The following is a 60,321-nucleotide window of genomic DNA, read 5'->3' as shown; positions in this document are numbered from 1 at the left end:
CTTCCCCTTCCCCTTCCCCTTCCCCTTTCCCTTCCCCTTCCCCTTTCCCTTTCCCTCCTTTCCTTTCTTTTCCTTTCCTTTCCTCCCCTCCAGTGGCTTGCAGTCCTAGTCATGCAGCAAATAATCTATGGTATCTTTGAAAAGTACTGAAAAATATGTAGAGGCTTTTAAGTATGTGGATTCTTTTAATTTTTTTTTGAGATGGAGTCTCTCAGTCACCCAGGCTAAAGTGAAGTAGCACAATCTGTGCTCACTGCAACCTCCGCCTCCTGAGTTCAAGCAATTCTCCAGCCTCAGCCTTCCGAGTAGATGGGATTACAGGCACACGCCACCACGGCTGGCTAATTTTTGTATTTTTTTTTTTTTTTTTTAGTAGAGACAGAAGTTTACCCTGTTGGCCAGGCTGGTCTCGAACTCATGACCTCAAGTGATCCGCCTGCCTCAGCCTTCCAAAGTGCTTTGATTACAGGTGTGAGCCACCGTGCCCAGCCTAAAAGTACATACTTTAAAAAGTACACACAGGTGCTATATGCCAACCCTCTTCCTGAATTAGAATTTCCTGAGGAAGGTCTAAGTCATAGGCATTTAAAAAAAGAAACATGGGTGACTTGGACATGCAATTCAGAATAAGAACCGGGTTTATAATAACCCCTTGTACTTTTAGAAATTTCTACTTTTATATTAGTATATTATACCTACCTTTTCTCATACAACTTTCTTGTAGAAATGGGGTTTTGCTATTTTTCCCAGGCTAGTCTCAAACTCCTAGCCTCAAATAATTGGCCCTTCTTAGCCTCCCAAAGTGTTGGGATTACAGACGTGAGCCACTGTGCCGGGCCCTAAACTTTCCTTTAAAAAATGTTATCTTAGCACATCTTATCAAAACTAAATTCAGTGAATATATGGAAATCTGATCCAGAGAGAATTTCTCCATCTACTGAGTTGTAACATCTCTTTAATTGAGCATTTATTATGTAATCAATTCTGTGTTTGTTGTATGGGTGACTGACTATAAAAGAAAATTAAAATTCAGTCTGTAGCCAAAATGACCAATTTCAGAAATTAGGGAAGATGTTGATAGTATTATGAAAGGGGCATTCAGAATATCCTTATGAATCCCTGAGGATATAAACAGGGAATGCTGCAAGTTGCTAGCTGGGCTTTGTACCCAGACACCACTGAGGATCGGAGGGTGATTCTGAGCTGGATCACAAAGCCTAGGCTAGACACTCATAGTGAGCCTCTTCACAGTCCTGGTCATCACCCCAAATTTTACTGCACTTTCAATGACAACATGAAAGGAAGAAACCAGAAAAAAAGGAAATTGTCAGTGAGTAACAGCACCAGAGAGCCATAAGCCTTCTAAGGGAGCAGCCCCTGACTCAGCCAGCTACCTTTGGTTCTGCGTGGACACTTGAGGAGAAAAGGAGCAAGCACGCTCACCCAGCTTCCAACCAATGAGCTACAGGGTATGCTGGAATCCAGTAAATCCACAGTTACTTGTGAGGGGTGGCAGTCAAGGTGTGGGGTGGAAAAATGGAATTTTCCTACTGTAAAGCCTGCAGATGACAATCTGAATGGGCAAAGAGTAAGGAACTCCTTTTTGGGATTTGCAAAGCACTGTGCATATTTATACACTGAAGTTATTTACAACAACATATTTTAAGTGTCTGTTTTCTGCAATCCCTCCTACTCATTTTCCTTAGTGCTAACACAGTTCCTAGCACGCAGTAACCATAATGCCTTATAAATGAATGAAAACTATCATATAAAACAATTACAGAATCCAAAACTATATAAATAATAACTGATGTGACACATGCCACTCTATAGAAGTTCAAGAAAGACACAGTTCAATGGCCTCGATAGTTAGGAAAATCTTCACAGAGAAAGTGGGCTTGGGATAGACCCTTACACAGAGTAAACTTTTTATTTACATTCATCTGACCTGGACTGTGGACTCTCTTTTTGGATGTTGGAGGAAAGTGACAATCAGCTGACACTTGGAAAGTTAACATAAATTGGAAATCTGTCCAAAGAACTTTAGTGGTCTATATGGTCAATATATAGATCACTTACTGGTATGATTAATTTCTCTTCTAGATGAGCATCCACAGAGGAAAGACTATTGCAGAAAATGGTAAATAAAGTGAAAAAAATTTCTCTCATAGAGAGGAAGGGAGTAAAAATGCAACCTGTACATCAACTGAAGTGACTTTTTTTTTTTTGAAAACTAAGTTTTGTTTTTTTTTTTTTTTTAACATCATAATGTAATGTGCTCATTAGAAGACAACAAAAATAGGGAGAAAAGGAAAATATCCACATCCCATCAGCAACCATTTTTACATCTCAGTGAGTTTTTTTCTAGGTGCTAGAAACCTCAGACAGCTTGCTTCAATAAACATTTCACATATCCTTCCTTTTCTTCTCTTATGATACTTCCCCTGCTGTCTCTAAACAGAATGTATGCTAAGATTAAATTATTTTGATTTGAAATATGGATTGCTTAGGTTTTAGAAACAGAACTTAAACTAATGCTTGAACTGAAAATAATCCATGCTATGGAAAGAAATACTCCTTTCCAAAATTTACATGATATAGTCAGTGTCTCAGTATGGGCTGCCTGTACAGCATTCTTTCTTTAGTTCATTCAATAAACATTTATTGAGTTCCTAATACTGCCAAGCAACCTGGTAGGCACTAGTGATGAAAAGGCAGGTTCCTGCCCGTGAGGAGCAACTTGCTTATGGATAAAAATCACGTTAAGTAAAAAATAGTTGCTGAGGAAGATTGCAAATGATTGACAGGCTTGGGATTCCTAAACTCTGGCCAGACTTTGTTTCTTTAGTATTGAGGTCTGCTGTCTTCTCAGGGGCCGACGAAAGGGTTGGGTATTTAGTCGATCAGCTCTTCCCCCACTCACACAGCACCTTGTACTGGTCTGATTATACTTTTACTCCCCTGGGCAGAGGAGAAAATAAGTGACACTAGGAAGCATTGTTTCCAAGGACTAGGGATAGGGAAGCGGCTGTAGGCTAGGTGAAAAGTTGAGGTCAGTCTGAGATAATGACCTGACCGAACCAGTAGGGCCACCCTGACACATAGCAGAGTTGCCTCAGAGATAAATAACCACAAGCCATGAGTGACCACCTGATGTGAGTTCCCAGCACATTTCCCAACGCAGACGGTACCTGAGATTGACGTGCTGTAGTAGAGTGCCTTTGCCCTGTGTGCCTGTCTGTGCCTTATACACAATTCTGTCCCAGCATGTGTCATGTTTTATGACACTTCCCTGATAATGTGTCTGTCTCCCTTCAGTCGAATGTGAGCTCCTTGAGGGCAGGAACCTGCCTTTTTGTCACCAGTGCCTCCCAGGTTGCTTGGCAATATCAGGCACTCCCTAAATGTTTCTTGAATGAACTAAAGAAAGAATGCTTTGTAAGCAGTTTACTACTGAGAAGAAATAAAACGAAAAGGTAAAAGTTAGTCTTTAGAAAATGAATGCTTCCTTTTGCCTTAAGGGACGGCAGGTGTTGAGCTTAACTTGGGATGTGTCCTGGCAGGTTTTTAGAGGACTTAATCATGAGGGTACACCCCAAACATAACTACATCAGGAATGTTAAAAAAAATACAACATGTTTTAAGTGCTTTACAGGTGCTTCTGACCTGCATCTCTGGCTAAAAACCAGTGCATATAAGTATCTATTAACATACCACTTAATTTTATGATTTAGGTTAATAAAGGAGCAACAAAAGTTCCAGGTATAATTAAATAATTGAGCATGGCACTTAACTGATACAAATACATATCAGCTAAAAGTAGTACCGATTATTAAAAGGCATCTGGCATTTCGTCATATGCCAAATTGCAAAAGCATTGTAAATAGACACCCTATAAAATATCTCTCCTGCCCTAGAATGGTTTCATATCTTCCCACGCAAGTTAACAAAAACATTCTGTTATTCAGCTTTCTTGTCTTTTTGGAAATGAACTCACTGCTCACTTGTCATTTCAAATGCTTTCTTTTGCTCCTGCAAGTCTGTTATTGTAGAGATGAGGATGCCATAGGCTGTGCTGAGTGAGATTCATCTGGGTTACTGCCTAAGTCAGGGAACCTTCACTTTTAAGAGATAGAAATAACTCACTTAAAGAAAAGGAATATTTACTGACTTGGTTATGTATTAACCATTCAACAAGTAAGGATTGAGCCTCTAAGTGCGTGTCAGCTATGGTGATGCGGAGCTAAACAAGACAGTCTCTTGCCTTGGGATGTTCAGGATGAGTTTGCTTCAGCTGTAATTATTTTCTGGGGCTCAAATAATGTCATCAAGCCTCTCTCTCTCTTTCTTCCCCCTTCCCCACTCCATCTTTTTGGTTATTTTAGCCTCTGTTTCTCTTTGTACATTGGCCTTATTCTCTACTGTCATAGAAAGACTGTCTTCAAGTAGTGGGAAAGGAAGCCCACCATTGGTAGCTCCCCTTCCAAAACGAAGAAGGGCCTGCACCCTTCACCCCAGAATCCTTGTCTCATGCCGGGTGGAAGGGTTCTCATTCATCCTGCTCTGGCTTAGTCCTCCCTGTGCCCAACCCTTCACCCCAGGGTAGAGATGCCAAGCTTGGCCAGGCCAGGCCCCAGGGCCTGCTGTTACGGTCATGAAGTGGGCAGCAGTCCCATAGATCATGTTGGCGTGGGCGAGGGATCTTTCCACAATATAAAGAGAGATTTTTAGGCCCCCAAAACGATGTCCAATACACCCTGTGTGAGATTTTAGGGAGGAAAACATTAGGGAAATGTGAACATTTTCTTGCCAAGATCTGACTAAATGTAGCTTAATGTTAGATTATTGAAACATTGTTTTTGATACACCAGCAATTCAGTGACTTCTATGAGATAATTTGAAATCAGTTGGGAAATCCAATGTGAATTTCCTACTTATTTTGATGTAACTGTCATGAGGTGCACGGCAAAAGCTCAGAAATCAAACGGCAGACTTTTTATGATTGGCTGGGGTGGGCAACATAGCATTTGAGTATAGTCACTTCCCTGCACCAGCAGGTGGGGTCAGAGGTAGAATGAGGGGAATGGGCTAACAGTGCACTTATAGAAGAAAGAGCACTGCACCATGTTCCTCTAGGGATCATTCTGGAAAAGTCTCAATTACAGAGTTAGGTGTGAGTGCAGAGAGTGGTGGTAAGGAAAAGTAAAATGATATTGTGAAGCAAAGCACTAATTCAGCAGTTGAAACTTCAGTGATACCAGGCAGTGAGTGTAAGAGAAGAACAGGGAGGATGATAGTTTTTGTGGAGAGTATAGGAAGAGAAAGAATGAGGACAAGATTGCCGAAGAGAAATTTTACAGAAAGATAATGCATAGGAAGGGAAAACTGAATAGGAAAAGAGGGCAGGGCTGGGATACTGGCTAACAATGACTGATTATTTACCCACATCAGGAAATGTTCTCCATGTTTGCATCAACTATTGTACTTATACTTCATAGCAACCTTCTGAGGTAGGTATTTGTAATATTCACATTTTGCAGAGAGGAAGCTGAGGCTTAGAGAGGTTAAGGAACGTGTCCACAATCACACAGCTGGTAAGAATTAGAGCTGAGATTGGGACTCAGGCAGTCTGGGCTCAGCATCTGTACTCATAACCACATAAAAATGAAAGCATTCATAGAAGTGTAGGGGAAAAAGAACATGGCCCACAGGGCTTTGTCATAGGGCCAAAGATGTCTTTAAAGGTGGTAATGACTAGATATGGAACCAAATACAGGGAAGTAAGTCCATGGAAACATGCATATTATACAAATGATCAAAGATGTCAGTCTGGCTTAGAGTCAGACAATGACTCAGCTATTCTAACTAAAGAAGAGGATTACTGGTCAAAATGAAAATCTTATAGTTTATATATGACACAGGGTGTTTAATGTTATTACTTAGAAAACCTAATTATAATTCATCCCTGTGTCCTGGTTGAGTTACTCCTAAAGACAACTCTCCAAACAAAATAAAAGTGGACAGACAAAATATGCTGTTCAAGGATTTTAAAGAAATGTTGTTTGTATCAGAAATATCTGAATCCAGATCACACCATGACTATTTAGAATTTATAAACATTTATTAAAGCCATATTACGACCTTTGCACTTTGCTAGGCACCGTGGGACCAATGGTGATTGAGGAAGCATTGTTTCTACACTCATGGGACTTACGGTCAGGACTCTAGACAGCCTTTGTTCTCACTAACCTGGTATGTGGCAGGGATGTCTGTCCACACAGCACTGTATTCTCTTAACCTGTCTGATTGCCTATATGTGCAATGTACTCATGCAATTTTTTTGTACAATAAAACATCTAAGTCATTCGGCTAAGATAAAATGTAAGTGGAAAGGGCACTTGAACTTAGAGCAAGAAGATCTAGGATTTTTTTTTTTTTTAATGTAACCTGAAAAGGTTACTTAGCCACTCCGAAGAAATTCCAACTTCACATGGTTTTGGTCAGATTTAAAGAAATAATAAGTAAGAGTACTTTGTAGCCTATAAAGATACATAAACCTTTCTGTAAATAAGTTGTCATTGTAATTATAATTTACAGAAAATATGTTTTTGCCTATTTTAGAGGAATTGTTCAAAAATGTCTTATTAAAACCTGTGCTTTCAAGATATAGCAATAAAATGTGCTGTGGGATAGGATATGAAAGCAGAATGTCTCTATATCCCAAAACTGCATCATTGAGAAGAAAAATACTGATCCTACCTTCATATGTACGTATCTAGGAACTCTCAGCTGTCTTTCTCCCACCCTGCAAACTCAACTGCATTCTATATAGTCTTACATTCTTTCCTCCCACCTCAGCATGTGAAGAACTTTCCTCTCAGACTCTCCCACCTCAAGGAACTTGTCTGATCAAATGTCCCCTCCCTCAGGCATCTCTATCACTTTCTACCTCAGCACACAGGCATACTCAAGTGTCTTCCATTAAAAAAAAAAAAGAAAAGGCAAACCATTCCTTGACTTTATATTGTCCCTTTAGCTGCAGCTTTTTCTCTTTCCTTCCCTTCACAGCTAAGTGTCTCGATAGATTCCTTTACCTGTACTCTCCTCCTTTTTCACCTCCTATTCATTCTTAAACTCTTCAAAATCTTGAAACTGCCAGATTGCTCTGGAAAAGGGAACCAATGACCGCCTTGTCATTAAAGTCTGTGGATACTTTATATTTATTTCATGTGATTTCTCTGTGGAGATCAAGGACAGAGTGAATTTGAGGCACTTTTGGAACTTTTATATGGAGATGTGGATAGGTATTTGCATTTGCAGACCTAGAGCTAAGGAGAGAAGTCTGGTCTCCTAAGATAGATAGATTTGGGAGTCTTCAGTGAAGCCATGGAACATGTAGTGTAAGAAGAAAGAAGCTGAAGAAAGGAATCATGAGGTTTACCAATGTTTAGGAGATCAGCAAAAGAAGAACAATCCGTGAAGAAACTTGAGAAGGAGGATATGATGATTTAAAAATGTACCTTTAATACCCTTTGATTTTTTGGTGTGCTTCCTTTCAATAAATGGATCTTATTCTCCCCTTGCATGTGGGCTGGGCTTTGTGACTTGATTTTAAAGAGCTGAAAACTCAAGTGTTGCTAAGTGACTTCTGGGGCTGTATCATGCAAAGAATTGCATTTACCTTGTTTTCTCAATCTCGGAATCAGTTATTCTAAAGTCAGCCACCATGTTGTGAGGATACTCAAGCAGCCCTGTGGATAGGCCATCTGGAAAGGAAACAAGATGCACTAGCCGCCTGGGAAGCAGATCTTCCTGCTTCAACTAAGACGGGATCCTCCTGATCGCAGGCCTCCAGTCTTTAAGTCTTTCAGCAGAGAGTCAAGAGATAACAGGAAGAAACAAACCATCCCTGCTGTGTGCTGTTTGAATATTTGACCCACAGAAACCATGAAATAATAATTATTGTTTCAAACCACTAAATGTTGGGGTGATTTGTTATTGTAGCAATAGATAATTAATGCAGAGGATCTAGAATGGCAGTAGAGGCATTAGGAGTGTTTGGTGAGATAACTTAAATTTACAAAAAACCTCCTACTTGTTCTATTGTTAGTTACTGAGGGACATCCAGTGACTCCCTGTATTTCTCTTTTATTTTACTTTAAAAAATTGAGATATCATTATATACAATAACATGCACAGATCATAAGTGTTGTTCAGTGACTTTTGACAACTAACACCCATGTGGTCACCCCCTAAGATACAGAAGACTTACTTCCATCACCCAGAAAGTCACCTCTTACTCTTTTCGAGACAATTCTCTCATCCCAACTCCACAATCACTTTTTAAATTACGCCTTCTAAAATTTTGCCTTCTAAAATTTTTATATAAATGGAATTATGCAGTATGTATTATTTTGTGTCTGGTTTCTTTCACTCAGCATACTGTTAATGAGATTTATCCAAGTCATTGCCTGCATCAATAGTTCACCCCTTTTCTTATTAGCAAGTGGTATTCCACTGTATGGATATGCCACAATTTGTTTATCCATTCTTCTCCTGTGTTTCTCAATTAAAATACAGTTAGTTATTTCTACAGTATCATATACAGTGGAAAAATCAAAATTACATGTAGAAAAATTTGGTATTATAAATAGCACCTTAAAAATAGGTGAAATGCATGATTACATGATTGAGATTTATCATTTCTATAGTTCTCCAGAGAATGAAAAAGTTAAGCCAGGTGTGGTGACATGTGTCTATAGTCCTAGCTGCTCAGGAAGCTGAGCTGGGAGGATTGTTTGAGCACAGGTTTGAGTCCAGCCTGGGCAACATAGTGAGACCCCATCTCCAGGGGAAAAAAGAGAGAGAGAGAATGAGAAAGTCATAAGCCCTTTGTTGACCATAAAGATTGCATTGTCCATATGATATTTAACTTGAAAATACAAACTGCCAAGCAAAAATTATAAATGGGTCAATTCTGCTGAGAAAAAAATGAGCCCAAAGACACATTTAGAATTAATGACATAGAAATAAAGAAAATAAAAAAAAAAAATAGGAGTTGTTTTAATTTGTTCTACACACACACTCACACACAAATACACACACAGAGGTCAGCAATATCCCTAGAGTCATTTTAGGTATGGAGGCCATCAAGGCATATGGGGGCAGCAGCCTGCATATCACAAATGAATTCCTAATTGTTTTCGGCAGAGTATTTGATACTTCTTTAAATCGAATCTAATTGAACACTTTAGATATATTTAGTTACATATGAAAAAGGCTTGATATAAACCTTGGAAATGTAATAATTTTTTTCCATCCCTTTTTGTTCTTGGGGAATGTGAGATCATGTGTTTGAGAATATGTTGGTTTAAAAATTATTTCTACTTGGGTTTCCTAAGGACATTTTGTTAATCACACTAGTTTTAAAGAGTTATCATCTTCCCTGTTCTGAACCTCTGATGCATAAATACTTGAAAATAATGTTAAGTTTGAGATGGACTGCAAAGATAGAGATACTGGCTTGATTTTGTTTCCTCCCCCAAGAGGATCAAAATAATCTAAACCATATATTAACTACTCTTCTGCAATTTCTAATTTACAATCTTTGTCAGTTTTGAATTATGGAAGCAGCCAAGAGTATCCGAAAACACTTTGTTCCTACTGTGCCTTTTTTCCCGGTAATATAAATATCTGAAGAGGTTATTGCTTAACCTATAAAATGGTGACATCATAATTTATGAATACTGAAAAACCTGGTTCATTTCTGTTAAACTCTGTGATGAGCTAGACGTGATGATTTTTTCTCAGTGGAAGGTACGTGTAAAACGAAGTTTTATTTGTTGTATCCGTAATGAGAGTCTGATCTATTTTAGCCTTGATTACTCTCTATCACTATTTGACAGTAACTTTTCTTTGTTTTTACTTTCCGATATCAATTAAGTGAAAATGACATCCTCGTCACTATCAACTCATGGTGTTACCAAAGACCAGGCCTCCTTAAACACAGACTCAACCAAGCCGTTGGGAAACGGAGCAGGTGTGAGTTTCCCTAGACCACCAAAGGCTGAAAATTGTAGTCTGCACTTGTAATCAGACTAGAAGAATTTCAATACATCTGGGATGTTGTTCATTTACATTGCTTTCATTTGTAATGTGTCTCAGTGAGGCAATTAAAAGTAAGCTTTTTAAAAAAGAATATATGTACAACTGTTTTATAACTGTAAGCCACTAGTTGTGAAACTCAGAAGACAAATGTACAGCAATATCCTATTATCTTGTTTGACTATTTAAACTTACATATAATTTAAGGTTTTGAGGAAAAGGCTAAAAATGTTTCACTTCGAATTACATGGCAGTTTGGCAGTATGGTCAGCAAATAGAGCTTGTATCTAGTTATAAACTAGTACTAATGGAATAACGGTCTCCTGTGGCCATTAAATATATATTATGGTGATGAATCAAGATATTTTTGTATAGTACTCATCTTTAGGTCTAAGTTTGTAATTAACTCTGTTATAGATACTATGCTACCCATGACAATTAAATTGTTTAAAATCACAATTTAAACAGTCTAGCCACTTGTTTGCCTATAGGCAATATACATACAGGAAATAATTAATAAAACAGTTAATCCTCTAGACCATTGGCTTTGGAGTTCACATCTGGTTCCACTTACCCCCATTCATAAGTAGGTTAGTGACTTTAATCCAATTACTTAATAATTCTGATACTCGAATTTTTTCATCTTTAAAAGTGGAAACTATAATTATAAGGTGGTTATAAGGGGTGACAGTAAAATATGTAAAGCACCAGTCATGTGTTTGTTACAGAATACTCAGCAATAGGTAGCTAATAAAAACACATACTTGATTCCAGATAGTCAGTTGACTTTCTATAAATATTTACTGTATTTACATGGGAAAACCAAGCATTTTCTTGTTTTGTCATTTGGGTTCTTCTCAGTCAGGCCCAAGTCAGGTGGGTATCTTGGTGTAATGCCTGATTTTGTTTGTCTGTTCACAATAGAAACACCTTGTGGTGTGATGGCCTCAAAGCTGACCATAACCTTGCCTCAGCCACTCTGTTTCTCTGGTGAGAGTGAGTGCTGTTTCTACTGCCTCTGCATGGGACTGGGATGTGTGGTTTAGATTCTGTTTTCTAAGCAAATGTATTTGTTCCATGAACCATTATTTTTCTCACTGGTCCAGAAGGAAGGCATAAGGAGAACACCGAAGATCATAAAATAAGTAAGGATGAAGTACGTACTTTTTGTCTTCAAGGTTACTTTTGTGGGGACTTGGCAGTTTACAAAAAGAGCTGATGATGATTAGTTTCTAATTCTAAAGCAAACAGCAGGGAGTTGGACTTTCTTTAAATTTGCTGATAGCGAACAACCTAGGAGTAGCCTTTATCCTAACATCTTGGCAACGTCACTTAGTTTTGAATCTAGCTTTCTGAATGTTACAATGACCATACCAAAGGAGATATAAATACCCCCAAAGTGATGGGACCATTTTTTAGTGGTTTCACTGAAATTTGCTCTAAGTGCTACTGAGTAGAGGTATGCGGGAATAAGAATAATCAGTTTTATTGATTTCTTCTGTGACTTTGGGCCAGGACCAAGTCTATTTTGAACATCTTTGTATCTTAGCACATTGTAGGTGCTTTAAAAATAACTCTTAAATATTGACTGAGTAAAAGTGTCTGTCTCTAAGATGGACAATCCAATCTCCCTAAGCACTGTTGTGGAGATGAGTGAAGACTAACTAGGAGTCTTGCTTTGTCTCCCAGGCTGGAGTGCAGTGCCGTGATCGCGGCTCACTACAACCTCTGCCTCCCGGGTTCAAGTGATTCTCCTGCCTCAGCCTCCCAAGTAGCTGGGACTGTAGGTGCATGCCACCATGCCTGGCTAATTTTTGTATTTTTAGTGGAGACGGGGTTTCACCATGTTGGCCAGGCTGGTCTTGAACTCTTGATCTTGTGATCCACCCACCTTGGCCTCCCAAAGTGCTGGGATTACAGGCATGAGCCATCGCGCCCGGCCAACAGAGCTTTTAAAAACAAATACACGTGAGAGGCCAGGTGCATGGTGGCTCTTGTCTGTAATCCCAGCACTTTGGGAAGCTGAAGCAGCAGAATCCCTTGAAACCAGGAGTTCAAGACCAGCTTGGACAACATAATGAGATGCCATCTCTATGAAAAAAATAAAAAAAATTAGCCAGGTGTGTTGGCGATTGCCTGTAGTCCCAGCCACTTGGGAGACTGAGGAGAGAGAAGCTATTGAGTCGAGGAGTCCGAGGCTGCAGTGAGCTAGGATGGTGACACTGCACTCCAGCCTGGGCAACACAGTGAGCCCCTGTTTGGAAAATAATAATAATTAATAATATATGTGAAAGAGAGTTCCCAATTAGAGAGTTCTAACATCTTTAGAAAGATTCAAAAACACCTAAATGCGAAAAATGTCTGTATTCGTTTGTCAGCTGGATTACAGAGAGCAGAAAGAAAAGAGAGCCTGTGCCTCTGTAGGAAAGTAACAACGACTTAACTTCTGGAAATGACTTCGCAGCTTAGAGCCCAGCAATGCCTATTTTGGTTTAAACTGTGTATTAATTAAGCTCAAACGATTTCAACATTCATCACGTGGCACTGCACCTCACAGAAAGCAAAACCAAAACAATCCTGGAGTTTTGAGTGAGGAAAACAGACACCCCGCACTCTCACACGCGCGCACTCGCAGCCTGTCTAAAGTGCACAGGCTCAGGCGGCCAAGGGACCCGCGCCGGTTCCCGCGGGCGACCTGCAAACCCTGCCTGGGGCCCAGCAGGCGCTGCGTCCCGGCGCGTTGGCAGTTGGCGACCCCCCTCGAATCCCCCTCTGCTGCGGGCTCCCCGTGGCCTTTGGAGGCTCGGTGAGTCGGCTCCAAATGTTTTCCATATTTGTTCAGCCTCCATAATTCGAATACCAGGGCAGGCCGAGCCAGCCGTGCGCCGCGCTCCAGGGCCCAGGGCGCCGCACACGCACCCACCCACCCAGCCTCGCAGCGCCATGGGCAAGAACAAGCAGCCCCGCGGCCAGCAGAGGCAGGGGGGGCCGCCGGCCGCGGACGCCGCTGGGCCCGACGACATGGAGCCGAAGAAGGGCACGGGGGCCCCCAAGGAGTGCGGGGAGGAGGAGCCCCGGACCTGCTGCGGCTGCCGGTTCCCGCTGCTGCTCGCCCTGCTGCAGCTGGCCCTGGGCATCGCCGTGACCGTGGTGGGCTTCCTCATGGCGAGCATCAGCTCCTCCCTGCTAGTCAGGGACACTCCATTTTGGGCTGGGATCATTGTAAGCATCGAGTCTGTTTTGCCTAAGCGCGTTTGCCAAACAGGAATGCGAAGTCGCATGGTCGAGTTGAGACTAACCCAGCTGCATGTGCCCTTCCCCGGGTTCACTCCTCTAACTCGCGCTCTGCTTGGTGACTGATGCGTGGGGCACTGGGTTTTCCCGGGCGGGGCACGGCTGGACGCGATAGAACTCCTGCCCCTCTCCTGCTCGCCGCTCCCAGAGCCTGCACGGGGGCCTGACTCTGACGCTCTGGAGCGGGGGAGTTCATTTCAAAAGCTGCTTATTTTGGTCAGACTGAACAACCTCAATAACAACAGCAGATTCATTCGGGCTTTTTCCTTATCCTATTACCAGACCCCACCCCTGTCCTTAAGCAAGTGGCAAAAAGTGAATTAAGTTCATCTAGTAAAAGCAGGAGAGGAGAAAGCCTGTACTTGGAGGTGCCACATTGAGTAGCATTCATTTTATGTTTTAAACTGAAGCTCCATTAGTAAGTTTCATGAAATGATGGGCTAAGGCAGGAAATGCGAATACAGCAAGCACAGCCTTAATCCACTGGAGTCTAAAGTGGGATAAACTCAGGGCGCTGGCCATGGCAGAAGTATATTTGGGACTCCCCTGATGGATGTACTGTTCTAAGTAGAGCAGTACTCAGCTGTTGTGAGTGTTGAAACGTATAGCATACTTGGCTTGGTTAAATGAATTCTTTAATGTAAAACGGGTGCCACTTATTGAATACCTACTGTGTGCACGCCCTGCTAGAGGCCTTACATGTATTATTTCTAATCCCCACATCATCCTGATGGGATCTTTTTAATCATTCTCATTTCTCAAATGAGAGAATCCACGCCAGACTCACCCAGGGTCATGAGTGAGTAAAGCATTCAGCCATGCTGATTGCTTTTTATGCTAGACTATATCTGCATTTTCCTCATTGAACCACGCTGCCACCACATTTGGTTTGTAACTTTAATATTATGTTATATTACAGTGTCTTGTAGCTTATTAAACTCTTTCACATGCGTTATTTCATTTGACCCATGAAACAACACTTTGAAGTGGGAATTGTTATTCCTTTCGGATGTGAGGAAATAGGCTAAGAGAAGTTAGATGACATTCTCAAGCCCAGAGATTGAATGTGGTCGAATCAGGAAAGACTAGAAATGACATTTTTGACTCCTAGTCTCATATTGCATCCTTACTGCTATTACTGACCACAGGAACTATAACTCACAAAACATCCCTCAAAATAATTTTGTATCACGGACAGACATTAGAGAGACCTGATATATATGCATTGATGGAGGTATTTCCTAATTAAGATTATTTGAATACACAAATTTTTGCATAGTAATTTAAAACTTTAATTTTTGTGCTAAGAATTCCCATGAAATTATCATGATTGGAGTTTTCTAAATCAAGTGATTTTAAAAATAGCTTTTCAGTAAGATATACTGGGTATTTCAGACACCTCAATGACTATCCACATACCCAGGGGGAAAAAATGTCTGGCCTTTAATGCCAGGGGAATTAAAACAAAGAATGAAGCTCTTTCATTCAATGTTTTTAAATATCATTTGCGAATGTGTTCCCCATCCTTTCTTTATTGCAACTTCAAAAAGCTCAGCACCAAAGAGGTAAATTAGATAGAGAAAAAACCTATTTTAAGGTTTAAGGCATGAACATACGAACCGTGCAACCCAGAAATGTTATGAACTAAATCTCCTGGGGGAAATGATGTTCCTAATTGCCCTGGAAGCTCCCTGGGTGTTGCACAAAGGGCATTATATACAGCCAGGTCTCTGCTCTTTCTGGTTTTCTTTTTTATCATCTAGGATTCATTTGAAGTTTGCTCTCAGTACATAGCCCTCATGAAATCTGTCATCTTAGATTTTCTTTCAGCTGAGAAGCTATGTAGAGCAGAGCAGCTAGTAGAGATGTCCCGAGACTAGTGAGGAGGGTCTCTGAGAAGCCAGGCCAGGAGCAACTGTCATCCTAGCAGGGCCAGAATTTGGGCAATGTGTCACTGTCTCACACAGACACCACGGTCTGCTTGTCCCCACCACGCTGTCTGTGGTTGGTCACGGGGCACTCTTCCAAGCTTTCAGGGAAGGGAAAAGAAGCGAGGCAGATGGCGAAGTGCAGATGTGTACGCACCACACCTGGTGTTGAGCCCTAGCTCAGCCACTGTGTGCCGAATAACTTTGGGTTTTGGGGGTTTTTTTTGGAGACAGAGACTTGTTCTGTCACCCAGGCTGGAGTGCTGTGGCATGATTTTGGCTCACTGCAACCTCCCCCTCCCGGGTTCAAGAGATTCTTGTGCTTCAGCCTCCTAAGTGGCTGGAATTACGGGCGTGCGCCGCCACACCTAACTTGTGTGCCGAATAATTTTGGACAAGTTACTTGACTTCTCTAGGTTTCCATTTCTTTACTAACCAAATCAGAATGATAATAATTCCTACCTTTTCGGGTTGCTTTGAGGATGAAATAAATTAATACATGTAAAGCACTTAAAATAGTGCCAACAAATGGCATGGTTCAATGAGTTAGCTTTACTTATCAGCTGCTTGGGAAGCAGTCACTGGTGGTGTCACTCTTCAGAGGAAAGGTGGCTTTATTTCATCTCTAGACTTGCAAAACTATCATTTTTGACTTGCTACATTTCCAAGACTAGTTTGAACCCTGAAGAAAATAGCAGTTTGGCTGTCTCACCTTTCTCTGTTCTCAGCCAAGTCACTATTTAGCAATCGCAGTGGTATTTGATTGGTCCAGTACTTTCTGAATCTTTCTGGAGGTTTATAAAAAGGAACTTGGAGGAGAGTGGCCTCCTCAAGGTCATTTTTCCTTTGGGATATGCAGTGATTCAGGGCTGGTATATCCTGCTGGGTTATATCAGCTTTCTCTGTTCAGGAGCCCCACCAAACCAAAGCAATCCAAGCCCATCGCTGGGGCTGCTGAGTCACACTAGCCCCGGGATGTAGGCAGAAGTCAAGCTGAGGGAGGCACCCACGCCATCTACAACTTTCCATGTTCCACTCTTTTGTTTCCCTTTTTTCTGGTTGCCTCTTCTCATGTAGTTATCACTTAATTTTACAGGGGCCACTATCCTATTAACTTGGAATTTGGGGATTGCCATTTTCTTAACAGAACCTGGATATATGGGTAAATCCACTTAGGTGACTTTTCTTTGACCAATGCCTGACTGACTTGATGTATATTCAAGGTGTGGTTACAGACTAAAGAGGCCCTTGGTGATCTATGATCAGAAATTTATGTCCAGTGGAATTTCAGGAAAACAAATAGGTCATTTTTTATCTATCCATAAATGTGACTCCAATCCCCAGTCAAAAGATGACTGAAGTCTTTTTACTTTGATTACAAAAGATTACTGTAAGGGGTGGGGGGAAACCCCAGCATGGAGTCACTATGGAGACTATGTAACTTGTAAAAGTGCTGTTCATGTCTTATAATTCTTTATAGATGGTTTGAGGGATGTAAGTCGTACCGCAATGACAAAACAAAGTGAAATAGCAACTTTTGAGGATTCACTTGGCTGGGTACAGGGGATCCTAGGACAGAGAAGTTTGTTCTGCATTTTATTCTGTTAATGGCTTTAGTAGCTAAGTCAGATGGGAATTCAAATTTGCTCATTTTTCTGGAATTCCTATTGATGAAAAGTGTGTAAGGATTGAAGTAATCTAAGGACTTTGAGGATTTTACTTCTCACTCAAATGAATACCGTTTTAGTTTAGGTAAAGCATTGCATGCTTAACCTTTTGTTTTCCCTTCTTCATTCAGTAACATCTGTGGAGGGTGTCTGCTGTGCTACGCAATGGCCTAAAAATAATGAATCAGCTACCTGGAGGAGATCTCCAGATCCTGATGGACACATGCCCTTATTATATCTGACAGTAATGAATACTTCCGATTAGAAAATTTAACCTACACAAATATTGTTAAGACCCATTTACCTTTCAAAGTATTCCACTTGCAGTGATTTATTTGCTTTGGCATCTCTACTCCAAAGTCAATTTAAGTGCAAACTCTTGCGTCTCATCCCCAGTGAAAATACTTAGTATTCAATATTCTCTTGGCCCTTGTAGGGAATATTCCCATGGAAAGTAGGAATTTCTTTGCCTTATTGTGCTTTTTAACTTCCCCCACTCTCCCTCCATTGCTCCCATACCCCACTCAGTGGAATAAAAACTCTGAGATAAATACTGTATTAATCAGATTGGAAAGTTTAAGGCAAGGGCTTAAAAGAAAGGGAAGAATATTTCTTTTATTTAATGCCATTCGTAAAACTCATCACACGAATCTGTAATGATTAAAAGTCCTGTCAAAAATTTCAGTAACAGCTTTCATATGTTAACTTATCCTAAGAAATTCAAGTTGCAGGTTTATTCAGGTTTTAAAAACTGATTTTAAGTCTTGCCTTAATGGAAGGGGAAATTGGGTGGTTATTTATTTTAAAGCAGAATATACCACGAAACTCACAAGTAGACATATGACATATAGCAAATAACAAACAAATATGATTGTTATCCAGATTTTATAAGTAGAGAAAGTAAGTTAATAATTTAGCTAAATGGTTTGATCATAGTTACAAAAAGTAACTAGAAGAGAGAAAGGTTTGGCATTAGGGTATGGGATAAACCCTCAAGTCAAGAAGCTAAATGTGGTGTTAACTTTCTATAGAGGTGTATTGACATTTGAAAATTTTAATCTGGAATTACATTTTTAGGCGTACACTGCATAGTAACAGATTATTCTTCATTTTGGGACTTTATTATGCTTCCAAAATATAGTGTAGCATCCCTGGTATCCCTGGGAAATAATTTTTATTATGGCAACTGCCACAGGATTGTTAGGAACTGAGGAGAGATAATTACATGGCCCATCTCAATCTCCACTGAATACATAGAACAATAATGAGAGGAAAATTATCTTATAGGCATAGGAAGTTCTCATGGTAAGTATAAAAATGGAATGCAATTGAATTATTTTGGCAAAAGAAGTTAATTTTAATATATATGGAAGTAAAATGGAATATTCAAGAATTTGGTGAGGCTGGGCACATTGTCTTACACCTGTAATCCTGGCACTTTGGGAGGCCAACGCAGGCAAATTGCATGAGCTCAGGATTTTGAGACCAGCCTGGGCAACATGGCAAAATCCCATCTGTACCAAAAATACAAAAATTTAGCTGGGTGTGGTGGCACCCACCTGTAGTCCCAGCTAATTGGGAGGCTGAGGTGGGACGATCACTTGAGCTGGGGAGGCAGAGGTTGCAGTGAGCTGAGATTGCACCACTGCACTCCAGCCTGGGCACCAGAGTGAGACCCCGTAACAGGAAAAAAGAAAGAAAGAAAGAAAGAATTTGGCAAAATGTTTCCTGAAAGAATTTCAGGAATAGAATAAAGAATAAGATAGGTTAAGACTGAGCAAAATCATTAGATGTTCAGGATCAGCAGGAGAAATGTGTTTTCACCTCTACTTACAGCCTTATACTAAGCCTGATATGCAAAGGCCAAGAGAGTGCTTATATAATGACGAAGTTGTCCCTAAATCTTCTTCTTTTTCTTTTTTTTTTTTTCGTTTGAAATAAGGAGGAGAAGGGGCAGGTTCTGATGTTTTTCAATCCTGTGTTGTGGATATATTCAACTCAGAAAGTTAATGTCTGGAAGCTTTTGAGATGTCAGTCATCATTTTTGATTTAATTTTTTGATAGAAATACTGGCACATAGATTTTGGGATAATCAAATGAAAAATAAAATAATTCATTCTCTTACTTTAAGTAATATTCTCAGGGCCACTATATATTCCCTGACACATAATGGATAGTTAATAAATGTTGAATTGAAATCTATTTATTCCATACTTGCCATTATCAGAGCTTGTACGCCGGGCGCGGTGGCTCAAGCCTGTAATCCCAGCACTTTGGGAGGCCGAGACGGGCGGATCACGAGGTCAGGAGATCGAGACCATCCTGGCTAACACAGTGAAACCCCGTCTCTACTAAAAAATACAAAAAATAGCCGGGCGAGGTGGCGGGCGCCTGTAGTCCCTGCGACTCGGGAGGCTGAGGCAGGAGAATGGCGCAAAGCTGGGAGGCGGAGCTTGCAGTGAGCTCAGATCCGGCCACTGCACTCCAGCCTGGGCCACAGCGTGAGACTCCGTCTCAAAAAAAAAAAAAAAAAATCAGAGCTTGTGTTTGAACATGCATATACCCATTTTTAAACTAGATACAGTCATCCCTTAGTATCTGCAGGGGATTGGTTCTGGGACTCCTGATACCAAAATTCACAGATACTCAAGTCCCTGCTATAAACTGGTGTAGTATTTGCATATAATTTATGCACATCCTACCATATACTTTAAATCATTTCTAGATTACTTATAATACCTAATACAATGTAAATACTATGTAAACAGTTGACATACTATATTATTTAGGGAATAATGACATGAGAAAGTCTGTACATGTTCAACACAGATGCAACCATCCTTTTTTTGTCCAAATGTTTTCGATCCGTGGTTGATTAAATTCATAGATATGGAGCCCACTGATACAAAGGGCTGACTGTAGTTGTATATTCAAACGCAGACAAATTTATTTATGACATTTAAGACAACTATGAGGTAATGGTAAGGAATGTGTTATTATTCTATTTTGGCTTCTGGATTCTAGAATAATTCAGAACATATTAACTTAGCATTACCTAGATTTTTTATTTCATGTTATAAAATGGCAGAACTCAGGAAGGTCATTTGACTTATTTTGCACTCTCCTAACTAGAATAGGACGTATTAGGATTGATGTGACTGAATGCTAGATGTTGATATTACCACTCTCACCTTTTATGAAGAAAGCAATGGCATAGATTTCACTAATGTTTAGTCTAACAGTTGAATAGCTAAATTGCCAATATGACCTCCTCTTTCAATGTGGTCTGAGAAAATGGATGTTTTCTAGACTTGCTCTTGCCTTTAGCTGTATCTGAGACATTTCTATTAAGGGTGTTCTTTCACTGGATCCACTTGGTTGTACTGTGCCCCAAAGGGTTAATGATAACATTAAAAGGAAACACACAGGTTATGTTGAAGAGTTCAGCATATATGTTTCTATGTTACTGTAGGACAGTGTATTAGTCTGTTCTCACACTGCTGTAAAGATACTACCTGAGACTGATTGATTTATAAAGAAAGGAAGTTTAATTGACTAACCATTCCACGTGGCTGAGGAGGCCTCAGGAAACTTACAATCATGGCAGAAGGCAAAGGAGAAGAAAGTCATGTCTTATATGGCTGCAGGAGAGAAAGCACTGGGGAAACTGCTGCTTGTAAACCATTAGATCTCATGAGAACTCACTGACTATCACGAGAACAGCATAGGGGGAACTACCCCCATGATCAAACCAGCTTCCACCAGGTTCCCCCTCAACACGTGGGGATTACAATTCGAGAGAGATTTGGGTGGGGACGCAGAACCAAATCATATCAGACAGGAATGTAATCTAGTCATTAAACTTTAATTAGGTATAATTCACTGCAAAATGCAGTTCATTTTTAGGTCTTCCATCCTGGCAAACTAAGGAAGTACTGGTCAAAAAAAGTCCATCAAAATCCAGAGCTGGATGGGACCTCATGATGTCATAGTTTAACCTTCCAGTTATTATTTGCTGTGAATGTTCAAGTCTAGGTTTATCACGATGAGTTCATAAGCTTACAGTGAACTTCTTTTAAAAAAATAGATGCTGGGAACAGGCTTTACAGCATAAGCTATATAAAAACCTATTCCATAGGCACACCCTCTTTCAGATGGTTTGGATACAGTCTCAGATCTCTGTGTATTGAGATAAAACTTGGCAAGAGTAACTCTCAGATGCCTGAGTGAAGCAGCTCACTCCATCACTCTGGTTAATTTTAAAATTCATATGTGTACACCTACACATATGGCATTAACTAAAATACATTTTTCTTTCTGTCTTAGTCGGCTCAGGCTGCTATAACAAGATACTGTAGACTGGGTGGCTTAAACAGCAAACATTCATTTTCTCACAGTTCTGGAGACTGGAAGTCCAAGATCAGGGTGTCAGCATGGTTAGGGGCTGGGTAGGGTTCTCTTCCTGGCTTGCAGGCGGCTGCCTTCTTGCTGTGTGCTCACATGGTCTTTTCTCAGTTCATGCATGTGAAGAGAGGAAGAGATCTCTTTCTCTTCCCCTCTCATGAATCCTGCAGTCCTGTTGGATTAGGACCCCATGCTTAAGATCTTATTTAGCCTTAATTACCTCCTAAAAGCCCTATCTTCAAATATAGTTACTTTTGCGGTTAGAACTTCAACATATGAACTTAGGGGGACACAGTTCAGTCCATAGCACTTCCGGTGAGGGTTATACATTTGCCCTTAAGAATCAGCGATTCTTAAGCTCGTTTCACAGCTTATTATTGAAAGCCCTACGGCTTTCTTGGAACAGCTAGAAGTCTGAGTGTTTCTGATAGGGATTCTGAGCCAGTAAACTGACACGTGGAGGTACGATGGGGTGGTGTGGCTCTGTGCTCATGCCAGTAGTGAGACATATGGAGGAGGTTGTTTTCATTGCATTTACAGATTGCTTCTTTTGTCAAATTTCTGTAAAAATAAAATCAAGTAAATCTAGCTAGTGAATACAATTCTAAGGTTAACTTAGGCATTTCCTTTGCTGCATTAACTCTTTAAGGCTTAGGAAACTCCATGCTGTAAATTCCTTCATTTCTTTATGCTCCAGGGAGTACCCTGATGTCAAGATGTAGCTTAAGGATGCTTTGGCTTCTGACACAAAGGCGGCTGGCTGAGTGATATGGTTGGGAAATGCTTATATGTTCAGCCATTGATCAAGCCTGCTGTCCTGTGGGGAGTAGTGATCGCACACTGTGGGCACCCCCTACCCTCCCTTTGAACCTTATGAGGTAATAGCCTTCAGTAGGTGCCTTCGCTCTTTGGTAGATCTTCACTTTGACACACATTTAAGGGCTTCTCATTGGATTCTGTTCACTCACTTAAGAAGTCCTGAGTTGGGCTCTGCTTTTCCTTCACTAAGTACTCAATTGCAGAAACCCAAGTCACCCAAGAGGGAAAGACTAGGGAAGACTAAAACATGCAGCCTTTTGTAACAATTGATCCAATCTCAGTTCCAAAACGAAAAGGCATGGCCACAATGGGATACTGTAAACTCTCCAGTTTGATTTTTGATCTTATTTAAAGTCAATGCTCTCTGACCTAATGTTGCTAGAGTCACAGTCCCCTCTTAATTATGAATTTCATAAATGTGAATGTTTCAGTACGGTGTTTCCCGGGGCTGGCAAAAGTCCAGTAAGTGACGGGACATTGGAAAGCAAACAGTTTGTTCACAAATGAACGTTCTCAGATTCTGCTGAAGAAGTTCTGTTGGACCTGCTTCTAATCTTTGCAGAAATGAGCAACTCTCCCCTGGCTAGGAGTGCCATGGTACTGAGAGAGGTGGTGAGAAACCTGGAGGATGTGCTTTTAAGTGGCATCCCACTCAGTTGTTTTTAAAGCGTTAGATTCAGCATTCATTGTAAGGAGCAATTAAAAACCCCTTTTAGATATGTTATTATCAAGCCCTCTCTTTCATATGGAAGATAATGACCGGAGACCAGAAAAGGGGGCAAGGGCTGCTAATGTGTTAACTAGACTTTGATGAGGGAGAGAATTTTAGCTTTATTACTAGGTGGGGAGAAAAACACTTCCCTGGCTGGCTTCCTTCTGAAGTATCAGGTGTGGCATGCATATCAGGCCATTAGCCTGATCTCACAGGCTTAGCCCCATCTCACATTTAGCTATGCCAGGAAAGCTATGAAGGAGGCATTTTCTAAGATAAGGGCAACAGCATTTCAGTCCTCATCAATTCTGTTGGAGGATGGAGGTGCTCTTCTCTCAGGGAGAAACTTGCAGGAGGACTGTGCCTACCTCAGGAAGACAGTGGGGCACCCAAGGCAGTGAAGAGGGCAAACTCAGACTCCTTAAGGCAAACATATGATCATAAATGAGAAGGGATTTCTTCATGACTGCATACAGAATTCTGTGTACAGAATTTGAATCTTTTAGTTTATGAGTTACATGTTCAATAAGTTTATGTACTTCTCCCAGGCTCTTTGCTAGTCAGGTTCTGAAACAGAAGGACCAAACCCACACAGGTTGGCTTCGTCTCATAATCTTTCCGTGAACAAGTAGCTTGAGAAGCGTCTTAAAGGGTTTTGGTGTGCATTAAGGGCTCGAGACCAACTAGGAATTTTTAAATGCACATAGGGTGACCATGACTATTGTGTTATACAACCCTCAAGAAAGAATTCTTCTTCAGTCACCAAATCGTGTGCGTCACAAATTTTTCCACCTCAAGACCTCCCTGAAGCTTTGCTCCCCTTCTCTCTGTCCTCACACACACATCACAAAAAGCTCAGTGTCTGGCTAACCCGTGTTGCCATGGGAGGCGAGGGGGAAACGTGGGAGAGGCTGCAGGCTGCTTGGGGACACTGACCTCCTCATGTTGAAAAGGACAAAACACTTTCAAAGGAGAAGTAATATTATAATATCTATTACTTTATGTTCCCTTACACTGTTTTTCATAAAGTGCTCTCAATTAGAAAAGCCACTTGATAATATTTTTAAAGGTTGAACAAGATGGTTCTCTCATTTATACTCCCATTCCAATATTACGTAATTCAATTTATATTGATTTACTGTACAATTTCTATGCACCGTGCTATTTAGTATGTTTATATTTATTGCACTATTAGACATATATGAACCCAGAAGTTTAATGTAGAATTATCTCTGCAGTGATTTCTAGAATGGGACCTAATTTGAGAACTGACTTAATTATGGCTAAGCAATGAAATCCAGCCCATGACTATACCACTGGGGTAGGCTCAGTCCACATCAGCAAGATTCCTTTCCCTCTTCTGAGGGCTTGAAAAATCCTCAAGTGAAACAAATAAACTATGGATTGTTTATTTCTTCCCACAAATACTGTTTGTAACAATTCTGCCCCTCCTGTTGATTCATGAGAAAGGCTGGAACACAATCTTTGATTCTCTTACATTCTTTGGAAATTGATTATTTTGCAAGAGTATGTATTTATGGAACTTGGTGATTAGTTTCTGGTAAGTCATCCCAAGAGTTAGTTAGGAGGTTGAGAAGAAACATATCAGAAGCCTATAAAAGGGTGCTTACTGGTGAAACAGAACCGTCTCACGCCCTAGCCACTCTCCCTCTGTATTTTCATACGCCAGGTATAGTGCCCCCAGGAGCTTAGTCCCTGGGTGAGGAAACACAGGTACAACTAACTGCAATTTAGTTTTAAACACAAAATGCCACGGTGGTGCCTTAAACAATGTACTGTGCTAGCACAGAGAAGAACGTGATGAACCCTCAGGGTAAGATCAGAAAAGGAAAGGAGAGAGGGTTTGAAATTTGAGGAGTGGCTCCAGCTTAGGAGTATGGGTAGAATTCTGGCTCTACTAACAATGTAGAATCATTTTCCAAAAAATGTTTGGTAATGATTTTTAAATTTTCATTTCTGTATGAATTTGAACAAATGTCAGTAATTCTGTGCAATTCTATGATTTTTAAAATTATAAACATTTAAATTGCATAATAACATAGAAAATAATAAAATGCCCATTTATCCATTCCTAGCTGTGCTAAATTTAAATATTTTGTAATAATTGCTTTTTTTACTTTTTAAGAAGGAAAACACTATATTGCATTGAAGTCCCCTGTGTTTTGTTTCTGAATCAAATTCCCCTACCCCTCCCATCTTCCCCAGAGATATGTACTATCCTGAATTTGGTATTTTTTATGCCTAAGCCTGTTTTCATATTTGGAAAATATGTATATATCCATAACCAACACATCATATTTTAATTTTTATACAGATAGTATCCTATCATTTCTGCTCAACATCGTTTTTGAGATTTATTTATAATAGTACACAGATACCATTCATTAATGTTTGCTGTACTGAATTTCACTGTTAGGAATATACAGCATTGGCCAGATACAGTGGCTAACATCTGTAATCCCAGCACTTTGGGAGGCCAAGGCGGGAGGATTGCTTGAGCCTAGGAGTTCAAGCCTGGGCAACATGGCAAAACCCTGTCTCTGCAAAAACATACAAAAATTAGCTGGGTGTGGTGGCATATGCCTGTTGTTCCAGCTACTCAGGAGGCTGAGGTGGGAGGATCATGTGAACCTGGGAGATTGAGACAGTGGTGAGCCATGATTGCACCACTGCACTTCAGCCTGGGCAACAGAGCAAGACCCTGTCTCAAAAAAAAGTGGTGGTGGGGGGATATATAACAGTTAATTTATGCATTCTCCTGTTGAAGAGAATTTGTTTTCAAAACTGATTTTTTATTTTGCAATTACAGTGTTAACAGTGGATATTCTTGTTTATGACTCGCTGTGCACATGTTTTAAAGTCTTATTAAGGCGTATTCCTAGAGGTCAAATTGTTGGGTCATAAGATATAGGCATCGTCAAATTTCTAGATATTGCCAAGTCACTACCACAAATCCAAATTGAACTAACTTACACCTCACCTGCACCAATGGTAAATCAGGGTTCTTTACCTATCTTATTTGTGTGCAATGGTATCTTGTTTTAATTTGCATTTTGGGTTTATTTTATGTTGATTGGCCATTTTATTTTGTTTTCTATGATTTATTTATTCAAAAATATTTTCCATGGGTTGTTTGTTTCTTATTTATTTATAGGATTTGTTACTTTTGTTACATAATCTTTGTGGTTTTAGGTACTACAAATATCTTTTTCTGGTTGGTATCATGTCTTTTATTTATGGTGTTTTTGTTATGAAAAAAGATTTGATCTTAATATATTTATATGTATCAATTCCTTTTTTATGGATTTGATATAGCTTAAAGAAATTTTTCCCTACTCCAAGGCTATAAAAATACTTTTCTATTCCATTTTCTAAAAATGTTAAAGGTTTGCTTTTGGGCATTCATATCTTTATTATAAGTGGTTTAACTTTTTGCAATAATGTGAAAGGTCTATGTATTTTTTTCTCACATGGATTGATAATTGTTTTAGCACCATTTAATAAATAATCAGTCCTTTTCACACTGATCTGTTACACTCATTTATCATCTGTCAAGTTTCCATATTAGATTTGCTTTGTGACTTTCCTTAGTTCTATTGTTTTATTTGGCTATCACTATGCCAATACCATTGTCTAAATTAAAATAATGCTATAATGCATCTTGTTATAAAGATGATAGGATAAGCAGCCCACCCCAACCCATCTTCCTTCATTTTATTCTTCTTCAAAATTTTCTTGGTGAATCTTAGCCATTTTCTCTTGCATATACACTTTAGAATGGGCTTTTCAAGTTCCAAGAAAAATACTTTTGGTTATTTCCTGGGATTTGTACTTTCTATACATGACCAAAGATGATCTCACCATTTATTTGGGTCTTCTCTAATGTCTTTTATCTATTCTTTTGATTATTGAGTTTACTTTAATTGCTTTGTACTCAGTTCATGTGTTTTTCATATCAATTATTGGATATTTGATTAGACTTATTTTGTGACTAATTTTTATAAACAGTTCATGAATGCTTGGAAAAAATGTGGATTCTCTCATTTTGGGGTTTAAAGTTCTATACTGAATTTTAAAATTAAGCTTGTTAGTCATGTTTTTTCAGCTTCTATATCATTACTGCTTCATCTAAAGGTTACTGAGAGATGTGAGTTAAATGTCCTAAAATTATGTGGTTTTATTTCTTCTTATAATTCTGCCCATTTTCATGTAACATTTTTAGTCCACTTAATAGCTACATACAAGTTAATGATTATAAAACGTTCCTCTGGTCCTAGGTTGACAGCTATTTTCTCTCAGTTTTTTGAAAATATTATCCTATTATCACTGGACTTCAGTTATTGCTGCTAGGACATTTGCCAAACATCTAATTGTTGTTCCTTTAGAGGAAACGTGCCCCTTCTGGTTGCTTTACAGATTTTCTCTCTGTTTTTGGTTTCTACAGTTTGCTACAGTATGTCTAAAAGTGGATTTGGCTTTTGTTAATCCTACTAGGGACTGGCTATGTTTCCTGAATCTAAGATTTTTGGGTTTTTCGTGAATTCTGAAAAAATTTGAGCCTTTTTTTTCCTAATATTGGTTCTCCCTTCTCTTTGATCCATTTGCCTGGAATCGCTGTCAGATGTATATTTAGAATCTTCTTATTCTCCCTCCATATTTCTTATCCTGTCTAGTATGTTTCATCTCTCTTTATCTCTCTGTGCTGTATCTTGGGTTATTTTCTCAGATCTTCTGGTTCACTATTCCCTTCTTCATTTAGGTTTAATCTGCCTTTTACCTGTCCATTGAGTTCTTCCTTCTAGCAATTTTAATTTTTCATTTCTAGAACTCACTGATGTTGTTACTGATGTTATTTTCATATATTCCTGGTGCTTCAAAAATTGCCCTGTTCTTTATGTTTTCATTTCCTTCCTTCATGTCTTTAATTGTTTCGAATGTACTTTTTATAGGCTCTGTTCATTACTTCCATTATTTGGAATTCTTATAGCTCTAATTCTTTTTTTTTTAATTATAGTTTAAGTTCTAGGGTACATGTGCACAGCGTGCAGGTTTGTTACATATGTATACATGTGCCATGTTGGTGTGCTGCACCCAGTAACTCATCATTTACATTAGGTATATCTCCTAATGCTATCCCTTCACCCTTCCCCCACCCCATGACAGGTCACAGTGTGTGATGTTCCCCTTCCTGTGTCCAAGTGTTCTCATTGTTCAACTTTCACCTATGAGTGAGAACTTGCGGTGTTTGTTTTTTTGTCCTTGTGATAGTTTGCTGAGAATGATTGTTTCCGGCTTCATCCATGTCCCTACAAAGTGTGTGTGTGTGTGTGTGTGTGTGTGTACATGTACATGCATGTAAGAGTTGGCCTCCACTAATAATTAATTCTTCAAGTGTTTGCTAATTTTGGTTTGTGAGTTCATCTTCCAAGAGGCTTAGGTATGATAACTTGGTATAGCCTATTTGAGAATACAACCCTTCCAGACGGGTTTGTCTTGCCATGTGTCCCAGTGGTGTTATAGACCTAGAGCCACTTTGTTTTCTTAACTCACTTATTATGAAAATTTTCAGGCATACACAAGAGCAGATACAATTGTATAATGAACCTCTATATTCTCATCACTCAGCCTCCATAACTATCAACTCATGCTCAATCTTATCTTATCTGTATGCTCCTATATTTCCTTCACACCCACAGACTACAGACACTACACAATGGATTATTTTGCACTAAATCCAAGACTTTTATATCATTTTATTTATAAATATTTTGCTATGTAAGTCAAAAGATGAAAAGTAAAAAATAATCAATATACTAATAATACACCTAACAAGTTACAAGTTAATTTCTTAATAGAATCAAACCACTGTTCAAATATCCATGATTAGCTCATTAATAGTTCTTCCTAGGTTTGTCAAAATCAGAATCTCAATAAGATCTGTACACTGCAGTTGATTCATATATTTCTAATGTTTCCTTTACTCAAAAAGTTATCCTTTTTCTCTCCTTTCTAGTCTCTCTCTCTCTCTCTCCGTCTCTCTGTCTTTCTCCCCTTACAATTTACTTATTGAAACAGCCAGGTTTTGGGTTATTTTTTCAGGATCACTTTCATATTACCTTCTCATCTTAATAGGTTCCAGGACTAAGAAAGTAGTAGAAAAACCTCAAACTGCCCCCCTGCATCTGTTGAGACAGAACAATTTTCTGGATGACTTCCAGGGCTAGTGGGCTAATTGTTTTCTCATCTTATAAGGGATGCTACGTTTTATCCAGTGTTTTACAGGGAGAGAGTTTTCCTATCATTTAGTCCTTAATATTATGCAGAAATAAAACCTCTTGATGCTTTTTAGAAATTTATTTTGTATCAACTTGCAAGTTTCTTAACCTCTCTGAGCTGCAAGTTTCTATAAAATAGAGTAATATTTTTTACTTGATTGCATTGTTTGGGGGAAAATGAGCTAATGTATAAAAAGTAAGTAATACAAAAAAGATACACTTTCTGGGAAGTGGGGATAGCTGAGCAGGGTTTGATGAATAAATGTGAGTGAATTCAAGATGGTTGAAAGAGTAGCACCATTACACTGGGTAGATAAGGAAAGAAAAGCACATTTTAGGTCAAAGGCACAATTCATGTCCTATGACTGTTCAGCCCAGTTTTCATCCATAACCAACTTTATTGCTTCACAGTTCTGTTGGTTGTGCTTATTTTGTCTTTTGAGGATATAACTGCAAGAATTTCCAGCCGTTCCTATCAAATGTGTATCTTAACCCAGATACACAAATTTGTGTTATAATATGAAAACGAGACCCAAACCAAAGTGATTCTACTTGAAGATGTCCGTGGTAAGTCATACACTGGGATAGTTGTCAGATTTCTCTTCTTGGTTTTGTGTAAATTGATGAAACACTCAGCCCTGGGTTCACTGGTATAAAATGAAGAGCTATTTGCAATTGTTTCAAGCAAGGTTTTTGGAACTTATGTAGTACTTTGTGTTGGCACACATTTTACAGATCTTCCTAGCTTTCCAGCCTCATTTTGGCAGGAACATCAAAGAAAGCACACTATATCCATAAGATTTGGGGGATTCACACTCCTCTCATCCAGCTGCTGGTCACAAGTTGCAACTCATTTTTATCAGTTTCATTGGGTCGTTTTCTAATACCCTATAAAGCAACATAGGAGATACAAGTGAACATCTGCAAAGCACAATGTGTACTGAGAAACAGGGCAGTCACTTAACAAGCACATTTTTCCTCCCACTCTTTCTGTGCTTGGACAGCAGATCTGGCTAAACTACACAGCAATGCAAATTACAATGTAACTTTGGTGGGAAAAATTATATAAAATTCTAGTTTTCAAGTAGTTTCAAACAATGACAAAACGTACCACTTTGAATTAGAAAGGATGTATCTAGCCATACAAAGCACTTCGACTTGGCACGTAAGTATTCCATACTTCTTTACCAACCAATCAGAACTTTTATCACAACATACCAGGTGAATCCACTCTCATTTCTGGCAATTGCATAAGCAAAACTTTCTTAAGAAAATTGCCTATAAATTCTTAGCTATTTTGTTTTTACAATGTGTTTTCCAAAGATATCCAAATTTAACAAAGTTGTAGGTGAGGAAGCCCTGCTTTTGCATTATATTTTAATTAATTACCATTTATTTTTGTTTACTTTGAATGTCTTTGCATACTCATATGAAAAATACATACATTTACAATAATTCAGATGTAGACCTGTCAGATATCAACTCCTCAGGTAGAAGGACAGTTAAAATAATAAAGGGGTGTGTTTTAAACATGGCTAAACTTAGGTGTGATTGAGCAAGTGTCTTTTCTCTTTAGATCCTGAAAGGAAATACTTTTCTGTGATAGAATTTCTTGTCTATAATTGACTTTTCACTGAGAAATTTTGACCTGGATTTCTACCAGCCTCTTTTAAAAGTAATCTCACATGTCATCTTTGCAAAGTCAATATTACAAATTGTTTCCCCCAACTCCCCAGAAAGATGTGGAAATGACCAGATGAGGCTCTGTGTCGAAACCCAAACCCCTTGTGGGCAGGCAGAACTTAGTTCTTCCATGAATAGGATTTCTGCACTAGAGCTTTTCATCGGCAACTTTTACTCTAATGGCAAAAAAAAAAAAAAAAAAAAAAGTAAAATCAGTGAAGCTCTGGGGTTGGCGATTCCTAAGACAAATGAAAAGGCATTGAAAATCTTCCAGATAGATCATAGGCCAAATAAAGTAGTCATTCGCAAAGCTTCCTAGATATAAAAAATTGTTGCTAGCTACAATTTTGTTCACAGTGAAAAAGAAGCTTCTATTTTGAGCTTGGTTAGATAAAACGAAGAAAAAACATTTTTTTTTCAAGGTTATAATTAGTGCTCTGAGTTTTAATGCTGGTCCACTAATGTTAGTGTTTAGAGACAGACAGATTGTTACAATGCTCCCCTCCTCTTGGTGATCAGTTCTGCCGTAAACTCTTCACTTGATATTTGCACCCCTATTATTTTTGGAATTTGCCGTGAATATCTGCACACTAAGTTTGGCTGAAACAATTGTGTTTTCTAGAAAAGTAATATTAACTTGAGGATCTCATATGGCCAGAAAATAGTTTTAATTGAACGGCATTTTTTCCAGAAGTTAAATGATTGTCATTGTAAAACCACAGTAGTGTAATCAGAGAAACATGCAGCTGGGCATGGGACATAGTTCCTAAGATTGGCATTTCCTGGGTGGTAGATTATATGTAGGTTTGTAGCAGAAATAAATAGAGGCAGGAAAAGAAGTTTTATAACTCTTAGGTATTTGCAAACTATGTCAACGTGGTTGGAAAGATTTTTGAAAAGTGGGTCCTTACTATGAAAGCAAAATATCATCCTAGAGATGATGAAATCGAGGCTCCAAGGGTTAACTTGGTCAGTCAGCTGGAAAGTGGTGGAGGTGGGTTTTGAACCATTCCACTAGACCCAGAGCTAACATGCATGCACCACCTTGTTCTCTGTCTTTAGGTATGTGGCCTATCTTGCCATAATACTTTACAGTTCACTTTTGTTGCCCTTTCTCAGGGGCATTCGTATGTTGTCTATGAAACCTGTGAATTCTTAGATACTTATAGTGGATGCATGTTGTTGAAATAACAGAGCCTGCAAGGCTCTCAAACGTCTACCTTTTTTTTAAAAGGGTTGCTGGGCATTACCAATTCATTTTTTGAGGGAGAACATATCACTTTAAGGATTTATTATTTGTATTTTACTAATCACTGTATGTCATGTTTGTTGGGAAAAGAAACTATGATGATAATTGCTATATTCTCCATAGCTCTTCTCAACAGCTGACAGGTTATATATCTACTTATTTATTTGTTTATGGTCTGCCTCTCCACTTTAGCCCCATCAAGGCAGGGATTTTTCTCTCTTCTTTTCACTGTGGTATCTCCAAGCCTCAAAGAGTACCTGGCACATGGTAGTTACACAAGGAATATTTGTTAAATGAGCAGAATGAGATTATTTCTAAGATGTGACTGAGTGCTTATGTTTACATCTGTTATTCATTTTCGGCTTGAACTTGAGCACAGTTTGAGTTCCTGTGAGATGGGGAAAAATACCTACTACAATTCCAGACACGTTATTTATGATATTTAAAAGTCAATTACTAACTATCATTTTCTCCATCTTCTACGTGATAAGACTGAGTCTCAGTGACTAAGTCACGGTCCCCCAGCCTGCATGGTCATTTGGACCTCAAAGACTTTGTTTTTCACGCTGCCTCAGGATTGGTGCTTCAGCAGTTCAGGAGAGGAGCAGATGGTAGCAGAGATGTTCTTCAGATCTCTGCAGTTCTTGCTTATAGTGCTGTCAAGATTCCTTCAGGCAGGTGACTGTGCCATGCAGTGGCTAAGAGCCAGGCTCTGCGCTCTGACAGCACAGCTATCGATTCTGTGATATACAGTATATTTGCTGTGTGAACATGACATTATCATCTCCATTTTATAGATAGAGAAACTGAGGCTAAAAATAATTAAACAGCTTTGTCCAAGATCATTTGGCTAGCAAGGTAATTGAGTCAGGATTCAAACTTTAATGCCCATGTTCTTCCCACTATGTAACCCTGTCTCCTTAATTATGTTTATAGTTCTATACTTGATTTTACAGAACCAAATAAGCAGTTATCATTTATTGAATGAACTGTTACTTGATGTTTCATGCTTTGCACCATTTTCACCTTTCTTGCCTTATCCATTTAGGGAAAAGAGTACATTTTGTGTTCCTTTATCTTGCTTTTATCTAAAAATATAATGAAAAAGAATTAATAATAATAATAACAAATGTAGGAAGGGGATATCATTCATAATTCTACCATATTGAAGCCCTATATGATTAACACCAAAAATTTTGCCTTTAAAAACATAATACATTGGGGGAAAAAAAGGTAGCTGATTCAGTGCTTCTTACATTATAAAATGGATGAGGGATTTTGGTAAGTGATCAGCAAGGCGGGGGTTGTATAAGCTGCTGTCAGCTGCTCATATTCACACCTGGCATGGACTGGTCAAATGACATTACCCATAGCAATACATTTTCCTGTGCCTCCGTTCCTCTGGGGATTAAACTGTGATTTTCTAAAGGGCGAAGACCATATCTTCTTCTTTATACTCCCAGTCCCTACCACAGTAAAGGTTGAGCTAAATTCAGTTGGAGAGTGATACCTAGATTAGGGTGGCCATTGATAGCAAGATCTCAAAGCTTATGCTGTAACCATTCTTCCTCTATTCCCACAAATCAGGAAATAAGTACTATGATTTCTCCTTGGCACCCTCCCCTGTATCTTTATACAGATTATGTAGGCTGATTGTAGGGATTCCAAGCAATTAGTAATGAGTAATGTGCCAAACTTAGATACAAACCAATCTCACTTGTTAATCAGATACTTCTGTCAAAAGAGGGACCCAGAAAAGGCAGAAATGGGATGGAGGTGCAGGAGCATGCTGGAGCATTTCTGATGGACTTGTAACAGCTGATTGCATGCACCTCTTCCCAGCTTTGCTCAGTGACTTCGTGTTGGTTATCTTGAAATCAGCCATGGTAGAAGTAGTCATACCATGGAAATTAGCAAATGCTACAAATAGCCCTTCTCTAATTGGTTGTTAGATATTTACCATCACACCACTGTAGAGGTGGTGCAATTTTCGAGGTGATTGTTTTGCTTTGGGTTGGAGTGGCTGATGGCTTTTAACGGTAGCAGAATGCCACATCACACTCGAAGATTTAGAGATGTTCCTCAAACCACCAGTCAGATACATTGAGGAAACAGGCTCTGCAGTGAGGTCATATTTAAATAGCAGTGAAGACAGAGGGATTTCTCCCCCAATTTGAAGGACTCCTATGATAGCAGAGACTACATTTCTTTATGGGGAAACAAATGGAGCCAACACCTTTGTAACATAATAGTAATACAAACAATTCAAGGGCCATGAATGTATATCTAGCCTTTTACATTTCTAAAAACTCAGTTTTCTCTCCCTTGAAAAATGCATTCTTGAGATGATTAAATGCAAGAATGCATGTCAGGTGTTCAGCACTGGGCTTAACACTCTGTAAATACTCATAAATGGTATACTATTGTTATTATATTATTGTTTATAATAAACAACTCTCTATAGGAAATTCCAGTAGTCAGTGTCACTCTGGACCCCTAACCATTTCGATAAACCCCACCCCAGACATCAGCATTTAGAGCACTGTGCTTACAGCCTAGCCTAGTGGTTCTCAAAAGGGTCATCCCAGCACTGGCAGCATTAGTATTTCCTGGGAATTTGTTAGAAATGCAAATTCTCAGTCCTTACCCCAGACCTATTGGATCAGAAATTCTGAGGATGAGGCCAGTATTTACCCACCTCTTCAAGTGATTCTGAACCACTCTCTTAGGCTTTGTCTTACCATAAGGCAGTGGCAATGAGAATCCAGTAAAAATGTTTAAGTCAGGCTAAAATATTCTCTCCAGTCTTTCTGAAATCTTGATTGGATAAGCAGCCTTTAATAGATCTGTGTGAAATGTTCTGTTGCATGCCATTTAATTTTCTGGTCTATTATGTGTAAACAATCCTCCTAAGACTATCCTCAATTAACAGACTGTAATATATTTATCATTTGTTGAAAATGAATTCTAATAGTTTACCTTAATGTTTATTAAATAGGTGACAATCCATGGAAATTCTCTTAAGAAATATTCGGAGAAACATTTACAGTTCTGCTACTTCTGTTGTTGACCAATTGATTTTGTAAACATGAGATGAGAGTTCATCTTGTTACTATATTGATTGGATTAAAGTACTTTAAATACAAAGGTGAAAGTTGATTAACTAACAGAAATAGAGTCCCATTGCAGGTACACAATGAAACGGGGGTAAGGAAGGAGAAGAAAAACATTGAAAGGCATTTGACAGGGGAAGGTTGTATTCCCCAGATAACCCTGTCAAGCAGCTCGGTTGACAACAAAAAGAAGAAAACAAATAAATTGGAGGTTGTGTGAATGTCACAAGACCAGAATATAAATACATACGACATGGAGAGAGTAAATATCAATAATTCTCATTCTCGCAAAATGTTTTAGGGTGGTACCTTCCAGCTATGACAAAATCAAAAGGAAAAAAACTAATAATAAGCAGGTAAATCTCCGAGACACTGGTCCAGTATCTACCTTTTATTCATAGTACAAACCCTCAAAAGACACCACCGCAGGTGTAATAGGCCAAATAACAAAGACAAAGACAATGTGTGACAAGACTCAGGACTCGCACATCTACAGAAATGGATTTAACATTCAGAGACCATTTCAGCCCTGTCTAACTTTCTAGCTCACAAGAGAAAATGCAGACTTCACTCTACATGGACAAAAAGGATATCTTCAGGCAGAATGTGGAATTTAGGACTTCAGTTTTCTCTTCACGCTAAACCAATTGTAGAAACACACATCCGAAAATAAGTTAAAGTCATGATTACTGTCTTTCTTTTTTCCATTAAAAATCACTTTAAGTTTTTCTTATCAACTTAATTATTTGCACGCACAATGACTAAATCTCAACAAGCTCTTAAATGCTAGTTGCCCTTTGCCCTCTCAGCACTAGCCTTCCCAGTGCCACACATGTGCCATTTGGCTTTGTGCTCTGTGACACCGCCATCTGGGTGTCTGGTCCAACAAGCGCCTTCTTGAAATCCTTACATAACTGCCTTCTTCCTGTGCCGTGGGCTTCACCTCACCATATCTAATGGGAGCTCTGGCCTGGACTCTACGAATGTCGTTCCAGATAGGCCTGGCGGGTCTCACTGCCCACTAACATGAGCTCCCCCTTCCTTGCTGGGAAGCCAGAATGCCGTGTCTTCCTGGCACGTCCACATCCTGCCAGCTCAGGAAACAAAACCCTTAGTCTAGCATGAGAAATCTGGTTTTCTCTCCATGGCCAGAAAACCTTTAGTTCAGTATCAGTAAAGCCTACCCTTCTAAAACATGCTTACACTGAACATCAATAAACTCTCTGATAAAGAAGTCTTGTTATAACATGCAAAGCTGTAGGTAAAAAAAATGAAAGTCCCCTCTCACCTTAGACCATATGAAGCCCTATCAGAAGGCCAAGAAATTAAAATATGTTCAATACATTTAAGCTTTATAGCAAATACCCTGTACAAGAACCTAAATTGAAGCTTTCAAAAATCTAAAAGGACAAATCTAAAAGGACAATCCATTTCGTAATTTTTAGATATGACATGACATAGAGCTACAATTATAAGAAATATACCTGAGATGCTTTCTGTTCAAAAAATTCAAAGATTCTTCATAACTGGGTAACTAACTGGACCCTTTTCTGTTTTCAGACTCTCTCTGGATGGGCCACTGTTTCCTGTGGTGTCAATTGCTTCACATATGGTGATGACTAACAAATCTTTGTCTCCAGCCCAGGTCTCGTTCCTGAGCTCTAAGCCCATATGGCTGCACTTTGTGTCCATGTGGGATCATCATTCCCACTCCCATTCTGCCCCTCCTTTTCTATCTTATCTCATTAAATGTCCACACCACCCACCTGGCAGCACCTTCCTGACCTCTCCCTCTCCTCAGCTCTTACATCTTTACCTTAATCAGTCTTTAGAACCTGTGGATTCAGTTTTTTTACTGTCATTCAAACACACCCACTCCCTATCATTACTTCTACCTGAGCTCAGACACTCATCATTTCTCAGGTGAAGAATGGCCTCTAGGTGGTCTTCTCTTCCCAAGAATTGCCCCCATGCAATCCATTCTTCATAGCCAGAAGGACCATTCTAAAAGGCAAAGTCAGTCACACCCTTCTGCTGCTGAAAATGTCCTAGTTGAGAAATGTCTGTTCATATCCTTTGCCCACTTTTTGATGGGGTTGTTTGTTTTTTTCTTGTAAATTTGTTTGAGTTCTTTGTAGGTTCTGGATATTAGCCCTTTGTCAGATGAGTAGATTGCAAAAATTTTCTCCCATTCTGTAGGACTGGATTAAGAAAATGTGGCACATATACACCATGGAATACTATGCAGCCATAAAAAAGGATGAGTTTGTGTCCTTTGTAGGGACATGGATGCAGCTGGAAACCATCATTCTTAGCAAACTATCACAAGAACAGAAAACCAAACACCACATGTTCTCACTCATAGGTGGGAACTGAACAATGAGATCACTTGGACTCGGGAAGGGGAACATCACACACCGGGGCCTATCATGGGGAGGGGGAGGGAGGAGGGATTGCATTGGGAGTTATACCTGATGTAAATGATGAGTTGATGGGTGCTGACGAGTTGATGGGTGCAGCACAGCAACATGGCACAAGCATACATATGTTACAAACCTGCACGTTATGCACATGTACCCTAGAACTTAAAGTATAATATTAATAAAAAATAAATGAAAAATAAAAATAAATAAAAAAAGAAAAAAAGAAAATGTCCTAGTTGAAATCAAAGTCCTTTGTGATCTACTTCCTGTCCATTGCTGCAAACACGTCTTTTGCCTTTTATTTTTTTCTCTGCACTGGACCTAGAGGAATCCTCAAATGTTTACTCTGCCTTTCTTCGTGCCTTTGCACCTCTATTACTCTCTGCACAGAATACCTTTCCTCACACTCTCCTAGCCACTTTCTGCATATCCTCAAAACTCATCTTTCTCCAGGAAGTCTCCCCAAGTTTCCATCGGGGTAGTTATTCCTTCTGGGTATTCCTATAGCAGATGTAGTCCTAGTACTTTTACAATAGCCCAACTGCATTATCCTGTCTTTTCTCACTGGACTGGGAGATCCTTAAATGCTGGATAGTCCTTGGTGTTAGGGCCTGTTTTTCCATCTCTCATTTCCCAGGATCATACAATAACACAGGGCCTGCTTATTGTATGTCCTCCATAAAATTCTGTGACTTGAATAAGTGAAATGCTCTAGAATGAGGTCATGTGTTCCTATGCAACTTCTTTCTGGAAGCCAGGGTAAATGAAGGCTACAAAGAAGTAGCTACTGCTGAAATCAGAAATTTTGTTCAAGGCACTGAATCAGATTTTTAAGGTGCTAGTTAGGCCTTATTACTGGAATGTGTCTCTTATGAAGACAAAGAGGAAAGTCTTGGTGATTGCCAACTTCAGCTGGTAGTCTCTAGGGAAGAAGGCAGTTATGTGGGAGAGCCTGACCCTTTGCACCTGCAGTCAGAAACTCACAGGCATGTGTCTAGGGATATAAGCAGGATTACAACCCTCAATCTGGTGTGTCACCAATAAACAAAAAGTAGGTCTTTCTTTGATTGTTTCAAGTTTTGTAAATTCTTAATGTGAGAATAAATAGTAAACCCCTACAGTTCTTATCAAACTTATCCTTCAATTTAGTATTTTTTACAAATAAACTTTACAAAAGAGCTTCATCCTGACTTGAAAAAGCCATGTTAGGGGCTATACGAATAACTTCAGTATCTTTACTTTTGTATCTGCAAGTCTTCTGCTGAAAAGCTGCCTCCCTGGGTCCTATCTGTTTTGTTTTCTCTCCAGATCTCTCCAGTCCATGCCATGCTCACATGTTTTAATGCTGTGTCTCTCCACTGCAAATATTATATCCTGCTATTAAGCCAAGCAACCATTTCCATTCAATGATGGAAAACCCTGGAAACAGTCTGTAGTAAGAGAAGGCTTGGCTTTTGACTTCATGGTCCAATAGAAATCTGAACAACCTACAACTTGGCAATGGATGAGGGCATAGGTAGCTTATTGATTGTGTAACCAAAGGGAGAAGAGGATAGAAGTTTTACCTGAAAATGCCATGTTGGCTTTGCAAATGATTTCTCCACCCTAACAGACACTGCCTATGGTTTGAAGCTGACCCTGGGGTAGGAAGTATGAGTATGTGCAAACCAGTTGTTTAATGACTTGCTAGGTGACTCTCAGCCACTCTTTCAACATCTGTCTCTAGGATAATTGTGCTTATCAGGAAATGCAATTCTGTCGCTTATATTTTCTATTTTAAAAGTGTGGAAATTTATCAATGTTTTAAGCTTTCCAAAATTCAATGTGAATAGATATGCTTTGATTAGAAACTCTAAATCCTAGTTCTAAAAAGTCTAGTTCATGAAAAAGAAAATGCAGTTTAACGAACAGATTGAGTGTATTTTCCCTCAAAGCTGCTGTTTCTCTGGCCAGCCTTCTTTCAGTAGGCACGTCCACCGTCTTTTTGTCACTGATGCTCCAAAGCGTGGAGGTCACTTCCGGTTTCTCCCTCTCCAGGTCCTCCCATCAGTTATGCAATAGCCAAGATGTATAGATTCAGCTTTTACTGTGCCTGTCATCTCCATCTCTTTTTCTGAATTTGCATGCTACTATCTGAGCTCTGGTTCACCTGATATGTTGATCTTGCTCAGGTTAGTAAAATAATACCCTGATGTTCTCACTGCCGACCCACCCAACATCACTGCTAATTTTCCTGAAATGTGTCTCTCAAATCATGTCATTCTCTTCTCAGAAATTTTCAAGGGAGTGCCACTACATACTAAATCAATCCTGTGTCCCCAGATTTTCATCCTACCCTTTGTGCTCTATATTTTTTTTTGTTTTGTTTTTTTTGAGATGGAGTTTCACTCTTGTTGCCCAGACTGGTGTGCAATGGTACAGTCTCAGCTCACTGCAATCTCTGCTTCCCAGGTTCAAGCGATTCTTCTGCCTCAGTCTCCCCAGTACCTGGGATTACAGGTGTACACCACCACGCCCGGCTAATTTTTGTATTTTCAGTAGAGACAGGGTTTCACCATGTTGGCCAGGCTGGTCTCAAACTCCTGAGCTCAGGTGATCCACTCGCCTCAGCCCCCCAAAGTGCTGGGATGACAGGCCTGAGGCACCACACCCAGCCTATATGTCGTTATTTTAAACTATGGGTGTGCATTTGCTGTTCTTTCAACACATTCTCTGTGCGGCTCTTCCTCTGTGCTATTGCTTATGGTGCTGCTTTATCCCAAGCTACCTGATTTGAATCCTGGTTCCAAAGAAAAGGCTTTGTGCCTTTTCTTTCTCACTTACAATATGAGAATCATAGTATCACCTACCTTATAGGATTTTGTAGCAATTACAGGAGGGCATACAATATAAAGCAATTATAGGAGGAATACAATACAAAGCCCTTAGAAGAGCCCCAGCATGTAGTAAATATTCAGCTAATGTTAGTAATCATGTTTCATTTCTTTCAAGGACCATTTCAAATCCATGTCTTAATGGAAGCCTTTTATATCGCCCAACTCAATGTAATTTCTTCCTCTTTTTGTACTTCTTTGAATAATATTTAACGTGAAATGTCCTGCCTTAGAATATGGTGTGCATTTATTTTGGCTTTCACTGGATTGTAAACTGATGAACACTGAGTAAACTTTATTCCTCATCACATACTCTGAAGGATTTTGTATAGTACCTGGCATATCAAAAGAACTTAGTAAATGCTGGCTAAGTGGAAATCAATTGATTTTACTAATTTGAAAGTGGTTTTCCAACAGTTGAAAGAAAAACACAGTGCATAAAGATAAGTAAATGAAATGAACAGCTTTATAACATGGATGTGACTGGGGCAAGACGCCGAGACTGATGTCATTTGAACGCACAACGTGCCCTGATAACATCCTTTCTTCTGTGTTCTCCATTGCAGGTCTGCTTAGTGGCCTATCTTGGCTTGTTTATGCTTTGTGTCTCATATCAGGTTGACGAACGGACATGTATTCAGTTTTCTATGAAAGTAAGTTGTGATTGTTCTTTCTCTTTTATCATCACATAGAAAGAAACCCAAGTACAAAATAAGGGAGTGCCTTCTGAAGGGGTTGCATATCTGATTAGTCTAGAAATTGCATTTTTAGGCACGCCAAAAAATGTTTTAAGAGGGCATTGATCCAGACCTCAAAGGTAATGCTGATTTTGTTTTTTAAGTCTTAATTTCCATGAACTGGGTTGGCCTGGAGGATATGAAGTCTGTCCTTCAATGCCCTTAAAAGGAATATTGAAAATTCATCAGTTCAACAAAACACTTGGCCAGAAAAAAGTGTCTCTTTCAGTGCCCACTTCCATATCTCGGGGGTTATTTGGGATATTTTAATAATGAAGCAGTCTAAGTGTATTTCCTCTTGTAGGTGGGATCACTGGGACAGAAAAAGTACATTGGGTGCATCCAAATGCTCTGTGCCAAGACTCTCAGGGCAAAGTGGGGGACAGGCGATGGGATATGCGTGGTTTGGCAAGCATGTGTGTCTTTCATTTGTGTGTATCTTTTTTCTGTTAGGGACAGTGCATTTGGCTGGAGCCAATTCAAGTACACAGCACTTTCACTGCACAACAGAATCTACCCCAAAGGGAAGCAAAGACATTCGCTTTCAGAGTATGAGGACATAGACACAGAACTTAGCAATCAGAGCTAGTAGAAAGCAAATTCCTACATTTTCTCTCAACCACTGTAGCAAAGAATACAAAGCTTTCTTTAATCTTTTTTTTTTAAATTTTGTCCACTGACTTGTTTTTTCTTCTACAAGAAAACGTATAAAAACTGGATTTTTTTGTTCACTACAATGAGAAAACATCAGACATAAAAGTAAGTGAATGACATTATTTGGAAGTGACTAAGGTGAAAAAAATAAGATGTGTTGGAAGATTCCAGTATAATTGAAGCTGTTGACATAAAAAAGCAATGGGATGATATCTTTTAAAATCATGCTATAAAAAGTAATTAATAGAATACAAAAGTTTACATTATAATAACTAATTTTTAAAAGCTGATTACACAAAATATATGACATTATCTTACAGAAAAAATAAAAGCTCTTAATGAGCATAGAAAATACAATTATCTATCAGTGGTGGGATTGTATGTGCATTTTTCAGTTTTTCTCTAATTTTGAAATGTTCTCCAATAGTTGTAACTTTTCTAGGTAAAAAATTAATAGATACTACTTTTTTAAATGATGAAGTTAGAATTTTGGTGGATATGCCTTCATTTGGAAATTATACTTTTCTGTCTGAGGACTTTCCTTGAAAGAAGGCCAGATAGCGTAGACATCAGTCTATGTTTACTATTTTTTTGTAGAGGTTTGACTAAACAGCAAGGCTTGGTGATTTAAAAAAATAAAGAAAAAAAATGAAGCCAGAAAGCTTAGTAAGAAATGGCCTGTTAAATTACAAGAACTTCATCCAGTGGCTGAAGAACACCTCAAACTAGGTTTTTATTAGTTTATGTGAAATGCCTTCATTTTCCCCCGAGATGATCCCAGAAAACAGCAGAGGCAAAAGCATCAGCTTGAGAGAGGCCCCAATACCATCTCAACATCTGCACCTTAGTTAAAATAGGGAGTAAGAGAAAAAAAAAATAGAAAAAAAAATCACTGCCAATGTCAGCCAGGTTGAGGATTCCCCACTAGGAAGATCTATTAGCTGCCTCTTTTTTCCACCCGTGACAGGCATTGACAAATACTGAGGCACTTTTCTCTTCTCCTGAACATGACCTTTCTTGATGCTTGCTGCTAGCTCTCTAAGGTTGCATGCTACATTATCTTCAGTTTGAAAGTGAGCTTCAGCCCATCTCCAGATTTTCCAATGACACAACAGGGGACAGCTGACTTCCCTTATGCTTCTCACACTACTGGGGGGACGGAGGCATAACATGCATCTTCATAGGGCGTTTCTCATCCGCATAGCCGCGTTTTGGTGCCCCCATCTCTGGACCCTGGCCTAAGCTTTGTTTGAGGATTTATTTCCTCCTGTTGAATGCACAGATAGCCAGGACAAGCAAACAGGCCATGATGACAGTCTCATTGTAGTCAGCACGTGTGCACACACACGCACCCTCCCTTTCTCTTACAGACAATAGTCACGGGCTCTTTTTTTTTTTTTTTCTCAAGCTGAGACAGTCCTCTGGGGGGTCGGGAACTGGGGGTGGGGTCCTTTCGCAGGCCCTCGATGCCACCAGCGCTTTCCTTCTTCCTCCCTGGGCTCTGCCTCTGGTCTTGGCTGGGCATCGGCCGCAGGTCACGCTTCCTGCCTTTCCCAGTGGCCTGACTTTCTCAGGGCTCCCCTGGAGGTTCCGAAACGTGTCGGGGGCATGTGCCTGCGGAAACATTCCGGGGCACGTTCCCTCCTGTCCACATCCAGGAGGCCCTGAGCTGCTGCGGCAGCCTCCTCCCAAGCGGTGCGCTGCAGAGGGGCCCTTCCCGTTCAGGCCACCGGGGAAGGTAATTAAATTGGAGCAGAAACACCCTCCTCCCGAGGTCACCGAACGTGAAAGCTGCAGGCCGGGTACCAATTAAAGGCAGCGAGCGAGCGGAGACGCGCCCGGGCGCTGCTGTTACATAAGCGCCCGGGGCCACCGCGCCTCCGCCCGCTGCGCAGCGCCAGGCTGATGGGCTGACACCCGCAAGACAGACGCCTCGGGCGCCGGGCTTTTATCAAGATGTATTTGCTCGGATTCCCAAGGTCATCGTAAACACTCTTCCTTATAGTTTATTCGTGTCGTGTAGGTGAAACAAGCCACTTGATTTTAAATTACAGATTCTAACCCAGAAGCTTGTTGCTGTCAGATGAGTTAAAAGCCATGAAGGAAGAATGCCACAGCGCTGCAGATGCAGCCCGCAGGCTTTAGGGGGGATCGAGTATGTATTTATGTCTTAAAATGGATAAGAAACTTGATTCCGTGGCTTCTAGTTTACTTGGCCTGATGCTTTCCCGACTGGGAGAAGCCGAGTCATTATGTGTGAGATAGATATGCACGATGTAAATTTATTCATACTCAGGGAAGCTAAGGGGCATGGTTTTTCTTTGTGTTCTCCTTGGGTTCTAGCATAAACGGTTCAATTAAAATTGAGCAACCACTGTGTTTGTGTAAATGTTTACATCCTTCCTACAAGCCAAGAATGCGTTGTTACTCCCACATGACAAAATGAGACAAAGGCAGTCGAATTAATATCCTCAGTCCTGAGAACTGGCAGCTCTTTCCATCCCTACTAATTTGCTTATTATTTCACAAATACTTAAATAGTGCTCCTGTATACCAGACGCTGTTCTAAGCTCTTTACAGACATCAACTCTTTTGATCCTTGTAATTATCCTGTGAAGTAGGCGCTATTATGATCATGCCAGGTTTACAGATGAAGAAATACAGGTGCACAGGGATTGATGAATTTGCCCAAGGACCATGGCTAGTGAGGGGAGAACCAGGATACCGACCCAGGCAACCTGACTCCCTGGTTCAGGCTGTTAATCATCAGCCAGTACTGCTGCACACATGTTAAATGGTCTTGGGCACATCTTTTAATCTCTAAGCCAAAAAGTCATCTTTTAAAATAGACAAAATTCCCATTTTCAGCAAATGGATTTTTGTGACTATCATGAATAAAATATTTTTCAACTATTTGAATTATTTGCAGATTGAGAATGAGGGATTATTGTCATTGCTTCAAGATATTGCCCCAACAAATGTTACAGAAAGTTGCTATCTAAGGAGCTGGATGCAGTGGCTCACGCCTGTAATCTCAGCACTTTGGGCGGCTGAGTCAGGAGGATCACTTGAGGTCAGGAGTTCGAGACCAGCCTGGGCAATATGGTGAAACCCTGTCTCTACCAAAAAAATACAAAAATTAGTTGGGTGCGGTGGCACGCACCTGTAGTCCCAGTTACTCAGGAGGCTGAGGCACGAGAATTGCTTGAACCCAGGAGGCAGAAGTTGCAGTGAGCTGAAATCAAGCCACTGTACTCTGTCTCAAAGAAGAAGAAGAGGAAGAGGAAGAGGAAGAAGAAGAAGAAGAAGAAGAAGAAGAAGAAGAAGAAGAAGAAGAAGAAGAAGAAGAAGAAGAAGAAGAAGAAGGAGGAGAAGAAATTGCTATCTAAGGATGTATGTATGTTAGAGGTAGGAAGGTTATCACAAGAACCCTACCCCCCACTTCCATCCACTGATGGCGATAAAACAAGTAGAGAAAACTCCATTTGGGGCCATTCTACTAAGCAGATGACTACTAGGTGGGAAATGATCACTTTAACCTGGGCCTTCCCTGCTAGTAAAGTCATAGATATACCATTGTTCCCAGAGCAAACTGTTCCCAGTTCTCTGCTGGCTGTACTGGGAACACAGCTACAATGGGTACACACATACACACACACACACACACACACACACACACACACACAGAGCGTGGTCAAGACAGTTTAATTTGGCTCTTGGCACCAAGAGTTTGAAGTCAGTAATCAAGCCTGAATATTTCAGAACCCAGAATTGTTCAAATATTCTGCTCCATTGGTCCTACAAAATAAATCCATATTTTTAGGCTAAAAATTCCAATTTTTGCATAAAGTATAGTCACTGAAAATATTGAGGTCCAGACGAAGTGGTTCACAGCTCTAATCTCAATACTTTGGGAGGCTGAGGTGGGAGGATCACTTGAGACTTGGAGTTTGAGACCAGCCTGGGCAACATAGCAAGACTCCATCTCTTAAAAAAAAAAAAAGTTTTATGATGGTGCCACTTTGTATTTATCTGGTTCTCTTCCTCCAAGGAACACTAATATTAAGTATAATCCTTGTTATGTCCCTGAGATATAAGATGTTTCTATAAACTGTTTCACAGATGAAGATACTTAGGTTACATCTGACAATCCTTTAAATGATTTGAAAAGGAAAAAGAATGTGTGTTTAAGATCTCTTTGATGAAAAGATCTAAAGAATCCATGATACTAATTAAGAAGTATTAAGAAAATAAATGGCTTTAACTAATTCTACTCTCTTCCAGTGACCTTAGGTATACAGTCAAGCTGTATGTAATCCCTGATGGATTCCCTTACAGGCAAACCAGACATAAGCTTAGGGCACCAGCAACCAGTATGTGCACCCACACTCACACATACATGCACACATACCACTCAAGAAAGAGAAGAAGTAAAAATGTAAATACAGAATTCCAAATTTAAGACTTGAAAACACTTGAAATCATCACTGTGTGGAAAACACTCATTTGGAGGACTTTTGTACACATATTTTACAGTGTCACATGTATGTTTTAATTTTGAATTATATATAAGGGAAGGTGGGGGAAGGGCATCATCCTTTCAGAGCTACTTTCATCTGAACCTGGAAATGGCTGGAACTAATATTACTTTGTGAAGAGGCCATTCACCAGAATTGTTCTCTGTGGAGAGCAAATTTTGACTGTGGTAATATAATTCTTGCACTAAGAACTATGTATGCTAGTCTCAAAAACTGGGGACTCTGAGCCTTACCTAGAATCTCAGCAGGTGGACCATTAAGAGCAACATTTCTAGCAGGTGAGTTCAATCACAAAAATATTTCTTGTTCCATAGATTTTATTGTGGCCATGTCAGTGAACACCCACAAGTTTTGCTCAGAATGTTTCAGGTGCAAGCTAAACCTCTAAATTATTCAGAGTTCTCACAGCCCTTTAGCAGCAGAGTGAGAACTTTAACCAGCCTTTTTCAATCCAAAAGTTAACCTGGAGGCCAACAGAGTTCAAAACCTTGGTGACTGCGGAACCATTTAGAAGTGGATTTTCATGCTCAGGAATCACATGGTCATTGTTGGGCTTGGGGTACGTTTCACAGGCAGTGAAGCTGACATCAAGTTACTTGACTTCTGGAGCCATAATTTGTTTTCTCCCAGCAACCTCTTGCTGGGGATTCTCATGTTTATGGATACAGTTTGGCAATCACTACATTGAATATAGTCTTTTAAAAAATGAACCTATTCTATTAGTTGACCCATCATTGCTAATTTTGGCCCACACAGTGTTTGTATTACAGAAGCCTGTTCTTTACTTCCTAGTCTTGTTTCAGCCTTAATATCAGAAGTTCCTGAGTTCAAAATAAGCACAACATGTCATCCAGGGATGGCTAGCTTGTTTGGGATTCATCTAAACTGTGGCAATATCTAGACAAAAACATCCCACAATACAGCTAATATGGTTGTCATAACTCTTGAAAAGGGCCCAACATCTGGATGGCAAGTGAAAATGTGATCAGGGTTTAAGAACTACCTGCTAATAAATAAACATGGAACTATTTCCGTGTCTTAGGTGCTGTGTTTCTAAGAAGAGACAGCCTTTCCATCAGCAAATTTCTGGGAGAGAAGAAAAAGAATAGTTTTGATGAATTAGCTTTGCAAATCATCATCCAATGTTCTTTGTAACCAGAAAGGCTTTCTTCTGCTTTCTTGCAGCTGTTATACTTTCTGCTGAGTGCCCTGGGCCTGACAGTCTGTGTGCTGGCCGTGGCCTTTGCTGCCCACCACTATTCGCAGCTCACACAGTTTACCTGTGAGACCACACTCGACTCTTGCCAGTGCAAACTGCCCTCCTCGGAGCCGCTCAGCAGGACCTTTGTTTACCGGGATGTGACGGACTGTACCAGCGTCACTGGCACTTTCAAACTGTTCTTACTCATCCAGATGATTCTTAATTTGGTCTGCGGCCTTGTGTGCTTGTTGGCCTGCTTTGTGATGTGGAAACATAGGTACCAGGTCTTCTATGTGGGTGTCAGGATGCGCTCCCTCACGGCTTCCGAGGGTCCCCAGCAAAAGATCTGACATTCTTGCTCAAAGCTGCGAGAGAAAAATAGCACATGGAGTAGCCAAGGTTAAACAAAAACAAATTTTTAAACAAAGAAAGGAAAAAACATTGACAACAAATAATAGTCACTCTTCTAAATGAATATTTTTATATTTTTATAAAATAGCATTTCTTCAGGTTTCTATTGTATTTTTCTTTAACATTCTTCAAGAGAAAGCAAAATCCAAACTGATTTTGGAATATTAAAAGTTAACAGAACACTGAACAAGGAAAGAATGGCATAGCTCTATCTTTACAGTCTGGCGTTAATTCATATTACTCATTTTATCCATTACTTACATAATCTTCTTTCCTGTTAGTCCAGTTTGATGGTGTGAATGGTGAATTTCAGGCCCAGTTGCTAAATTTTGTGGCATCTTCCTCTGGTCCTTCCCACCTCTAGTCATCAGCGCCACACTGTCTTGGAGACAGGCAGGAGGTGGGGGAAGAGCTGAGTCTCTTTATTTTCCCTGGTAGAGACGTCTTCAAGGCATGAAATAGCTTAAAGAGCAGAATAGAAACAGAAGAGGCTTTGCAAAAGGCTAGATAATTATAAACACCTGGGTTGGGGCGGCGGCCCTTCTCTTCAGCTCCCTTAGCTTGGCTCTGTAAGTAGATCACTTGCTAAATGCTTTAGATGATTGCCTCTCAATAATTGAAAGGTGGTGGTAGTTGTATTCTTAATGATGTAGAAGGTTTAAAAATAATTACATTATGCTTCTATTCTATCATCTAAAACAAATCATTAAAACTAATTTCTAGCTAATTGTTAATTATAATTATGCTCAGAAGTCTATTTAATGAGCTCTGGCTGTACTTACGCTACACTGTCGGTGTTAAGAGAAATTACTCTCACAAGAGCAGAGGGCTGAAGATTCTCTCTTCTGAAAGCCAAGCACCACAAGGAAAAAAAAAAATGTGATTAATAGCTCGGGTTAAAAACACTCATTTAAACAAAAACAAGAGCATTCGTAATGGGAAGTGTTTATACAAATAGCACATTTGTGATATGTTGAAAAGTATCTCTCTTGGCAACCAACCTATGTCTGAGGAAGATTGGGTAATGCTGTGTTCCATTCATGAAACTGTATTTGATACATAATCCTATTATTAATTCGTATGCTTAGTCAACCTACAAAATCAAAATAATATTCTGAAGTTCTTATTTGAGCAATATGGCCTTGAATTGGAGGGTAGTTTTAGTTGTTTTGTTGTTAAGTGACTGTGGTTTAAATTACAAATGCCCCAAGGTGGGGAGACTTCCCTCTGTGACTATTGTTATTTTTAAATTCTGAACTATCCATATTTTAAGGAAAGACCTAAAAATGGAAATTCATGAAACGTAAATAGTATCAAGAACTTTCTTTATCAGTATGCTTTGTTGAAAGCAGAAATTAAGATAATAATTGAGTTCAATTCGCCTCTCTGCATTGCTATTGATATACTTTACTAATCAAGAAATTCTAACCTAAAAGGAAAACATTTTCTTGTTTGTTTTAGAAGAAAGTGGAATAATTCCATGGATTGTGATAACGATGTCCATTTCTACACAATATAAATATCCAGTATAAAGGAAAGCGTTAAGTCAGTAAGCTAGAGGATTGTAAATATCTTTTATGTCCTCTAGATAAAACACCCGATTAACAGATGTTAAACCTTTGAATGTTTTGATTTGCTTTAAAAATGGCCTTCCTACACATTAGCTCCAGCCAAAAAGACACATTGGAGAGCTTAGTGGACAAGTCTCCGGAGCAGAACTGATCACACACAAAAGTTACACCAACAGAATACCAAGAAGAATGATGAGGACCTGTAAAATACCTTGTGTCCTGTTTAAAAAAAAAAAAAAGCCAGTAACTGAATCCGTTTTGATTTTTGATAGAGTTTCCTACACAAAGAAGAAAATAACTGAGAATCTTTGAAGAGTAAGAAAGTAGCACTTTAATGCTAGTAACCGTGAATTAGGCACCACGGAAAGCGCATCCTGAATTTCTTTAGGAACAACATTTTATAGTGAACACTGCAAGTTTTTATATTTAAAAATTAAGACTCTGTATATCCTTAAGGTGCTCTAGGCTTTACCAGTGATTCACAGGGTATTTCAAATGGTAGAATCATTTTAGCTTCTGTGCTTCCTTTTTCTAAATAATGCAACCTGTAAGAGCTGACATTGTAATAAGCGCTATAATAGTATAACCATATAATAGTATATGTATACTATATATATATAAAATGGGGATATTACTGTGGTATGATTAAATCATTCTTATGTCCCAAAGAGAAAAAAAAGTCATAAGTGAATAGAAAGAACTAAGCAGAAAAGAAAGAAAGAAAAGATTTCTTTGCTATGAGCTCGCTGTATATTGATAAGTGTAAGAATTGTGTTGCCTGAATAACTGCTTTGGGCTAGATTTGAAGTATTTTGATGTTGTGTTTTGCAAATATTGAAGTTACAATAATGGCAACAGAAAAGGAACAGATACACAGCTTTACACTTAGCAAAATGTTACATTTAAAATCTGACAAGGCGCCAAGATGGTGACTGTCTCCTCTAAACCATGAAAGAGTAAGATTTGCGCAACCCTCCTCCTCTTCCACCTCCTTCAGGAGAATTAAATGAATCAAGACTTTGGAAAGACGGGAAAGAGCTGGGACTTGGCAGTACTTGAAATAGGAGGAATACAGCAGCCTAAATGTACAGACTTTGTAGCCGAGCCCACTCGATCGGTCTGTGCCTTCACGTGACCACCATCTGTGCCTCCCTCGCTCCATCCAAATTTGTGTAGGCTGCTCCTTGGAGCTATGCCTAAAATATAGCTACACCAGAGCCCTGGAAACTGTAGTCAAGTAACAGGCCTCACTTTTTTTTTTTTTCCTTTGGATTAAAAGTGTATATCTCTCTACTGTGGGGTTTCCAGCTTTACACTTCAATGGGTTGTTCTGACAGTGAGAACACATTATATACATGTTTTCTATTCATGTCCAGGGCATGAGAATCTTAATATTCTTGTACTTCCCTTTTTGCATGCAGTGTGTCTGGAATATATTTATAAAATTTTAGCAAAGGGTGAGATCAAGGAACAAGGGTAGAGTGGTTATTTAAAGATAATCAGAAATGAACTTCAAAGCTGCCCTGCAAAACCAATCCTTCCTATCATGAAGAGTACCTCCATATTTTCTAGAGATTGTCTCTGAACCATTGCTACATAGCCGTAAATTTCTGTAAATCATGTTGGCTATCAGTTCTTACTATTCTCAGAGCACTCTATCATGTTTTTAGGTGTACATTGTGTATTCAGGATAGCATTAAAAAGAACTGATGGCAAATGTATTGACTCACAGTGGAAACATTTGTTTGGATGGAGAATTAGTGGTTTAGCCTTTGAAATGAATACCTTGAATCATTTCTTCTGATTTTCTAGTAGTTTATTATCTCAAATGATTATTATCCCCTTCAGAAATACTGGTCTGTACTTTGGTGTTGTGGTTTCATTTTTCTGACATTGATCGAATAGCAAATACGAAATAAAGCATTTCTACATGTTTGAGGTGGTTGTTTTTAAAGGGGATATGTGTAATGTTGATTTTCTTTATTAATAAAATTTTCATAATCTCTGAAAACACTGTTTGGATGTGCTTTAAAGTAACTTATGTTACAAATGAACTGGTCCACATAAAATCTCTCATTAGTGTTTATTTCAAAAATCTGTTTTTGAAAAGACAAAAACTAATATTATATTGTGACTCCTTTGTTCCAGTGACTGTCTCTGTTTTGCCACTCTGTATCCATCCTAGAAGTCAAGGTTGTAATTGCTCCCAAGGCAAAGAGAGTCTGGCTGGAAAAAGTCTTGTAAAACGTACCTGGAATGCTGATTCTTACTTTATATCTACCAATAGCAACTAAAGTTTGTCCTGGAGAATGGGATGCACATGTACTCAGTCATATTCTCTATTTCATTATAAAGAAAACAGACAGCCTTTTCCATTTCAGATCAGAACCCAAGGACTCCCTCTTACCAACTCCGAGGCAATTTAAATAGTTGATTCTACTGTAAAATACAGTGGTTCTTTTTATGTTCTTAGTAAAGCCCAGGACACACAAGCCCAGGACACACTCTCTTTTCTGGACTTTCTTTTCTTTTTCTTTTCTTTCTTTTTTTTTTTTTAAATTATACTTTAAGTTCTGGGGTACATGTGCAGAATGTTCAGGTTTGTTATATAGGTATACACATGCTATGGTGGTTTGCTGCACCCATCAACCCGTCATCTACATTAGGTGTTTCTCCTAATGCTATCCCTCCCCTAGCCTCCCACTCCCCAACAGGCCCTGGTGTGTGTTCCCCTCCCTGTGTCCGTGTGTTCTCATTGTTCAACTCCCACTTATGAGCGAGAACATGCAGTGTTTGGTTTTCTGTTCCTGTGTTAGTTTGCTGAGAATGATGGTTTCCAGCTACATCCATGTCCCTGCAAAGGACATGAACTCATCCTTTTTAATGGCTGCATAGTATTCCATGGTGTATATGTGCCACATTCGCTTTATCTAGTCTGTCATTGATGGGCATTTGGGTTGGTTCCAAGTCTTTGCTATTGTGAATAGTGCTGCAATAAACATACGTGTGCACATGTCTTTATAGTAGAATGATTTATAATCCTTTGGGTATATACCCAGTAATGGGATTGCTGGGTGAAATGATATTTCTGGTTCTAGATCCTTGGGGAATTGACACACTGCCTTCCACAATGGTGAAGTAATTTACACTCCCACCAACAGTGTAAACACGTTCCTATTTCTCCACATCCTCTCCAGCACCTGTTGTTTCCTGACTTTTTAATGATCACCATTCTAACTGGTGTAAGATGGTTTCTCATTGTTGTTTTGATTTGCATGATGAGCTTTTTTTCATGTTTTTTGGCCGTATAAATTGACAAATGGGATCTAATTAGACTAAAAAGCATCTGCACAGCAAAAGAAACTATCAGTACAGTGAACGGGCAACCTACAGAATGGGAGAAAATTTTTCAATCTATCCGTCTGACAAAGGGCTAATATCCAGAATCTACAAGGAACTTAAACATATAATTTACAAGAAAGAAACAACCCCATCAAAAAGTGGACAAAGGATATGAACAGACACTTCTCAATGATCCGGACTTTCTATCATTCGTGTTAAGGTGGTGGGGCCTTGAGTTGCAAGTCTGGCTGCCACTTACTGCTGTGTGACTTTGGACAAAGCATTCCATCTGTAGTTTCCTCATGCGTAAAGTGGAGAAAAATATAACTACCTCACAACATCATGGGGAAGGTTAAATGAAGCAGCACTTACCAAAGCAACTGGCTTCTAGATGGTGCTTAATACACATTTGGTTTCTTCCTACCTTAGCCCAGTTCCACATAGCCTGGGACTGGTCTCCTCATTGCTGCAGGCTCCTGTCCTCACACCAAAGTAGAAAAGGAGCTCTGCTTTGCTGTCCGTGACTTCCTTTTTGTAAACCAGAAACATGAAATGGGCCTCAAACAGAAATCCTGCTTTTAAAATAAGATAGCACCAACTTTTGAAGATAGACATACAGCACACAAAATTATGTACTGGTTGGATCCCTTTGTTGTTTTACATATTTGGATGTGCCTTGAATGTCCCAAATTGAATGTGACTGTCTTCTCTCAGTTCTTCTCCCAGAAAGAAGTAGAACTGGAGATATTTCTCCTGTGTTTCGTATAACTTCTAACTTAATATAATAGAAGCATATTGTACCCCAACTTTTAGAAACCAATCTTTTGTACACTATCCGTCCACCATATATTAGGTTATAATGTACAATTCCTCATTTATTTTAAAAACAACCATCAAGCACCTTTGGTATGCTTGACCCTGCGGGCCACTGATTCTGATTTAAGAATCATACAAGGTTTACTTTGAGCACAATCAGAAAATGCCAAATTGAGCTTCATTCTGCAAACTGGATATGAAAACATTAACACGAACCTTCAAATTTGTGGCAGATTTAGTTATTGAAGTTAAACAGCCATTAATTGACTTTTTCCCTTGATGGAGCCTATCTGTCTTAATAGGTCATGATATGTTATTTTATTTTTCACTTAGCACACTCATATATTTTATAAGTTAGCCTTTGTAAAGTATAAGACTAATATTAGATATTATATTTTTTAAAATTCAGATTGTAAGTGAAAATAAAACCAATATATGGGGATGCCAGCTCAGAGACCACAACTCATTATATCCAGCAAACATTTATTTATATATGTTTATTGATCCCTTCCACAGCATGGGTACTTAAAGGAAGTTTTTTTGTTGTTGTTTGAGGGTATCATTGGACAGGTCCTTTAATCAAAGGGATGGGGGAGATATATTCATGTCCACATGAATATAGTATAACATATTATTAAAACATACTACAACAGTAATACTAAAACACCGATTTTATCTGAGACGTGAAGTCTTCTGTTTAACAAGACTCTCTGACTGAGGGATGAGGAAGCCTGGAGTCACTTTTGTGGGACGTGGGCTGGTCCTTCCTCTCCCACAGGAAAGCCTGCTGGAGAGGAGGGCAGGGCCCCAAATGGGACCGAGACCCACCTTGCTGCCAGGAATTGTGAAGGACACTTAGACGACACCCAATAAGGCAACTGAACAAGAAGAGGTCAGTGGGCGCTTTAGAGACCCCAAATCTGGAGACTTTGAACGGCACCTCTTTCTAGGCAGGGTGCCTTGTTTTCTTTGTCTGACTTCCTACCGAGACCTTTCCCCCCAGAAATTCTCATGTGTTATCCTCGCTTGGCCAGGTGTGATTGTAGAGAGCAGGAGGAGGACTCTCAAGGACCACAGGGGACAGTGGCACTGTGACCAGAGAAGATGAGAGTAATCTTGTGAAATCCACCCCCAAGTGGTCTCTCTAGGTTTTCCTAGACACATGTTTGTGAGAGCACTGGTTACCCTGGGAGGGCCTGAAAGTGGTGCGCCAGCACTAGTGAATTATCATAAGCAGAGGAAGCAGAATCTGAAAATTATGCGATTAAAGCTGTCACTAACCTCAGTGGATTAGTCTTCATTCTTTCACTCAGGTATTCTTACAAAATAGATAACGTTCCTTCCTCAGATACCTTTGCCGGCAAGAGTAGACTTACTTTTTTATTAATTTTTCCCTAGATTGCAGCAAAGTGACAAAAGGATGGTTACAAAATTTCAAAAGAAGAGATCGCTGCTTCATTTTAATATGGGGAAGCTTAGGACTTGGGACATTGAGCATGGCTATTTAACCAATGGCAGAGAACGTGCACTCAGGCAAATGCAGGGAGGAGCGACATCATGAGTGTACTTGGTGGCTGGACAAGGTGCCCACAAGTGAAAACCTGGATTCCATTTGGCCTGGCTTGAATTAGAGTAAAAGCAATGCTCCTGGTACAACTCACACCCACCCATAACCAGATTTTAACATTGTTCCAGACACTCCGGGAGAAACGATTAGAAAGGCTCCCTCTACCTGATTCATTTCTCTGTCCCCTCCTAGGCTCCCTCTGCTCCTCCAGATAAGAAACGTCCTCCCCCAACCTTATTCCACAGCAAAATCTGCCCCTCCTTCATTTCCTGTCCCATTTCTATGGGACTCTATTAAGATATTATTGACTCAAGTGCTAATGCTGAATACAGAGATTTCTTCATAAATATGGTTTTCATTTTAACAGGCTATTTCTAACAATCAGAAAAACTTTCAGATCCAGAGAAGCGCGGCACCCTGCCAAGGAGTGGAGACCCACCCAGTCATCCTTCAAACTCATCATGTAGGTGGCCACCCACTCTGTCTGACCAGAATTATCAGACTTTCAGAGCCCGTGGGACTTGGAGAACATCGACCATCAGCCCCAGCCCTGGCTGTGGCTTGGAAACCTGTGTGGATCTGTGGCTAAACAGGTTGCTGGTTACATCTGAACAACTCTGTGCTCAGACTGGTGGAAGGGAGGTATCCAGAAGAAGCCGGCAGGAAAGGATTTTTCCTCCCATGATTTCAGAGGACATTTTATTGTGGAAGACAGGATGAGTGAAAGGGAAGAATTCATGCAGAACCTCTTTGCTCCCAGGGCCCGGCTCCGTAAGCATTCCTTGTGACAACTCATCAAGGTTGACTGACTTTGCTCAGACCCCTGGGCTTCTCTATTCATTCTACACAGAACACCCTCAGACACTGGCTGGGCTTCACAGTGCTGCCCAGAGGAGGACATGTCAGCCAATCAGCAGGAAAGATGCTCATTTTTTGTTGAAAAAGTCCCAAATTGTAACTTAACAGGGTGATCTCTCTCTCTCTCTCTCTTTTTTTTTTTTAAATTTCCAGAATGTGTTTTTCCCCTAGAGTCCTTGAGCACAGACCTGCGGTTTTCTCTCTCCTGGTTTTACAGTCTATCTGCCTCAAGCCAAGAGACTTGGCTCTGCTCCCCCCTGACTCAGAGTCTCGGCTGGTAGCTGAACCCAGGAAGCCCTGGCCCCACGTCTCTCCCTGGAACCACCAGACCACACAGCCTCCTGTGCTCAACCCTTTGGCTGGGTGTCCTGCCTCCTCTTTGTTTGGAAAGAGATGTCTTACGTAACTCCACAACCTACTAAAGGCTCCATTGTCTTCCACTTGGGAGAGCTCAAAATAACCCATTAGTGACTTATGACTTATCACAAAGAGAATCTATTGCCCACATATCCACAGCCCCCGTGGAGCTAGCCTCACCTATCTTACTTAGATCAATAATCAACAATGAGACTTAATGACTTGTGGTCTTTGGGAAATTATAAGTTCAGTACAAGGTGCAGGAAATACAAAGGCTAGTTCATCTATAGGTCACGGTACTTTGCCCAAGCAGCACATGAAAGTCATTTGTAATTCAAGATTGAGACAGGCATAAACAATTCTGATCTGATTATTCTTTTACTAATCTGATTTTGATAAACAGCTGATGAAAATGGAAGGTGTCTGGCCATCAGAGGAGAGATACCCAGGCAGTGAAATAAGTTTCCCTTATCTCACTGGACAGGGATTTATTTCAAGGCTCTTATTAATAGCCCGTAATGCCAAGAACTGTGATCGCTGCCCCAGACTGCAAGAGCCTTCTGAGCAAAATGACAGAAACCCATTGGGTAGGGCGTTCTCCTTCATTTTTATTTTCTATAAGTCTTTGATTAGCCCTGTTGGGAATTCTAGTAATTATTTTAAGCTGGCACCTTTAGGGAAAAAAAATATCTCTTAGGATTTAATTAAAAATGAAAAGAACCTCTGCATGATGTTGCCAAAGAGCTCTCACTGTTTAAGGCAGTGGTGTAGACCAGGAAGAATAAAACACTCTGCATTAGGTGATATTTCCATCTGTTTCTGCTGCCAGAGCAGCCCTGGGGAGAGGAGCAGGAGAAAGAGAGGGGACAGCCTGCTCCAGCCTGCTCTCTCCTCCCCATGGACCTCATGGTCTTTCAAGGATCCTGCAAGTCCTTTGCTTCTTTCTTTCTGCAGCAGACATTTCCTCATCTGGGACCAGCTACGTGACTCGTTTCAGGTGGAGGCACATTTCTTTCCCTGTTCAGTGACATGTGAGTCCTCGACAAGCTTTCAGAAGGGATTCCTGAACTTGGTGAGGTACAGGCATCTCCAGCTGACTTGTGGAGTATCCCTGGGCAGCACGCAGAAGGAGAGGTGAGAGGCTGCCAACCCATGCTGTGGCTGTCCCTCCCACCTCCCTTAAAGCCAGTCCATCAGGTTCACTGCATGGATCTTTGGACGGCCGTTGCCAAACTGAGAGTTCCAGAAATTGTGCTATACTCAGTTTTGTGTATACATGTGGTTCAGGTCTCATCATCTTCAGCTCATCGCATTTCAAAATGCTGACAGTAGAAAGGGTTTTTCATTCTGGCTTTAAGAGAGATTTCCTCAAGGATCATTGAAGACACCTCTTCAGTCTTCGGGCCCAAGCTTCTTGAAGGAGCTACTTGCCTACTTTACAGGGTAAAATTTTAGAACACATAATTTGAAAACTCCACTAACTTTAATGTGAAAAAAAAATCAACTCCTTTTGATTTATTATCCCCAGGAGACAAGGTGAAGTTCAAGTCTACCTCAGATAAGAAAATGAAATTGCTTCTGCTTTATGTGAATACAATCTGCATCCAAACTGGGTGGGGCTACCTATACTGCAAGGACAAGAACTCAAAAGGCAGTGCTCAAAATGCTCATGGAAGTGTTATTACAAATCCATTTTCTTTTTCAACACTAACTGACTAGGAAGAATTTAGAATAGACATTAGGATAAAATTCCTAACTATGAATCTGTAAGAGATGGAAGAAATTACCAAGAGATCTTTGTATAATCCCTATTTATGCAGTATATTAAGTAAATCTTCTCCGAAGATTATTAATAAAATAGTATAACACTCTCTTTCTAGAGTGTCTTCATTCAAATACTACCCAAAAATTATAAGGAAAAAGAATTTTCCAACTGGAAATTATGGGAATTTACCAAGCCAATAGAGAGTTCTAATAGAGTCATTTTCCCTTCTTATTTGTCCCCTGGCCTCTTCTGGCTCTAAAAATTACTTCTAGTTTAGGGAATTTTAGAGACAAGATAAAAAATGGAGAAGTTTAAGGACTGAAGCAAGGAGTAGAATTGAAATATCAATACATTATCACTTCAAGATCACAATAACAATAAAACTTAAAGCGAAAAACTCCTTAAGAATAGTCTACATATTCTAAGTACATGAAAATAACATGCAAACCATGGTCTTTAACTAGACTTGGGAAATCCCACAAAATATTTTAAAGAGCCCTTGAATTAGTATTTATATATATCTGAGAGGCCACATATTATAGTCACTAAGAGAAAAGTTCTGGAACAAGTCTGCCTGAGTTTGAATTCCAGTACGCCCGTGGACAAGCCAACTAATCTGTTTATGCCTCCTTGCCTCAGTTTCCTCATCTGAAGGATAATAAATAGGGACTTGTGAAGAATGAATGATTATTATTTTATATAATAGATTAGAACAATGCTATGCAAGTGTTTGATGATGGTAGTGATGATAATGGTGATGGTGAGAAACTGTCAACAAATAGAAATTCATAGGAACATCAGGAAATCAGGAAAATAACAGTAGCACCTAAAATTCCTGTAGCAAAACACTTTGCAGAAACATAAGACAACAGTTTGTATCCGCTGGAGCCTAAATACAAAACAGCAATCCCTCTGCCCTCTGCAAACATTAGAAAGGGCAACAAAGAAGATTTTCTTGTGTTTGTTCCCAAGCCATAATCTCTACTCCATGGGCAAACTGGGTCAGGCTTCCAAGTCCTGGCATCTAGGAATCCTGAGGCTCACCGACCTGGGAGAATGATGCCAGGGACAGAATAAGACTTTCAGAGCCCAGAGTCATCCCAATGGCCACTCCCCTACTTCCATAACTACAGGTAACTTCAGATTATAATAAATACCTTATACAACCTTTCAGGGAGTAAAAATTTAACAAAAGCTTAGGGTAACGAGCAGTGTACATTGGGAAGGAAAATCCCACCACTTTTGTTTTTCAGACTCTGGTAGGTTTTATGAATTAAGTGTTTGCACAGATATATATGGCTCCTTTCTTCAACCCAGCTGGCCAAGTTATGTTCTTCCTGCCCCTCCATTAGCTCTGTCCCTGAGCCCTGCCCAGCGCCAGTAGTAACTCAGGTTCCATATAAGAGCTGGACTTTGGCAAAGCCCTGGTAGGGACCTTTGTGTGACAGTAAAGAAGGTGCAGAGCAAACTAGTTTCCTCAAATTTTATAGATTCATGTCCAGACAGTCAAGGTCAGCCCTGGAATCTAAGAAACAACACCTTCAGAGGCCTTTTCCAAAGCTATTCTTACCAGGCCACCTTGCCTGCCCCAGGCTCCATGTGCTGGTGTCAGAAGTGGGCTTAAAATGCAAGGCTACTCTGTTCAAACCTAAATGTAGAGTTCTATAAATTGACATCTTAGGTACCCTTAAGGGCTAAGATAGATGAGATTTAGATTTGCAGCATCCTGGTGAATTAAAAATAGACATGAAATATAGACAGGACCAAATAATCTTGCTGGGGGAGAGATGTCTTCTCGCCTTTGGGAGAAATGTCATGGGATCTGATCAGACCATGAACAGACACTCCCAGCCACAGTCATTGCTCCAAAAGTAGTGGATCTATGAGGTCAAAAGAGGGGTATGGGCCGGGCACGGTGGCTCACGCCTGTAATCCCAGC

At 39.7% G+C, this 60,321-nt stretch overlaps 1 protein-coding gene across 2 annotated transcripts; it reads left to right on the top strand.

Annotated features, from left to right (window-relative positions):
* Positions 1 to 12,720: 12,720 nt before the first annotated feature.
* On the top strand, positions 12,721 to 50,285 carry SSPN (sarcospan). Of its 2 annotated transcripts, none has more exons than XM_012002414.1 (3): positions 12,721 to 12,910; positions 41,132 to 41,218; positions 47,680 to 50,285. In XM_012002414.1, exons 2-3 carry the CDS (start codon positions 41,162 to 41,164, stop codon positions 48,043 to 48,045), a joined length of 423 nt encoding a protein of 140 aa, XP_011857804.1. In that variant the 5' UTR covers positions 12,721 to 12,910; positions 41,132 to 41,161; the 3' UTR covers positions 48,046 to 50,285. The 2 variants fall into 2 exon arrangements, with proteins under 2 accessions (XP_011857804.1, XP_011857803.1); XM_012002413.1 differs by having other exon boundaries at positions 12,881 to 13,326.
* The last annotated feature ends 10,036 nt before the right edge of the window (positions 50,286 to 60,321 follow it).

The sequence above is a fragment of the Mandrillus leucophaeus genome, unplaced genomic scaffold, assembly GCF_000951045.1.
Source record: "Mandrillus leucophaeus isolate KB7577 unplaced genomic scaffold, Mleu.le_1.0 Scaffold686, whole genome shotgun sequence".
Classification (NCBI taxonomy): domain Eukaryota; kingdom Metazoa; phylum Chordata; class Mammalia; order Primates; family Cercopithecidae; genus Mandrillus; species Mandrillus leucophaeus.
The sequence above is the reverse complement of the archived record's forward strand: the minus strand, read 5'-3'. Positions and strand labels throughout refer to the sequence as shown.

Bases quoted from the DNA above. Each gene is read 5' to 3' on its own strand.
- SSPN (XM_012002413.1), top strand. From the start codon at position 13,048: ATGGGCAAGAACAAGCAGCCCCGCGGCCAGCAGAGGCAGGGGGGGCCG. The intron at 13,327-41,131 runs GTAAGCATCGAG...TCTCCATTGCAG, and splicing joins CATTTTGGGCTGGGATCATT to GTCTGCTTAGTGGCCTATCT. The intron at 41,219-47,679 runs GTAAGTTGTGAT...GCTTTCTTGCAG, and splicing joins GTATTCAGTTTTCTATGAAA to CTGTTATACTTTCTGCTGAG.